The following is a 72089-nucleotide window of genomic DNA, read 5'->3' on the forward strand; positions in this document are numbered from 1 at the left end:
ATCTCATAGAAATATTGTGCCAGTCAGTAACATAATATAAAGAACCTGAAGGAAGACCTATAATATGGTAGACCCTCAAATAACAATGCCTCTCTATTCATAAATAATGGAAAACTAAAAAATTATTTTTAAGTCATAGTGTTTTTCAAAGGAGGGTAAATCTGGATTTTTTTCTTCAGATTACTTACTTTATTTTTCTATTGTATGCCTCTTTGTTTTATTAAACATCTTGATGTATTTGACTATGAAAATATAGCCAGGAAAAGAGTTCATGGTGAGGAGTTGGGGAGCTCTGCTTTGTGCCACTTAGTTAGACAAATCTGGGGCCACATGGATGGAAAGCTGGAAGTCCACACATGGAATTCTGAGATACCAGGGCCAGGGAAACTGGAAGTGAGGTGGTACAGCAACCTCTGAGGGCTCTTAAATCTCTTAAGTCAGTTTTGGATTGTGTCCTTACATTTTTATTATTGTTGTCTCAGCTTGAAGAGTGTGTCTATTCCTATACTTTCAGTAGATGAAGGGCAAGGGCTAGAGTTCACATCTGGTTCAAGTTGGTGTACAACACCACAGTGACATTGTCCAAAAGTAAACTAATTAAATAATTAGAAGAAGGCAAACTGAAGCCATAAGAACTATATGAAGAAAAACCTCCTTTTCTGTCAGTGGCAGAAGAATTGGGACAGAATCAAAAATTCCCCAGAGCCTACAACTGCATAACAAATTGATAAATTGCAAAGAGTGAAGCCAGTTAACAAGTAGTTGCAATATATAAATATGTTTATTTTTATGTATTTGGATGTGCAAATAATATGTCCTTCATGTGTGCATGTTTATGTAAATGTATACACACATATTTTATGATAATTGTGTGTGTATTTAGGTACTTTATTGTTTGTTTTGGTTTCCCACCTTTCTGGTTTTTTCCTCTATCTCATCTACATTAGGATTCTGCTAAAAACAATTACTTGTGATCATTTAATAGGGTGACTATATATTCCAGTTTGCCAGGGACAGTTTTGGATCATGCCTTCTGTCCAAACATAAATTATCATAAATCTCAATTTCAACTGTGTTTCCATTTGGATAATTTATACAATCATGCTACTATTACATGAAATCTTCTCAAGGGCCTCCACTGACACAGGACAAAACTTAAACTCCTTGCCCTGGCATTCAAATATGTATGCAGTATGAACACAGTCTGTTTCTACAGGTTTTTCTTTGCCCTCTTAAGAGAGGAAAATTCTGCACTTAAGCTACAGTGCATTAGCTTTGCTTTGATCAGTTCCCTGCCCCACCTTTGTTTTACTTTGTGTGATATATCTGTGATATGAAACTGAATACTTCTTGAGAGCAAGACTCTGGATATGCTACGCTTGTGATCCCTGTCAGCATCTAGAACACAGATAGGCATATATAGTCATGTCACCAGCATTTCATAGCACCTGAGTGTTTGCAAATAGCTTCTCTATATGATTTAGGCAGTCAGATAAAAGTTTGACATTAAGACATGCACAAGTGCTGACCATGTCATCCTACAAAGATCTGCCTCTATATTACTCAGATATGATGTGGTTCTCAGGTTGTTCCAAAGGGCTTAGTTATGGAAGGAGAGGTCAGCATATTGATTCCCTGGATCACACAGGTAGTACACCTCAGGAACCCAGCTCAGGGATTCCTAGGATGATGGAGCTCAGATGCCACAGAGTCACACCTCTGCCTCCAGCAAAGGAAGAGCCCAACCATCAATTAATCTGGCTTTGAGGCAGGTGATAAATCAATAGCATGGTTGAAATGCCATGAGGACTCCTTTCTAAGCCTTGGTTATTAGATTGCAATTGATTTGGTAATATTTAATAGAAAAAATGTTTAATAACAAAGGATTGGTTTTCTGAGGTCACTTACTCTAAGGTGTCTGTCTACTACATGCTCTGTTACTCTCAGGGGATAAAAGGAAACACCACTGAAATCTATGGGAAGTTATGAAAACTACAGTCCCTTCTAGAGACAGAGCCTTATTACATTATTGATTTTCAGTTTGTTTCTTTTCCTTTTAAAACCTTTATTTTGTATTATAAATTATTTTTATAAATTTATTTATTTATTTTTATTTATTCATTTTTAGAGAAGGGCAGGGAGGGAAAAAGAGAGGGAGAGAAACATCAATGTGTGGTTACCTCTCATGTGCCCCCTCCTGGGGACCTGGCTTGCAACCCAGGCATGTGCTGTGACTGGGAATTGAACCAGCAACCCTTTGGTTCACAGGCTGGCACTCAGTGCACTGAGCCACACCAGGGCTGTATTATAATTTATTTTTTAAAGTATACTTTAAAAATATCATGAAAAAATATTATTTTAAATTCACTGAGAAAAATTATTTTGAGTGATAAAAGGAAAGGAAATATAAAAGTTGATAAATGTGTATATGAAAAGTTAAAAATTTATATTGAAAATAATATCATATATAAGACAGAAAAGCAAGTAGTTGGGGTAAATTATAATGTTTACTAGAAATATAGAAAAAAGGCTCTTACAAAGCAATAGGAAATATGCAAGCATACTTTAAAAAAGGATAAGAGAAAAACATGAACAGATAACACACACACCAGAAAGAAATACAAATGGCAAAAAAGAATTGAAAATTTTACTATTCATCAAAGAATAGTAAAATCAAAAAATCAAAAAGAGACATCTTGTCTTTTTTTTTTTAATCCTCACTTGAGGATTTGTTTTCATGGATTTTAGGGAGAGAAGAAGGAAGGGAGAGAGAGAGAGAGAAAACAACATAGATGTGAGAGAGAAACATTGATCAATTGCCTTCTGTATGTGCCCTGACCAGGGACCGAAACCGCAACCTTTAGATGTATGAGACAATGTTCCAACCGAGCCACCCAGCTAGGGAAGAAATAACTTATTTTTTAATGCTACAGTGTTTATTCAATCTATGCACTCAAATTAGACTGGCAGAGAGTGAGTGCTTAACAGAAGCTCTGTGTTGGAAAGGAAACCTGGAATTGGGTAGTCATGTTTCAACTGACATAATTATTATGCATGACAATATAATGATTCATTCATCCAGTACATACTTCATGATGTATAAACAAATTAAAATGTAAAATGAGCATACTCTTTTACAGCATTTGGACATCTAGGAATTTAGCCTAAGGAGATAAGGGAATGATAAGAAATGAATATATGTGTAAAAATGTTCCCTGTATCTAATGACAAATAATAAGAGTACAGAGAGTTTTCAGACATAAGATCGATATTCTTAAATTTCTTTAAAAATAACTGCTAGAAGATAAAAGAAATTTAAAGGTGCTATTTAAAAAACAACAAAATATGTTATATAACACTTTCATATTTTAAAATGAAAAAGCATTTATTTATAAAATGTTAAAACTATGGAAAGATAGTGTAAAAGATCTAAGTAAATAGAGAACTCTAGCATATATTCATGGTATATGGAAAAAATTAAATATTATTCAGATGAAAATTCTCTCCCTCCTCCATTGATATTATATATATTTAATATAATGCCAGTCAAAACTCCAACAGCACATTTTGCTTCCCTTTATTTTGCCTTGACCTTGTGGAATGTGACAAGTTATTCTAAAAATTATACAGAAGAACAAATACTGGAAGAAACATAATTATATAGGTATAGTAATAAAAGACAATGGATAATCTTGCAGACAATGGGTAATCTCCATGACCTGAGCAATGGAATAGAACTGTGGGCCTAGCTTTAGAAACATATAAATATGCAAACTTGCTATATGACAAAACTGGAAGGCAGATTATTAGAAAGTAATGACTATTTCATCCAATAAAAGTTACCATAAAATATAAAGAAAATATAGGAGAATGCTCTAAATAAATAATGATAAAAATGATTTCTTAAGTGAGACATAAAAGCCACAAATTATAAAGTAAAAATGTTTAAATCTGGCTATATTAAAGCTCTACATTTTTATGCATTAAAGGAAACATTAAAAACTGTAAAAAGCCAGCACTGGGGGAAGATATTGGCAATATCTTTCTAAAGATTAGAAGGCATCAAAATGGAAGGAAGATGGTGGCGAGATAGGTGGGAGCTGAGTCCACCTCCCCTGTGCACGGGTGGAACACCTAGCTGATCTTCTGAGGAACAGAGTGAACAGCCAACAGTATCCCAGCATATATGAAGATTGGAGACCAAAAGTTGTAGAGAACATTGAAAAATCAGATTGTAAGGAGAGTGCTTCCAGACAATAAGGTCCCTGGGAGCAATGTGGGGACCAGTGGGGGGACCAGGGTAGCTGCAGCCTTAGGCTGAGCACCTGCCAGGTCTGCCACAGGATTCTTGGGAGAGAGCCAGGTCAATGGCTCCCTCCCCTGCCAATCAAGGTTTGAGCAGCACCAGGAGGGACCTGGATGCTTGAAGTCACAGGGAGGGAATAAGGATGAAGTGGCAAACACACAGGGGTGGAGTGCACCCACTAAGACTGGACGACAGCTGGGAAGGGTTGGGTAGTGATGGACCCTAACCCGGTCAGTCCCTGGTCTGGTTGGAGAGTTCAGCTGTGTGAGAGGCCAGGCACTTGTTTGGAGCAGCAGGCTTGAATAGGAGACATTTTTGAAAAAGAAAAAGAGAAAAAAGAGGCACTTAGCAGCTATTTGGTCTGCTGCTGCAGCTATTCTCTGCAGCAGCAGGCCCTGCCTCCTGCACCCCTACCCCCACCAGCTGCCCACTCACACCTGAAGCCCCAGAGACTGTGCACACCTGACCACACTGCCAGGTGGCTGCTTGTCCTGCCCCAGCAGTGAAGCTGAGTGCTCAGGCCTGCAGCCCCAGGATGGAGTGCACCTGACCCCACCACCCAGAGGCACCTCCCACCTGGACCCTGGACCCAGTGCCCTGCAGGGCTGACTGGCTCTCTAAGAGGAAGGCAGAGACACCCTGCAGAGGAGAGTTGCAGAGCTTGGGGAGTCAGCAATCCCCAGAAAGACTTAACTCAGTGTGGCGGCTAAACTACCCTGAAAGGGCACTGGGAGTCCCTAGCATCTAGGACAGCAAAGGGCAAGAAGATGGTGTGTGAGTTGCACCTCAAGGACAGTGCAGCTGGTGGACTGAAGGCATAGGCTGGGCGCAGAGGAGCACTGGGGGCTCGGTGCAGGAACTGGGCTGGAGGCTGGGCAACTGTGAAGAGTGTGGCTCAGGGAGGAAGAAAAGCAAAACCAATTCCTCCTCAGCCTGCTGCAGCCAAGTAGACCAACAGGACTGACTTGTCCAATTTAAAGCTATCAGAAGGCTTTTTTAATATTTAAAAAGTTTTAATTCCTTTTTTCTTTCTTTCCTTCTTTCTTTTTTATTCCTTTTTCCTTCCTTCCTCCCCTTCCTTTTTCATTTCTTCTTCCTTCCTCGCTTTTTTTTTATTCCTACAAGTGAGACAATAAAACCTGGAGCTGTGAAAAGACCAGAGTTAGACCCAAAAAGGGGTCACCCCCACAGCTGAGACAGTGAGACAAGTTTCACTTTGCTACTCCAGAGAACTTGCAAGTTACTGTATATTTGTATTGTTATTATTTTTCATTAGTCTTACATCTTTTATTTTATTAGTATTTTTGTATTTCTCCTCTTTCTGTTTAGTCCTCCTCACTTGGTTTGTTAGATTGCACTGTTTGACTGGTTTCTCTTGTTCTGTCTTTCATAGTGTATTTTTAATTTTCTGTCTTTCACTTCACTTGTGTTCCAATAGTGCACTACTCTAGGTCCTGTACTTCCTATTCTTGTTATTCAGATTACACAGATTCTGTCATATGATTATTACTCCATTACTATTGTAAATAATTGCTGTTCCTCACAATTGTAAATACTACACAGCACCCCTCCTGAATCTTAGCTTATATCACTGTTTCCTAAACTTTACTATTATGGTGGTTAACTCTATTCTCTTGAACATTACACCTATTTTCTATCCTTAACTCTTACTTTACCTCATAATCTGACTTCCCACAAGCTCACTGCTTTCTAGATCCAACTCACAATCCTTCCCGCCCCTAACAAGAGTCTTATCTTTTTTCCATCCTTTCTAAAAAGTGGCTAGTTGGGTGAAATATCACAGTTAACACTATACATATCCAAAGGATCTCCTATCTCTTCTCTACAGGTTGGTACTTTAAATACCATAGAATACACTCCCACTGTCTTAAACCATTTTTGCCTTCCCCCTCCAACTGATCATTAAAAAGAGTAGGTGGAAGCTGTGAACACCAGTATACCTGCTGGAAGAGGAAACCCACCAACAAAGGAACCACCAACAGATAACAACAGAAGAAGGTGAAGAAGGGAGTGGAAACCACACTGACATCAATCCAGGACCAATCTTGAAATACAACTAAATGGTGGAGATATTACCCAGAACAAACAACTAAACAAGAGTGAGAGAGAAGCCTCAAAACCTCATACACACAGAAGAATCATCTTCAGCACAACTTGTCCACACCTGCACAACAGAATACAAGATGTGGTGGACAGAGTGACCCTCAGTTAACCAGCTGAAGAGAATTACCCACCAAAGAAAGACCCAACAACAATCAAAACCCAAAGACATATAGAAAGCCAACATAAACGATAGTCCAAGACCAGAGAGCTGAGGAGATAAAGGAGACTGCATCATTGAATCTCACAGGTTTTCTACCATAGAAGTTCACACCAGAAACCCAGGGAGTCAGAACAGATCAAATTAAAAGGCAGAGGCTAACAAGAAGAGTCTCATAAACCATGGGGATACAAAGAAACAATCCCCAAATGAAAGAAACAGAGGAAGTCTCAGAAAGAATGCTAAATGAAATAGAGGCAAGTCAACTATCAGATATTGAGTTGAAAGCAATGGTTATCAGGAAGCTCAATGAGCTCACAGAGAATTACCAGAAACTACAGGGAAACTACAATGAACTCATTGCAAACTATATCAACATGAAAAAGGAAATAGAAACTATCAACAAGGGCCAAGAGGAAATGAAGAACACAATTTCTGAACTGAAGAACAAGTAGAAGGAATCAAAAGAAGACTCAATGAAGCAGAGGATTGGATCAGCAAGCTAAAGGACAAGGTAGAAAAAAACACCCAGAATGAGCAAGAAAAGGAAGGAACAAAGGAAGAGGTTAAGGTAAATGCAGGACAACATGAAACGTAATACTATCCATAGGGATACCAGAAGAAGAATAAGAGCAAGGGATAGAAAACCTGTTTGAAGAAGTAATGATGGATAACTTCGCTAATTTGATGAGAGAAAAAGTCACAGAAATCCAGGAAACACAGAGAGTCCCAATCAAGAGGAACCAAAAGAGGCCCACTTCAAGACACATCATAATTAAAATGGCAAAATTTCAAGACAAAGAGAGAATCTTAAAGGCACCAAGGGAGAAACAAGAAGTAACATACAAGGAAGCCCTGATAAGGCTAGCAGCTGACTTCTCAATGGTAATGCTCCAAGCCAGAAGAGAATGGCAAGAAGTAAGCCAAGTAATGAGAACCAGAGGCCTGCAACCAAGGCTGCTTTACCCAGCAAGGATCTCGATTGAGATGGAAGGCCAAAATAAGGAGCTCACCAGGCAAAAGAAGTCTAAAAGAATACACCTCCACCAAACCAGCTCTGCAAGAGATTCTAAAGGGACTTCTTTAACAAAAGGAAGGAGAAGAGTGAGAGAGAGAGAAACACAGGTACAAAAAAAAGCAGCAATGAATAAGTACCTATCAAAAATAACCTTACACATAAATGGATTAAATGCTCCAATCAAAAGACATAGAATAGCAGAATAGATAAGAAAACATGACCCACACATATGCTTCCTACAGGAGATCCACCTCAGCATAAAAGACCTACACAGACTGAAAGTGAAGGGCTGGCAACAAATTTTCCAAGCAAATGGACAGAGAAAAAAAGCCAGGGTAGCAATACTCATATCAGACAAAATAGACTTCAAAAAAAGGGTCATAAAAAGAGACCCAGAAGGTCACTTCATAATACTCAGGGGAAGAATCCATCAAGAAGACATAAACATTATAAATATATATGCACCCAACATAGCAGCACCCAAATACATAAAGAAAATCTTGGAGGACTTCAAGAAAGATATTGACAGCAACACAATTATAGTAGGGGATTTCAACACCCTGCTGTCAAAAATGGACAGATCTTCCAAATAAAATATCAAGAAAGATATTGCAGCATTGAACAATGTCCTAGATCAAATGAACTTAACTGATATATAAGCAAAATACACATTTTTTTCAAATGCACATGGAAAATTTTCAAAGGTAGACCACATGATAGGACACAAAACAAGCATCAGGAAATTCAAGAAAATTGAAATTATATCAAGCATTTTCTCTGACCACAAGGGACTGAAACTAGAAACCAACCTCAAGGAAACAACTCAAAAACACTCAAACCCATGGAGATTGAATAGCATGCTATTAAACAATGAGTGAGTCAAGAATGAGATGAAGGAAGAAATCAAAAAGTTTCTGGAAACAAATGAAAATGAATTCACAACAACCCCAAACTTATGGGACACAGTGAAGGCAGTCCTGAGAGGCAAGTTCATAGTGATACAGGCCTACCTAAAAAAAAATAGAAACATTTCAAATAAACAACCTAACCCTATCCCTACAAGAACTCAAAGAACAAAAACAAGACAGCTCAGAGCAAGTAGAAGGACGGAAATAACCAAGAGCAGAGCAGAATTAAATGACATAGAGACTAAAAGCACAATTCTAAGGATCAATGAATCCAGGCGCTGGCTCTTTGAAAAGATAAAATTCACAAGCCTTTAAGCAGACTCATCAACAAAAAAAGAGAGAGGACTCAAATAAACACAATCAGAAATGAAAGAGGAGAGATTACAACTGATGCCACAGAAATACAAAGGATTGTAAGATATTACTGTGAAGAGCTGTATGCCAAGAAATTTGAAAACCTAGGTGAAATTGACAAATTTCTAGAAAAATATAATCTTCCAAAACTCAATGAAAAAGAAGCAGAAAGCCTGAACAGACCAATAACAGCAGATACAATTGGAGCAGTAATAAAAAAAACTCCCAACACACAAAATCCCTGAACCAGATGGTTTCACAGGAGAAATCAACAAAGTATTTAAGGAAGAGCTAACCCTTATCTTTTACAGACTATTCCAAAAAATCCAAGAGGATGGAAGACTTTCAAACTCTTTTTATGAGGCCAACATCATCCTAATCCCAAAACCAGAAAAAGACACAACAAAGAAAGAAAACTTCAGGCCAATATCACTGATGAACATAGACATTAAAGTTCTCAACAAAATATTGGCAAACCACATCCAGCAATACATTAAAAAGATCATACACCATGACCAAGTGGGATTCATTCCAGGGATGCAAGGATGGTACAATATTCACAAATCAGTAAATGTAATACATCACATAAACAAAAGCAAAGACAAAAATCACATGATCATAGCAATAGATGTGGAAAAAGCATTTGATAAGGTACAGCACCCATTTTTGATAAAAACATTCGGCAAAGTGGGAATAGAGGGAGCATTCCTCAACATAATAAAGGCCATTATGAGAGACCTACAGCCAACATCGTACTCAATAGGCAAAAACTAAAATCTTTCCCACTAAGATCAGGAACAAGACAAGGTTGTCCACTTTCACCACTTTTATTCAACATAGTATTGGAAGTCCTAGCCACAGCAATTAGGCAATAAAAGGAAGTAAAAGCATCAAAATTGGAAAAGAGGAAACAAAACTGTCACTGTTTGCAGAGGACATAATAGTGTACATAGAAAATCCTATAGACTCCACCAAAAAACTGCTCGACCTAATAAATGAATTTGGCAAAACAGAAGGATACAAAGTCAATATTCAGAAATCAAAAGCATTTTTGTATATCAACAATGAAACATAAGAAACAGAAGTCAGGGAAAAAATCCCACTTGATATAGCAACAAGAAAAATAAAATACCTAGGAATTAACCTAACCTAGGAGGTAAAAGACCTTTATGCAGAAAACTACACAACACTGAAGAAAGAAATTAAGGAAGACACAAACAAATGGAAACATATACCGTGTTCACGGATCAGAAGAATTAATATCATCAAAATGCCCATACTACCCGAAGCAATTTATAGATTCAATGCAATACCTATGAAAGTACCAATGGCATATTTCACAAATGTAGAACAAACATTTCAAAAATTTATATGGAACCATAAATGACCCTTAATAGCTGCAGCAATTTTGAGAAAAAAGAGCAAAGTAGGAGGGATCACAATATCTGATATCAAGCTGTATTACAAGGCCACTGTAATCAAAACAGGCTGGTACTGGCATAAGAACAGACACATAGGCCAATGGAATAGAACAGAGAGCCTAGAAATAAACCCAAGTTTCTATGGTCAATTAATATTTGACAAAGGGGGCAGCAGCATAAAATGGAGCAAAAATATCCTCTTCAGCAAATGGTGTTGGGAGACCTGGACAGCTACATGCAAAAAAATGAAACTCAAGCACCAACTTACACCATACACAAATATAAATTCAAGGTGGTTAAAAGATTTAAATATAAGTCATGACTCCATTAAAGTCCTACAGGAGAACATAGGCAGGAAAATCTGAGATACTTCAAGCAGCAATATTTTCACTGATATGTGCCCTAAAGCAAGGGACATAAAGGAAAGAATAAACAAATGGGATCTCATCAAAATAAAAAGCTTCTGCATGGCTAAAGAAAACAGTATTAAAATAAAAAGAGAACCAACTATATGGGAAAACATATTTGCCAATAATATCTCAGACAAGGGTCTGATCTCCAAAATATATAAAAAACTCACATGACACTACTCTAAGAAGACAAGCAACCCAATTAAAAAATGGACAAAGGACTTGAACAGATACTTCTCCAAGGAGGACATACAGAGAACCCAGAGACATATGAAAAGATGGTTGGTATTGCTAGCTATCAGAGAGATGCAAATTAAAACCATAATGAGATACCACCTCACACCTCTGGGAATAGCCAATATAAACAAAGCAACAAACAACAAGTGTTGGAGAGGTTGTGAAGAAAAGTTTGCAGATTGGTGCAACCACTATGGAAAACAGTATGGAATTTCCTCAAAAAACTAAAAATGCAACTGCCTTTTGACCCAGCAATTCCACTGCTAGGATTATATCCTAGGAACCCTGAAACACCAATCCAAAAGAACCTATGCACCCCAATGTTCTAGCAGCACAATTTATAATAGCTAAGTGCTGGAAGCAACCTAAGTGCCCATCAGTAAATGAATGGATCAAAAAACTATGGTACATTTACACAATGGGATTCTATGCAGCAGAAAGAAGGAAGGAGCTCCTACCCTTTGTGACAACATGGATGGAACTGGAGAGCATTATGCTGAGTGAAATAAGCCAGGCGGTGAAAGACAAATACCATATGATCTCACCTTTAACAGGAACCTAATCAACAAAATGAACAAGCAAGCAAAATATAACAAAGACACTGAAATTGAGAACAGGCTGACAGTGACCAGAGGGGAGATGGGAGGGGATTATAGGGGGAAGGGGTGAAGGGTTTGCAGGAACAATTATAAAGGACAAATGGACAATAACAAGTCGGGGGGTGAAAACAGGGGAGGGAGGTGGGAAGGGGTGGGATGGTGGGGAGGGGTGGGGGGAGGCAGAAAACTGTACTTGAACAATGGTTAAAAAGTGTTTAAAAAAGGATTGGAAGACAAGGCTTCTTCTAGAAAAGAGCTACAAATCAATTACAAAACAAGCAAAAAATTAGATTAAAAATATTCCTGAAGAAAGAGTAATTGACAAAAGAAGAAAATGTTCAATAAACATATAAATAGATGCTCACGCCAACTTATGATCAGGAAAACAGATAACACAACAAGATTCTATTTCACACTCATCAGTGGACAATCATATGAACATCTGATATCACAACGTGTTTCTGGGATCTGAAGCAACAGAAACTCTTTTACATAATGGAGGCAGATCCATGTGACAATATGTCATAAAGTTAAAGGTAAGCATTTCTGCAATTCAACCCTTCAATTCCTAGGTAATGTATCTGAAAGAGACTGCTGCACAGAGACAATGTGTAGAGAGTGTTTAATAATGGGATTTTTGAACTGCAAAATAGTTGAAAACAACATAAATATTTATTATAAGAAACTACTTCAATAAATAGCACTGTGGTTATAAGGTAGAATGCAATACAGCAGTTTAAAAAACAAATAAAGCAACATTGATTAATACGAATGTCTCACAAATGATTCTCTAATAGGAGGCAAGTTTGCATAAGAAAGTATATAATATTTAAATTAAAATATGTAAATAAGGGCCCTGGCTGGTATAGCTCAGTGGATTGAGCATGGGCTGCGAACCAAAGTGTCGCAGGTTCGATTCCCAGTCAGGGTACATGCCTAGGTTGCAGGCCATGACCCCCAGCAACCACACATTGATGTTTCTATCTATCTCCCTCCCTTTCCTCTCTAAAAATAAATAAATAAAATCTTTTTAAAAATATGTAAATAATACTACATATTTTAAGGTAACTTATAATGTAATAGAAGTTTAAAGGAATATGTAGGAATACTTAACCTCAAACTCAAGATATTAATCAGCTCTGATGGGGAGGAAGAAGATAGGCATCAAATGTATGAAGCATTTTATGTCTTAGTCTGGGTGGTGGGCAAGAAGTCATTCATTTAATAAATATTTATGTTTTTTAAATATTAATTTTTCATAAAAATTCAAAATATTTAATTTTACATTATTTAAATTAAAATACTTAACTTAAAATACTTTATTTTTGAATCAATTTTAAATGTTTTAATTAAATAATTTAATTTAAAATTTAACTCAATTTAAAATTAATTACGAATTTTTTGAAAGATGTATTTTATTTTATTTTTTAAAGATTTTATTTATTTATTTATTTTCAGAGGAGAGGAGAGGAGGGAGAAAGAGAGAGAGACAAAGATCAATGTGTGGTTGCCTCTCATGCACCCCTCAGTGGGGACCTGGCCTTCAACCCAGGCACATGCCCGGACTGGAAATCGAACTGGCGGCCCTTTGGTTTGTAGTCCAGTATACAATCCACTGATCCACACTAGCCAGAGCTATAATTACAAATTTTGATTACTGCCATGGAAAACAGAATGGAGTTACCTCAAAAATTAAAAATGGACCTGTCTTATGACACAGAGATTCCACTTCTGGGAATTTATCCAAAAAAATCCAAAACACTAATTCAAAAGAATATATGCAACCCCTATGTTCACTGCAGCATTATTCATAATAGCCAATACATAGAAGCAGCCCAAGTGCCTATCAGTAGATGAGTGGATAAAACAGCTATGGTACATTTACACAATGGAATACTACTCAGCCATTAAAAAGGAGAAAATTTTACCCTTTGCAGCAGTATAGATGGACCTGGAGAATATTATGCTAAGTAAAATAAGCCAGTCAAAGAAAGACAAATACCATATGATTTCACTCGCATGTGGGATCAAATGAACAAACTGAACTAACGAGGAAAATGGGGACAAATTCATGGACAGAGAGCAGGCTCATGGCTCTGTGTGTGTGGTGTGGGGTGCAATGTGGAGGGATCGAGCAAAAAAAGAAAAAAAGACAAAGAACTCATAGACTTGGACAACAGTGTGGTAATGGCTAGGGGAAGGGATAGAGGTGGAGGTGGAAAAAAGTATGGGGGATAAATAGTAATGGAAAAATACTATTAAAATAGTGTAAAAAAATAAATCAATAAAAAATAATTAAAACTTTTAAGTTTGTATACATGCATATATAATATATATTTTATATACATTTTAAGGTTTTATACATTCATATATAATACATATTTTATTGTACAAAACTTCTGGAATAGTACTCATGTAAAATCTGTCATTACAATCAAGTCTACAAGGTTAGAGATCTTTTTTGTTTGTTCACTAATGTATCTCAGCTATGTCAATGAATGCTTGCTATATAGTAGATACTTAATAAATATTTATTATTTCATGTGGAGAGCCAAGCAGGATAATGTGTGCCAAGGGAGCGAGAAGCAGGCTTCGGGTTGAGCACAGCTGCCCCAGGCCACGGACAATTGCCTGATAGATTGCCATAAAAAGAATGACTTGGCTGCTTGCCATATCACTGTGCCAAGAAGTAGCAGCAAATGTTCTTAAAAAATAAAACATACCTAGCCTTGTGGTTTGTCTTTCTCACGCTCTGCTTCAAAGCTGGCTCAATATATACAGCCTGATGTCACCAATAAACAGTTCCCCCCTCTGCATACCAGAGTAGGGACTCCACCTGACCCTGCTTTGACTCTGTCTCTTTATTCTCAATCCCCTGTCCCCTTCCCTCAGGACCTGACCGATCTAGCCGTGTTGGTCGAGGCAATTTTACATACACTGTGTTGACTTTCTATTTTGTTTATATAATTTTGAATTTTACTTTGATGAGATCAGTTCTATCAAAAATTCCCTTTAACATTTGTTCTATTGCTCTTACACATAAAATGTTTCTGTTATAAATCCTACTTTGTGATTCAATTTAAAATTTTAGCTCTTTATATGAAACTCATTTCATTATAGAATATGATGTTGTTGTTTTTTTTCCAATTCTACCACCAACAAACACCACCTAAGAGTCCCCTCTCAGACCCTCAGGGTGGTGACAGTGAACAGCAGCGAGAAGTGGTGGTGACATAGACTAGCCTGGCAAGTGTCTTGAAAAACACACTTAACCTCATTGAGTCTCCATTTCTGATTTTGTAAAATGGGGCTAGAAATGGACCTGCTCATAGAACAGCATAAAATGAGCAATGTGGTAACATAGTACTTGACATACTAGAATTGCTCCATCACTGGCAGTTCTTATATTACCCAGTCATCAGAATACAGAACAATGACAGAGTAAGAGGTGTTTCTCAGGGATGCCCTGGTTAGCTGAAGAGATTGGTCAGGACGGTGAAGGAGGGTGAAGCTCTCTACCACAGGTCTGACTGCCTAAGACAGGGAGGCAAGTAGTCAGAGAAGCATTCCGGATCCTCTTATGCTCTTGGACAGTGTGGAGGTCCCAGCCCCAAACATAATGGGAATTGTGGGGAATTTCCTGTGTGTGAGCAGGGGTGTCCCCACACATGGGAGGCAGAAAAGAAGTTAAGTCCAGCCCTACTGCTGGACGTTGGTTTCTGGACTTCAGAGGTCCAGGAGAAGGAAAGATTCACAGAAAACCTGCAGACAGTTTGTTTCCTTGTTTTTAAAGAGCTCTTGGCCTTGAAGCATCTTTCAGGTCCCATCTAAGCGTCTCTGGTCCTTAGAATTCAGAGCAAGAAAGAGGAAGAGATCATGTGATCTCTTCTGGAGGGAGTATTGTGAGTTTTCCTGTCTTCCCAGGGAACAGAGAGGAAACCTCCAGAAGGCCCCGGAATGGCATGATATCCGTAGCCCTTGAACTTAGGAAGTCTTTCACTCAAGGCCTAAAATACTGCCTCTGACCTTGAATGTCCTTGATCCTAACATGGGAGAAGCCTAGTATAACAGAGATTATAATTTATAGGGATCCTAAGTCAGATGGGAAAAGAGGAAACACATCTTGGGCAGTTCTAGGAGAAAAAGATACAAAAAGTTATGTTACAATGAGAGAGGATAACCTGAGAATATTATTACTGAAGAATTATAGCATAAAAGTGGTGTGAAAGTAGAGGAAGTACTAGAGAAGGGCTGTGGAAAAAGCAGAGGCTGATTTACATTAATCACATTGTAACAGGGTGTAGGCTGGAAGGCCCCAGGGCTCCCCAAAGTAGGGATTTATAACAGGGCACAGAACTTGAGGTGCGGCCACACCCCACAAACAAGACTGGCTGGGGGAAGGGACACATGGAGCAGGGCCATTGAGAGTTACTTTGCATATCAATAACAGCAGCATAGCTTCATACCTATATGCAAAACAGAATATTGTTATTTTGCATATCAACAGCAGGCTAGCTAGGAAGATGAGCGTGACTTTGACCCCTCATGTAGCTGGGAGGCAGCTCCCTCTGGTGACGGCATCTGCGAGAGCTTGGAGATGGATCGCCCCAGGCCACCGGGCCACACCTGCCAGGACTAACTATGGCAGCCAGGAAAGGCTGAAAACACAGGAGCACTGGCAGGTGTAGCTGATTGTGGGAGGAATCAGAAATGGGTTTACAGAGGAGGTTTCAGGTGGGGATTTAAACTAAAGGCTGGCCTCCAGGAGGAATGAGAGCAATGCAGGACTATGTGAGAGGACAATGTGAGACCATGCGGGAAGGAAAGGGGTGAAAGCACTCTCGCTGGTGGTCCTCACGGGTGTGCCACGTCGTTTGGATTAAGAACTGGGGATCTCAGCAACACAGCTGATGATGCTGGGGACTGCAGGAGACCTGCTTAGCAGACCACCAATTACTGGGAGGAACCAGGAGTTTAGCTGACTTCTATTTCTTTCCTTGAGATATGGTACCCCTGATTGGCTGGGTTGGACAAAGTGGGGAAGGTAGGACCGTGTGTGTGCATTTGTGGGTGTTTTACAGGGACTTTGGGATTTTAACAGCAACATTCTTCTATTACTCTAAACCTGTATAACTTTGAATAAAGTAGTTCCTTTCCTTTTTACCAAACTCTGGCATTGAGAGCCATAATTCCTAACTAACACCTGGAGGTGGGCAAGATGAACCTAGAACAGAAAGACCCTGGGGGGGGGGGGGCTCGTTTTGGTAACAGTAGCTGGGCCCCCAGTGGGCTCACTCTGTAACATTATCAGAAGGAAGGACAACCAGAAGCACAGAGGCTATTGTGTCTCCGGCAGAGCCAGACGTTGTTTCTAAGCTCTTAACACCCTTAGTTAAGATCGTTTTGTGTGTGTGTATCTTAATTTTTTATTCTACTTATACTCTATTTGTGACCATAGAAATCATTTGAGGTCCATTTACAGAAATGACCTCAAATTTTTATATGTAACATAGTGGTCTATGTTTTTGAAGTGTGAGCTTCATGGGGCCACTGTATAATTTTGGCTGAGGAGGGAGTGTAACAGGGTGCAGCCAAGAGGGTAGCCTCAAATAGGGATCTGTAATAAGATCCAGAAGAGCCTGGAGATAATTGGCTCCACACCACAGGGCCACACCTGCCCGGAATCTGGCAGCTGTAGCCAATTGTGAGAGTGTAACAGGGTGCAGCCAAGAGGGGAGCCTCAAATAGGGATCTGTAATAAGATCCAGAAGAGCCTGGAGATAATTGGCTCCACACCACAGGGCCACACCTGCCCAGAATCTGGCAGCTGTAGCCAATTGTGAGAGGAGCCGGAAATGGGGCTTCAGAGGAAGATTGGCGCCGGGATTTAAACCGAGACGCAGCAGCCATTGGAGGGGGGAGGGTCATGCTCAGCCCTGCAAGAGAGAACCCCACAGCTTTGGCAGAGTGAAGACTCCCTTGGCCCCGAGAGGAGAAGGAGAAGCACGCGGACTTGACGGAGTGTAGACTCCTGCAGCCCTGAGAAGAGAACCACGCGGCAGCCCTGAGGAGAGAACCACGCGGCCTGGCAGAGTGGGGCCCCCACAGCTTGAGAAGGGGGAACCACCACCTGGTTTTAGCAGAGATCCCGGTGACTCAGCCGAGGGTGCCGGGAACCCAGGGAGGTCTCCCAGTCCAGAGGGAGTACTAACTGAGAAGAACCAGAGGACTGCCTAAGCCATGGACTTCTATTTCCTTCCCTGAGATACGGTACTCTGGACTGGGCAAAGGGGGAAGGAAGGAAGGACTGTGTCTGTTTGTGGGTGTTTTAAGGGACTTTGGGATTTTGGTGAAGACATTAGGTCACTACTTTAAGTTTGTATATAGCATTAAATAAACGTGTCCTTTCCTTTTCACAAATCTCTGGCTTTGAGAGACGTCTTTCCTCTGGCGGCGGACATAACGGACCCGGGGCCTTCTTTCAATAATAGTATATCATCCCAGGCCCCCCTTGTTTGTTCTGTAACAGGAGCATGGTGAAATTGGAAGAAGAGGGAGAGAGCAGGGGTTTTGGGAAGGAGAAGAGTTTTGGCAGAGTAGGACAACATGTCTCCTGCCTGCTCCTGGGTACCGATAATTAAGTTTTTGTCTCTCAACTTCAAGCCCACTCTTCAGTATCTGGCTTTCTGATGTTAGGGTTGGGACTGCAAACCAGGAGGAATGTGGCCCTCCTTTGCCAGCTGGCTTCCTGTAGTCTCTGCCAACAGGGGGAGCTAGAAAGAAATTGAAGGACAGGCAGCGGGACAAGGACCATGCTCCCTGCTATCTGCTTCTTGTTTGCTTCCTATATCTCTCCAGCTCATCCCAACCTTACAGCCTCTCCCCAGCCTGTGCCCTTTCAGGCCCAAGGACACTTGCCAGCTGGCACCCCCTCCTCAGAAGCCTGGATCTGAGCCACTCAAGCCTGTCATCTGAGCTCAAGGTCCCTGTATCACTGAGTACAGCCCCCTCCTCAGAGGCCTGAGTTCCAATTTCATGGGACCCCTCCACCAAGTTTCTGAGTTTGAATAATTTTGGCACTTCTCCCTTTCTCTCCCATTTATAGGGGTGGTAGTATTTGAAGTTACTACCTCCACGAACACTTATTGACCCTTACTTGTCTTTTCAGTTCTCCAATACCAAGTTAGCAATTCTTTAAATACTCTTCTGTCTGTTAAAGCAAATAACATAATTTTCATTTCTTGACCTTTCATGGCAAAGAGACTGGTTTCAGCTCTAAGGACAACCAGGAGTTAAAAGAATTGTGTTCATGAGGACTCTGGGAGTCTTGAAAGCAAGCAATGCTGGTTCAGGGCTCATATGACAAGAGACAGAGCTGAGCCCAGAAGAAGTGTTCACCTTTCCCAGATCACTTACAAGTAAGAGACAGCAGTCTGGAACAAGATAGGGAGCAGATTGCTTTATTATTTCACTTCAGGAAGAGGCCATCCAAGGAAATCTGGGGAATGGCATAAGAATTGCTATCTGGGGTTCTCAGACCAGGGTGTAGAGATGAGATGATAGGTCAGAAGATGAGATTTTAGGAGAGCACACAGATTTATGGATTCCAGGTCAGAAGAATCTTCCAAAACAGAATTTGAAGTTTTCACTAAAATGTCTCAGCAATACAAGTAGGCCCAAGGAAGATGATTTTGACTCTTTAGTGCCTCTGATTCTGCTCTTCTTGGCTCAGGGTCCACTTCAGCAGCAGCCTCCAGAGGACTGACTGCTGCCTCCTCCACAGCAGCTGGAGCCCCCTCCACAGCAGCTGGAGCTCTCTTCACAGCAGCTGGAGCCCCCAGAGGGCTGGCTGCAGCAGTCAGACCTCCTGTGTCTGAGGTGAAAGGACCTGCGGGGCTTGTGGTGGCTCAGGCAGCAGCCACCACCCCCAGAGCTGTGGCCACAGCAGCCACCACCTCCAGAGCTGCAGCAGCTCCCACACCCAGAGCTGACACTGCAGCAAGAGGAGACTGGAGGGCACTTAGGGGGACATTTTGGGGGGCACTTTTGGGTGGGGCACTTGGGAGGGCACTTGGGGGTGCACTTGGGAGGGGGCTGGCACTGCTGCTGGTTCTGCTGGCAGGACATCTTGGCGGGCAGTTCAGGAGCTGAGGGAGAGTCAGACAGCAGGTCAGAAGTCAACCCTGTCTTTTCTTGTTCTTTCAGCATCATTTCTAGCCCCTTTATTTTGAAAGTCATGAAGTCAGATGTAGGAAAAACATCTCTGACTTTATCAGTCTTACTAGTTTACCATGTTTCTCAAACCTCATTTGGAAGGTTGTCAAACACTATCAACTCCAAATATGTAAGGGAAGTTGATGCCCATTGACATTTCCTAAGTGTCAAATTGAAGACCAGACAATAAATTTGCTCCAGGTCAGCATTCATTCTATCATATCACCAAGAATCTTGTAAATGTCAAATGTAGGATAATTTTAGAGCTGAAAGGCTCTTTCAGTATAAAACAAATTCATTCTCTCTGGAAGGACTTCTGATACGGCTTTGTTTTGCAGAATATAAAAATTGTGACTGAAAAATACCTTAGAGTCAACTTGTCCCAATCAACTCAATTTATAAATGAAACTAAAACCAAAACAGGTGAATTCACTGGCCCAATGCTATTTCCTAGCACATCACAGTTCAGTTGCCAGTTTCCCTGACTCTCAACCCAGCACTCTGTCCTTTACAGTCCTCCTCCCCAGGCCTGCTCTCCGAGCATGTCACAGGGCTTCTCAACTCCAGTGTGCCCCCATCCCTCACTATGCATCTTCTAGGAGCCTAGACAGATCCATAGGTATCTCTGGTTCTCTCCATTAAGTACCAATGTCCTCATCATTTTGTTTATATAACTGGGTATGGCTGCACTTCAAAATTATATTTCTACTCTATAACCCACTCCTATATAATCTAGTGGTCAATGATTTTATTCCCTAAAGCCAGAGAAACACACCCAGCAACTGAAAATGCTTTGGTTTCTCTAAACTTCTAGCAGCAGCTGCCACACAAATCTCGTTACTTGTGGTATCTCTCTCCCATCATGCCCTTGCCCTTCTCTTTCAGATTTTCTTGCCCTTGTCCTTGCCAACCACAACTCCAGCCCCCAAGGCTCTGCCCATGCTGCCCTCCTGCTCTGGTCTGAGTGCCCCTCTGTGGAAGGCCCTGGTCTGCTCCCAGTGGACACTTACCGGGTGCACAAGCAGCACAGGGTCTGTCACCACGTCAGGAGGGAGTGGATGGAGGTGCTCTGGCCCCAAGGCCTTTTTATCCTGGCCTTGGTCCCTGTCCCATCAGGTGAGACAGGGCCTGGGCATGAGAGGACTGCCTCCTGCCACCCACATGGTCCTGTGACAGGTGATGACGGGTAGCTACTCACTGCTTCCCACCATGGGGCTCAAGGCAGCTGCTCCTGGCTAAAAAAATTGCCCACTTGAAACAGAGGACTGTCGTGGCTGGAAATGGACATCATTGTTCCTCTGTTGCCTTATTTGCGATGAAAGAAGGCTCTTTAATCGTACTCATGGACCCTGGTCACACAACTTTTTCTTTCCTGCCACCTTAGGTATTAATTTTTCATCTGGACCTTTGAATCATTGTGGCTTGGAGTGAAAATTTACATGCCTAAAATGTGTGTGTGTGTACGTGTAGCATAGTGGTTGAGAAAAAAAGCCTTGGAGATCTCAGCAAAGTATTCAAATTCGAAACTCAGCAAATCTGATCTTTTAAATTCTGATGGTGGATATGTCTTCTTTGCAGGATCTACAAATTAAGATGATAAAGGGGAAGTAAGCAAGCTGATATATAGCACTAGGTGACATTAGAGAGATAGATAGGCAAACATAAAGAGAAATAGGTACAAATGTGGATTTTTAATGGACAATGAGATTTTTTTTAAGACACAGATACCTTTTAAAGTAGGTGGATCTTGTTCAAACTAAATGCCACTTTTTCCCTCCTATATACATCAATGAGGTTGGCTTTATGAAGGACGATTCAGAATGAACACAGGAAAAGAGGACTAAGGATAGGCATATTGTCCTAAAGTATAACCTGAAAATAATTTACAGTCTTCTGGAACAAATCTGAAGGGGTAAGGTAAAATAAAAATGGGAAAGGTTAAGAGAAGGGAACAGCCAGAGAGATGGCCTTAAAGAGTGGCTTCAAGTGCTGTCACCAGTATACCTAAGAACAAACATATTGAACTCGGGCTGGTGTGGCTCAGTTGGTTGGAGCGTCATTGTGTGACAGAAAGGTTGTGGGTTTGATTCCCAATCATGAGCACATGCCTGGGCTGTGGGTTCCATTCCTGGGAGGGTACATGCCTAGTTTGAGGGTTTGATCCCAGCTTTGATATGTAGATTCCCTGACCAGACACATATGGGAGGAAATCAACCAATGCTTCTCTCTTGCACTGATATTCCTCTCTCCCTTCCTCTCTCACTGCAGGCAGTGGAAAAAGTGTCCTCAGGTGAGGATTAAAAAAAAATTTAAAGAACAGACATATTGAATATTCAAATTTAAATTTTTTTCATTGCTTCAATATAAATTACTCATGTTTCCCACGTTCAAAAATAACCAAATGGAAATTCTAAAAGTAAAAAATTAAAAACATATTATCTGAAAAAATACATATGTTCAAAATTAAATATAATGTCTCTAAATTTATTGGGTCATCTTAACCATCTTAGTAAACTATGGAAGAACAGATTTGTGAACTAGAACTTAAAGAAATTATCCAAAATAAATCAAAGAGAGCGAGAAAATATTGAAGAAAATAAATAGATAATTGATAATTTGTTGAATAATAGCCAATAGTCTAAGTTCCTTTATTTGGACTCCCAGAAGGAGGGAATGAATAAAATAGGAGAGAAAATATATTTTAAAATATTGGTCATTTTTCCCCAAATTTTATGAAAACTACAACAAATAAAACCAAAAAGTTAATAAATCCCAAACAGGATAAAAGAAAAGAAAGCCAATTAGTGGTACAACATATCCAGAGGGAGGGCACAAATTAGTCTTGAAAAATAAAGGAAAGAGATGGAAATTCTGAGGAAGGGTGTCTGGGAAACATTGGTTAAAGAGGTCTGCTAGGATATAGTCTCCAAGGAAATACCATATGAGCTCACCTACAAGAGGAATCTCATGAACAAAATAAACTAATGAACAAAATAGAACCCCGGGCGTGGAAACATGGAACAGACTGACAGTGACCGGGGGAGAGGGTAATGGTGGAAAGAAGGGAAGGGACTAGACAAAAAACATGTATGACTGACCCACAAACATGGACAACATCATGGGAATTATCTGTGGGAGTGGGAAGTGGGATGGGATGGGCGGGGGAGTGCAAAGGGGGAAAAATGGGGACCCCTGTAATAGAATAACAATAAAAATGACTTTTTTAAAAAAGGTGATGAGATTGACCTCTGGAGTCAGTAGGTGGAGGAAGGAGAGCATCAGTGGAGAAGCAGTGTGGGAATCTGTACCCGGGGGAAAGGTGCAGGTGGTCTTTTGTGAGCCGTGACTGGCCCACCCAACTGGAAAGGAAGGCATGTGTGATGGAGTGGGGAGAGAGAGTGAGACTCAGGATCCGACTGAGAACAAGACGAGGGCCAGATTGTGGGGAGACTTTGCCAGGGCCCATCTCTGGGTTTTATTGAATGTTCACCAGAAATCCACTGAAGGCTTTAGTTTAATTTTATTATTGTTACTTGTATGTTTGTCATTTTAGTGGGGTCAGGATAATTACATTAGTGTTGGATCCTAATACGGAAGGGGACTGTGTGGGAGACCCTGGAACAGAGGACAACAGTGGTAGGAAAAGGGATGAAACAATATTATCAAGGCTAATTCTCCAAATATCACTGCCAACCCACAATCCCTTTTCACAATCTCCAAATCCAAAGATCCTCTGAAAATTGAGTTTCTTGTTCAGTTGTGGACAACACTCATTTGGTAGCAAAAAAGCTGACCTGAGCTGACCATGAGGTCTCTTTACCATACTGTGGATATGCCTATGTTCTGTTGCAGACATAGTAATGGCTTCCCCAAGGGGCAGGATTCCCGAGCCATGGGGTGTTGGAAATCTGGGCTGCACCCAGATGTGGTAGACACCGTGGTTTGAATTCCTCAGTGTTGAGGCTGGGCATGGCCTAATCTGAAGTACACCTGTAGCATTAGTAATAAATTCTAGTCATTGTACTGCCTTCCCTTTTAAAAAAAGTTCTAAATTTCATCTGGCACTGAGGTTTTCAGATATGGGATTTAGTCTCTGGTTTATTTATATTCTTGGGTCACTAGCAGGACACAGAAATGTAACATTTTTCAGTAATATCACCTCAACTCTAACAATCACTGCTTTGTCTAAGAGAACCTTGCTGTACCAGCCTGTCTCCCCAAATTCAGAGTTGAGCAAGTCTCATGTCCACCCCATTTTTAACTGACACCTCAAGATTTTCCCAACTTGGTCACACCATCCACCTTAATTCATAATACATTCTTATATGCTGTGTTTTCTTTACTTACCTCGATTATTCCATTATATTCAGCAAAGGGCCCAGGAGGACAGAAGCGTGGGCATGCTTACTGAACACCCTCCCAGGGTCCTTGTGCATTTTTCTCTCTCCTGTTGGGCCCAAGACAGGTTGCCTCCAAATTTCCCACCATGGCATATCAGTTAGTTTGAACTAAACTAACTGACCAGTAGCCAGTGCCAGAAGGGTATCTTGACCCACCCTTGTCTCCTCAAATGCAGCAAATAAATCTCTCATGTGAAAGGTGACCTTCCAGCACTTGGGACGCCCCCTTATTGCTGGAGATAAACAACTAACAGCCAGAGTTGGTGTAATTCAATCTTACTGCCTCTTTTCTAATTTCTACTTTGTTTCAATTCCTCACTGACAAATATCCAAACCTTGCTTAGATTCCTTTCTAAGGAGCACTAACTTTCTTTATCTTGTCAATTTCTCACAACGTTATTGTCTCTTTGTCTAAAACACATAGGAAGGTGCCTGGTTCAATAATTTCTTTGAGCCTCATTTCATATGACGTTTCTTTCACGCACACATATTAAATTGATTTTTCTCCTCTTAATGCAGTCTTGTGTCACTTCTGTTATTAGTCTAGTCATAAGAACTAAAGAAAGGTAGAGGAAGGAATTCTACCCCTCCCCAACACTGCTTTTACCTGTAAACCCTATTAACTGATCATCACTACAAATTGCTTCTCTTTGCGTTAAAATATTTCTGTTATGATTTTTCAAGACAATGGACATCCCTGCTTATAATTTTTTTCAGGTTGCCACTGGCATTTCTGTGTAGAGTTAGAAAGGGAGTATTCTGAGCTATTGGGTAAATTTGGCAAATAACAAGAGTCATAGATAATCTATTAGTCATAGTAGGTATAATAGTCAAGATAATCTACACTTCCATAATCAGCATTCAGTTCCCTCAAGGAAAAAATATGTTTGTATAGATCCTTAAAGCAGGATTCCTTGCCTGTGCTCACCTGTGCTCCTGCCTCACATCCTAGAGTGTTTTTATTGCTTAAGGATGAGCAGCATCTCTGTTGGATCGGGAGTGTCCTAAGAGCAAGACCTGAGCTTCTTTCCTCTAATTCAGTGGTTGGCAGTGAGGGAGGGCGGGAGGATTTGGCACATCACCCCCAGGGGGAACATTTGACAATCTGGACATGTATGTAGTCTTCACAGCTAAAGGGGGGTGGGTTTGTGTTTGATACTACTGGGTAGGCTAGTGATACTGATTAACACCCTACACTGCACAGGACAGTGCACCCAGAACACAGAATTATCCAGCCCAAAATGTCACTAGTGCTGAGGGTGAGAAACCTTGCTTTGTCACAGGAAGATTAAGACTATACCCATTAGAAATAGCTCCTGCATTTCTGATCACACCAAACAACCCTCTGAAGAATGCTGATGAGAGGCTATGGAAATAACTGCTTAATTAACTGATTGCCCAATCCAGCCTTTTTATTCAGGCTGGGTCACGTCAGAAGGACTTGCAGTGACTAGGGACCCAACCCAATTCAAGCCTAAAAGATATTCCTGATTGACTGAGAGCACCCCCCTCCCTGCTATTTCCTCTCCCTCTGGCTGGCCCAAGGAGCCATGCCAAAGGCAAACTGGCTTGGAGGCATCTATACCAATAACCATTTATAATACCTGCGTGCCTCAGTATCCTTGAACCCAACATTCATCCTGGTGTCTGAGCTTTCTGTCCCTCAAATCTTATAATCCTTTCAGATTCAGCATTTTGCCTGAGCCATTTTCTCCATCAATCACCCCCTCTGTCTCCTGTCTGCTGTTCCTTATCCCTTCACTCCTCAATTCCTCCTCCTTCAAGCCTCCATGACCTGCCCCAGATGACCACACTTATTCCTGTTCATGCTTCCCTTCCATCCAGGCTCTGCTTGGGCCTCGACTTGAGCTGCCTCTGTGGCCCAACCTGCTCGTGTCAAATGGGCAGTTCCCCGGGGCTAATCATCATCTCTTTCCTCTATTTCTCCCCTTAGGGGTGAAGACCTCACTGCTAAAAGCAAATATACTTGTAGCATTAATAATATGCAAAGTGTTTTTAAATAACTTATTCAATTTAGTCCTCAGTGTGACCCAGGCAAATGTATACAGTTGACCCTTGAACATCACAGATGTAAGTGGTGTAGACCCCCCCCCCAGTCAAAAATCTGCATATAACTTTTTATTCCCTCAAAGCTTAACTACTAGTAGCCTGGTGTCTACTGGGAGCCTTACCAATAACATAAAAGTTACTTAACATATTTGGTATGTATATGTATTATATACTGTATTCTTAAAGTAAGCTAGAGAAAAGGATACATTATTAAGAACATCATAAAGAAGAGATAATATATTTACAGTCTTTATTTTAAAAAATATCTTCATCTATTTGGACCCATGCAGTTCAGTCCCATGTTTTTCAAGGTTCAACTGCATTTTTTGGTTAACCACATTTTATAGTTAAAGGAACAAAGTGTCAGGAAAATTGCCTAAATTAGTAAGTGGTGGAGCTGGGGTCAAACTCCACCTCATGATGACTTACCTATGCGCTTTCAGTTCCTGCATCTGGGTTTGAGGTTCCACACTATTCTGGGCCCCTTTTTCCCCCACACTAAGCTTAGCTCCCTGCCCTTCTTATGCTGCCTGGGATGCCTGACCACATCGTTCCCATTGGTGTATTTATTCTTATTTTCAAAGTGGTTTTTATATTTAAATGTATAATTTTTTAAAATATATCTATTCTTTTCCTCTGCTAGAATATTATCTCCCTGAACACAGGGATCTTTGTTTTGCTCACTGGTATATCCCAAACACCCAAAATAGTATCTAGTACATATTAAAAACTGAATTAGCATTTGAATAAATATTTGTTGAATGCATAGATAAACAGTACATTCTATTTTCCAAAAGTGCCATTGAATTCTTTTTTTTTATTTCCAGCCAGAATCTTTCTCTTATAGTTTCCATTTTAGATTTAGACTCTTGAGTTTCACCTTTTCTGAAAGAAGGCCTTTCAAATAATGCAAGAGAGCAACAGCTACTCTTTTTAAAACACAGCATTACACCCTGGCTGTTGTAGCTCAGTGGACTGAGCACAGGCTGTGAACCAAAGGGTTGCTGGTTTGATTCCCAGTCGGGGCACATGACTGGGTTGTTGGCCAGGTCCCCAGTGGGGTCCATGTGGGAGGCAATCACATATTAATGTTTCTCTCCCTCTCTTTCTCCCTCCCTTCCCATCTCTCTAAATAAATAAATAAAATCTTTAAACATACACACACACACACACACACACACACACACACACACACACAACATTACTTTTCCTTCTACAAGGAGGTAGGCCAAATTTGGAACAAAACAAGCCTGGGCTTGGGTTTTAGCACTTTCGGTCTTAGATGTATGATCGTACAAATTAGTTAACCTGGAGAGATGTGTGTGTGTGTGTGTGTGTGTGTGTGTGTGACACTGTATATAAATCAGAATAAATAACAGCACCTCTTCAAGTTTTCAGTATGAGGAAGGGTGTAGGGTCCCTGCCTCAGGTGGTAGCTAGCATGCAATAGGTTATCATCATGCAGTCTCACTCTCATTTGGCCTGAGCTGAACATGCTGCCCGGCTGTGCATGGTATGGGCCAAGCAGAGTAATACTATCATGCCTGTTAAGAATAAGAATTTGTTACCATTTGCCACAGACAAACTCATTCTTGACCCATTTTAATCAACTAAGCTTTATGTGACTGGCTATATGTACACTCACCTACCTTCTATAACTACAGCTGATCTTTAACTTAAATTCAGAACTTCATATTTATTTTAATTACATTTTATTTTGTCAAATTAGGTCCATTATTCTAAGCTATGTTGATTCAAACATCTGTTCTTCAATTATCCCTGGTAACTTGAAGTCACCTGAATTTTAGGTCCTTCCTCTAAGGTGTTGATAAGAAAGTTCATTACAGCAGGATAAGGATGGGGTCCTGGGACAATACAAGTGTTAGGAACTAGTAAGGATGGCCCAGTAAGGAGGAAATACCTGATCTGGGGCTGTCTGTCATTATGTCCATTATGTTGACAGGGACGCTCTTCTCTTTCTCCATTCATTAGATAACTCCCACTTATCTTTCATGTCTCTGACTATGGTTGCCTTCTCTTAGCACTTGATCCACTCAAGTGTCCCTTCTATGGGCTGCCATAGTACCCTATGCCTCCCATGTGGAAGCTCACAACTCCATTGTCTCTCAGACTTCATGTAAGCAAGACAATGCTTGCCTTGCTCACCAATGTATTTCCAGGACCAAGCACACACAGTTCCTAGCAGATAGCCAAACCTCAATAACTATTTGTCAGATAAATGGAAGTGTTGATACAAGTTGATAAGTGGTTTTCTTCCTGATATAACACTAGAGACCAGAGAGAAGGTGTTAATCCAGGTCAGGGCTCCTATGACAGGATGTGATGAGGAACATGATGGATGGCTTTTGGCACAGCTTGGGTTATTCCTAGGCTTCTAGATACTTGTAGTTTAGTCTTCTAGGTCAGGAAGCTTCATCTTTTGGATGAATGAGTTTGATGATTCCTGATGATGAGGAACACATGGATCATCATACATCACCCTGTCTTCCTAACTAGTTTCAGGCCATAAGCATGTGGATTCTCTGGGATGTGTAACCACACCAGAAATCAGGAGTATGCTAGTGTTTCTGGAAGTCTTGGTCACCACCTGACTATTCTTCTATATGTAAACAAAGTATCCCCACGTGCACTGCTTGCTTCTGATTACTCCTATCTACCTGTCTATTCTATTATTAACAACTGAGTTATTCCCTTATGCATGACAGTTCTTTTTACTTATTCATCAGGACTATTCCAGTCCATAAGACAAATTATGGGATGTGAAATTTCTCCCTCTTAATATTTGGATAATGCCTAGATAAAGGAGAGATATACCAAAACTAAGTCTACCATCTTCTGGTAAAAATATCTGTAACATACTGGAAAACCCCTCTCCCTCAGCCATGCACAAGAACCCCATTCTGGGTACTTTTGGTGACAGCAGGGTAGGGAATTTAACTGAGAAAAAGAAAGAGATGCCTTAGTCTTGAGATTGAAGAGTAGAAAATTTGACATGACCACCCAGTAATTACATAAAACATCCCACAAAAACAGTTACCAATCAGCTCCATCTTGCTGCCACATCTCACTCATGCTGTGGCCACTGTGTATAAATGTCAACTCTCCTGTAGGCTTTGAGCAAGTTCATGCACCTGGGAATTCACTACAGCAATGGTTTCTACCTCCAGTTGATCAGAATAATTTTCAAGTGGATTTCTAGTTCTCTTTCTGGAAATTCAAATTAAGTAGCTCCAGGATGACTTCTGGGATTTTGTGTCTTTAAGTGGGTTCCCAGGTAATTTTACCCTAGCCTAGTTCCCGCAATCAAAGAGGGATTAGCTCACCTGGTCTAGAAGGAACCTCAGAACATCTAGAGCAATTCCCTCATCTTACAATGAGGATGTCAGTCCCAGGGTGACAGGTTTAGAAAGAGGGAAAAAATAGAGAAAGCAAAGAGGTATAAACAGGATTCCAAGGTGGGAAACATGATCCCAGTCTCTCTAACATTCATTTGGACTTGGTCCCTCATCTCTAGAAGCCAGGCCCCCTTTCAGGCAGCCTGAGGATGTCAGGCATAGGAGTCTGGCCAACTCTGCCTTGCACTCTGTGACTTCACTGATGCATTGGCATTTTCTGGGCAATACTCTATCAAACTGTGAAGTGGAACAACACTATGCAACAGGTGTATTGCTTCAGATTAGTTTGAGATTCAAACAGAAATCTCTCTCACAGATCTTTGAGTACCTTCAAAGAACTTTATAGATGGTCTTTTTTAAAATTTGTTTTTGAATCCTTAGCCCTGGTCCTAGAGATTCTTTAATTTTTGTTCAAATGGTTGACATAGAAGCAAAAGGTGCAGAGCTGGAAGTGGTCATCAGTGAAAGGCTGGAGGGTGGGGAATGGTAGGGATGACCGGGAAGGGTCATCCAAAGCCGATGTTGAAAGACTGAAGGATATCCTAAACCATGGTCCTGAGGTCACAGTCCCCATTGCCAAATGCATTTTAAAAAAAGCAAGCTTTCAAAGCATGCAGAGAGAAACAGCAGACACATAGGCACACACAAGGAAGCATGCAAAGCCCACAGAAGGACATGCAGACACACATACACTCCTGTGTAACTGTTTCCTCTGAACTGCTATGGATAGGCTAGAGCTTTTCACTGTGGGCCTGCCTGGAGGCCTGATGCTGGCCATCCTATCAGAGGAAGTAGAGGAGTTTTGAAGTCAATTCAGACTATCCCCAGGAGAGAGAAGTGTAGATCTCGAGCTCCTCTGGCCTCAGAGATGGCATCAAGCCTGGCTTCTGCACAGCCATGGCCTATGAGGGAGCACCAGGCCAACTGGGTTTCTCTGACTCAGCCCCAGCTTGATTCACCCATAGATGGCTCTATTCTTCCATCATTCAACCCCTTTCCAGACCTAGTTATCCTTGGGACCAGAGTTTATCTCCAGAGGGCAGTGCAGGTAATGGGATCATTACAATATGATAATGTAATGTTCCAATATGTTCTAATATGTTCCCTGCCCCAGAGTGTGTGAGGGGGGATGGAGTGGGGGGTGGAGAAATAGCTCTTAGGTGTGACTAGCCTCTCACAGCTAGGACTGAGTTTCTTCTGTACCTTGAGGGAACGGACTTCTTCTTGCTCACCCTTCAAACAAGGGGACCTTTGTCCAGGAATGTGTTTGAGAGAATAGGAGTGACATCTAATGACAATCTGGGGCATCTAAGCCTCTTGCCATCTTGTTCTCTCCATACCCACCTAGGAGCCTGAACAATGGAAACTCAGGAATGTCCTGTGGGAGCCATTTGGACTTTGCCAAGACCTCTGCCTAGAAGCATGTAACACTGAGAAGATACAGCTCCCAAAGCAACCAGGATTCTAAGAGAGGAAGCAAATGTAGAACTGGCAAAAAATAACCTGTTCAATAAATAACTTTAAATTTGTGTTAGAAAAGTGACTGGATTGATGTAGGGAAGATCTCTGGAAGAAGCAGGAACTGTGACCAAGTTGAAATCAAGTTTGGCTGTATGGCTTTGGTAAGTCACATATACCCTGTGTGCTTAGGTTTCCAACTGTGCAAAATGGCAAGATACAAGATACAAAACACAAGAATCATTGTACATAGGATAATTATGCCCCAGTCCCCTTCAAATTAGGTACCTTGGGACCTCACACAGTTCTCACAATCACCATCAGCTGCCCCATCATATTTTCCTGAATCTCATCGATGATCTGAAATCTCTTCCATTTCAAGAGTGATTTTAATTTTGGGAAAATCCAGAAGTTACAGGGCACCAAATCTGGGCTGTAGAGGGGGCTGAGTCACCTGGGTGATTTGATGTTTCACCAAAAACCTGTGCATGAGATGAGTTGCGTGAGTGGGCACATCATCGTGATGAAGCTGCCAATCATCAGTTGCCCATATCTGTGGCCTTCTGAATCATCCCAGTAGTTTTCACAGAGGAATGTTCAAGCTTAATGCAAAATTTGATGCAGATTTGTTGCTCTACTCACTCACTCATTAGGAATGTGATGGACACACAGTACACATGCTCACTCAATGGTGTGTACTGCCTCCACTGATTAGTACAGTGAAGTTGTCATCATTCATGCATCTGCATTCCAGTCCACTCTCCTTGACTTCTGGGTTACATCAATGTTGTACAAACCATTCTCATTATATTAACAACAGCTGGACTTTTTCCAGACAGGCCTCCTCTATATGTTTGTCATTTTTTTTTCTTATTTATACAGGTGACCCTTGACCAACATTGGTTTAAATGGTGGAGTTCCACCAACATGCGGATTTTTTCCAATACTGTAAATATATCTTTTTTGTATGGTTTTCTTAACTTTTTTAGCTTACTTTATTGTAAGAATACAGTATATAATAAAAAATGTGTTAACCAACTGTTTATATTATTGGTAAGGCTTCTGGTCAATAGTATGCTATTAATAGTTAAGTCTAGAGATGAGTCAAAAACTATACTCAGATTTCAGTCACACATGGGTCAACACTCCTAACTTCTATGTTGTTTAAGAGTCAACTGTGTGTGTGTGTGTATACACATACCCATATATATATATGCATGTACATATATATATGTTCATATTCTACCTGTTTAAGGTATTTTACTAAACTAGTAACAACTACACATTATTGGGTATCAGAAATACTTGGAGGTCAGGTTAAAACAGCTGAGTCACACTCCCAAAGTCTCTGTATCAGTAGGTGTGGGGTGATGCATTTGTGTGTGTTACAAGGCCCTAGCTGATGCTGATGCTGCTGACCCAGGTGCCGCACTTTGAGAACCAGTATTTAAGACTGCAAGTTCTCTGAGAGCAAATAGGAGTTCCGTCTGTCCCTTTAACCAGTGCCTTCCTAGCAAGTAAGGAGTGAATATTTGTTAATAAATGAAGGAATGAATGGATTTCACAAGAAGAGTCTCAGTTTTTCTTTATACAACACAGGATTTTAGTAGGTAGTCTCTCAGGTTCTTCACTGCTGATACTGCAAGAACTAGATCCCTGGGGTGAGGGAAAGACATATTCAGAGCCAGGCCCTGGATCTGTGGTGCCCAACTATGATGCTGGAGCTGTTCGGCCATCTGGGGTTATGGCCCTTGAGGAGGAGGGCCCTTGATCAAGTCCCAGACCAGACTGCCTCTCTTTCATCCAGGTGGTCTCAGGCACTCTAGAAAAGAGCTCTCCTCAGGAACACTGTTCCAGAAGCACTTCTCTCATCTGCAGGGAATGGGAGGAAGAGACACCCCAGGCTCTCCTGCCCCTCCAAGCCCCACCTTCATGCTACTGAAAGCAGCATGCCTCATGGGATTTTGGAGTAGAGTCAGCCTCAGATGCTTCCTTTTCTAATATGTCCCCAAAAGAAAATGCAAATAGTTTATTCTGAAAGAAAGAAAAGTGTATCCTGTGCAGAGTATCCCAGAGAGCCTGAGTGGGATCCCTTCTCTCCTCTCCTGACTCCACAAAAAGATCACATGGCAGTGACTATGGCCCCAGAGCTGGGGGACCTGACCAATGCAGGCCTGAAGACCCTTACTGCTAGACTGAGGAGTGAGAGTTCTCTTTCCTGCTTCCTCAGTCCTTGTACCTCTTCATTCACCCTTTCCCTGCAGGGGCCAGAGACCCTGAAGGGAGACAGAAAACCACAAAGAAGCTTACCTGGTCTAGTCTAAAGAAAGTTTAGTTGTGGGTGCAATAAACCCAAGAAAAAAGTAATAAAGAAAAAGTAAAAGCTCATCCCAGACAGGAAGGAATAACAAACAGGCTTTACATAGGATGCGAGATCAGAGTATAGCATCATCTTTATTGTTACATGTCCTCCTCTTGTCCCGGTCTTGGGGTTGCCCATCAAGATAGATTATGGCTCAAGCTGCCAACCGACTAGGCTTGCTAAGTAGCTACCAACCCCAGGAGAAGCAAGGGACTTTATGGATATTCGGACTCCACTCAAATGGGAGTGTACAACCTAGGTAAGCAGGTAAGACAGATACATCTGAGAAGTGAAATAATTCAAGAGATGTTGTAAGGCACTTGCCAAGTGAATTGTATAGATGATGCAGTGAGTTCTAGGTAGTCAGTGCAGGCTTCTATGAGTAGGAACAAGCAGAAAGGCTCCAAGGAAGGGGTCTTGAAAGATGGATTGGATTTCAGATGCTGGGAGTAGCAGAGAAGTGACCCAGGAATGGGGGCTGGGGAATGAACAGAAGCTTGGAGGCAGGGATATGGAAGGTATGTCTTGGGGAACACCCAAGATGTGCCCTGGTGGTGAGACTGGTCCGACGAGAACTGAGGGTGTGTACTGGAGAGGAGCCAGATGTGAGGCTGCAGAGGTGTCTGAGACCCAGGTGTGGGTTCTGTGATGACATGCAAAGGAGTTTGGACATCACCTCTGAAGCAGGGAGCCCTGGGTGTCTTCGGAACATTGCAAACAAGAACGCAGAAACTGTGAGTGCTGAGAAAGGTGGAGCAACATTTTCATGGCAGGAGCAGGGATGTTTCAGCCATGCTTCCTTTAAAAATAGGCACCTTTTGCTCCAACAGAGGCCCCACCTTTAGCTCCAGCAGGGGCCCCACCTTTTGCTCCAACAAAGGCTCCACCTTGGTCTCCATAACCACACAGACCCCGCGGCTCTGGAAACACATCACAAGGTCCATAGCTAACACCGCTCTCTCCACACTCGTTATAACAGGCTGGGCCGTAGCTGGGGCCCTCGGTGTCCAGGCGGCCTGGATGGGACTCAAGGCAGCCTGGATTTCCTGAGCATGGAATTGAATTTGGGCCTAAGGTTGGGCTGAAACAGCTCCGAGGTTGCACATATGGCTCTGGGCTTGGGCAGGGTGGTGGAAGGGGAATTGGCTCTCGACAAGGCTCTGGGTGCTCACAGGGCTGTGGATGTGGCTCTGGGTGAGGCCGTGGAGCTGAACGTGGGGCTGGACGTGGGGCTGGACGTGGCGCTGGACTTGGTTCCGGACACAGACAGGGTTCTGAAAGTCGCCGTGGTGAACCTGGGTGGCGCTCTGGACTTGCGCATCGTTCTGGACTTGCGCGTCTTTCTGGACTTGCCCATCGTTCTGGGCGTGGGCATGGACGTGGCGCAGGAAGTGGACGTCGCGGCAGTGATGGCTCTGGACATTGGTCAAAACTCCTGGGTGGAGAGAAGCTTGGGAGTGGACGTCGCTCTGCACGTGATCTCAGGTCCGGGCAGGAGGCGCCCCAGGAGGGTCTTGGAGCACAATTCTCAGAGCAGCGTCTGATGGGAGGAATCTGAACGGGACACCTCTGGGGGGGAACCTGCTTGGGGCAGCAAGGTGAGGAAATTTCTACTCGGTACTTGGGTCCACATCTCTGAGAGCAACTTGAAGTGGGACCCCGAGGACATCCACTATTGTAGATGGGCTCAGATCGGCGGGGCGGGGTGCAGTAGTTATAGGAACCCGAAATGCATCTTGATGGCATGCAGCTGCGTTGGTAGGACTCAGAACGCCGTGGTGGTGAGCAGCTGCGGTAAGAAGGCTGCTGCTGGCGAGGAGGGAGACATCGGCTGGTGCTTCGACAGCGCCGCTGCACAGGGAAGCTCCCGTAAGAGCCCTGGGTCTGGCATTGGGGTGCGTAAGTGCGACAGGAAGCCCGAGACTGACGCTGAGGGGCACAGTTGCTGACAGAGCCCTGATACTGGCCTTGGGTGGAGAATCCCCCCTGGCTGCAGAATCTTGCCTGAGTACGGCATGCTGGGGGATACGCTATGTAAGTCTGGACAGGCTGGGGAGCTGCATAGGGTACATAGGTTTGGACTGGGCATTCCACATAGCAAGTTTCTGTATAACAAACTGGAGCACAACCTGCATAGCAGGTCTGAACAGGGCCTGGGGCTCCACATTGCACATAGCAAACCTCAGACTGACATGGAGCCTGGCACTTCACCTCCGTGGTCTGGGGCTGACAGGGAGCCTGGCACTTCACCTTGGTGGTCTGGGACTGGCATGGAGCCTGGCATTTCACCTCCATGGTCTGGGACTGGCAGGGAGCCTGGCACTTCACCTGGGAAACCTGAACTGGGCATGGTGCAGGGCACTCCACGATTTGCATTCCACAAGGGGCTTGAACCACCACCTGGCTCTGGGGACAGGGGGATGGGGAAGGGGCAGAAGGAGGAACCCTTCACACAGCACTGGGGAACCGGCAGGCAACACGGAATCTGCTGCTGGTCACACATGGTTCCGATGCAGATGTGTGAGCAGGACCTGAAGGATGAGAGACCAGCTTTAGAAGACGCTCTGCTTCTTCCCTGGCCTTTCCTTTCCTCCCCCCACCTCCGACCTACATTGGAGAATACTGAGTTATCTGGACCCAAGATTAGTCACCACTGCCTAAGAGACCTGCCTTGGATGTGCCCAAAGACCTGTCTGAGGTTCTGATCTGAGATCGCTTCAAGGGCACAGCCAAGGCTGCTGGTATCCAGGCTCTTTCCCTGGAGGATGGGCATAGCAGTGTCCAGCACAAGAGGGTGGTGATGATGAGAGGATTTCCATCACTTCCTGGAGTCCTAAGTGGTGGGAGAGAGCTCTACGGAAGTAGAGATAACCCATGGTCCCAAGGCTGTAGTCCAAAGTGGGCTTACAACCACAGGGGTTTGAATTTCCTCGCATACATTCACCGTGCAAAAATGAAAAACATGCATATATGTGCATTTATATGAGAGCAAGCTCTCAGGCACCATGTGCTCTCAAAGCATCTACTGGAAGTAAAGAATTCAATTAGTTATTGGGCAGCTCAAACTCAATATAAAATGTTTGTTTCTCCATAGTCGATCTATTTTAGGTGGATTTGTTTAAACAGGCTCTCATGGGCACACACAAAACACCAGACTTCAAAGGCTCAGGACCAACAAGGCAGCTTGCTGGGTCGGGTTGCTGTCCTCGGTCACCTGCTAGCTTCAGAAAAGTTTTCCCTCAAGCTCCTCTGAGAGGCAGGGGAGATTTAATTAAGATGGGTAAAAGAGTGCCAGATTCCTAGTTATAAGACTGACATTCAGCCCCACGTAAAGCCCACGTCTTGGGAGCATTAAAACATGACATAGGGGGTGCAGGCACATAATGCAACACCACACCCAGCCAGGGAGAAACAGAGGGTCGCTCCCTCCACCCTCCCCAAATCCACCTGTTCACATACAGGCAGCCCAGTGACCAGCACAGCAGGGAAGCTGGTTTGATAATCAAATCCCCCAACCAAACACTTCTCAATAAGCTCCTGAAATACTGAAAATACTCCTCAGGTAGGACAAAGCCTTCTATTCGCCATTCCTAGGGACTATCTAAATAGGTATGTCCTTGGGGAAGGTAACCCTCCTACACTCGACTCTGCTCACAGAGGAAAAATGATACCTGAGGATGAGACCAGGGTTATTGAAGGCAAATGCACTGACTTCAGTGCCCCATTTCTCCACACAGTCTCCACAGATATTCTTCTCATGTCCCCTAAAAGTCCACCAGACCTTTCTCCTCAAGTTGATGTACTACTCGTCCTCTGCCCCCAGCTTCTCACCTCACTCTGTCTCACCCCTGTGAATCTGAGCACCCCCTGAGCATCATCTCCACCCCAATCCCAGGACCCGTCGTTACTCACCTTCTTCAAGGCAAGCAATCATTCAGGCTGAGGCAACTGGACAGAGGCCTGTCTTTATATAAAGGGCTACGAGTCTGGTTTAGACCATGAGACAATTGGTTGGCATCTGCCTGGCTCATCACCCAGGTTGGCATTCCAGCAGGCAGTCCCCTCCCTGTATGCTTGTCCTTGCAGTCACCTACAGGGTGTGGGAGTGTCTCATTTCAGTGCTGAAGCTTCTAGACTATGGAGAAGATTCTTCTTTTCTTTCTCCTTTTTCGCACTGTGTGTTTCTTGTCCACCCTAAGAAGAGCTGGTGGTGGGGATGGAGAGGGGTAACAAAGGTATCTTTTCTCTTGAACTTGATTCCAGGACCCTACCTTCCTCCTTGTCTGATATTCTCACCAGATGGATATAAAAGAAGAAAAGCTTCCTAACTAGAAGCAAGTAAAATCACCTCAAAGGTACAAAATGAAGAGAACATTGGGTTAGACCTGAGTCTAACTTCCCAACTTGGCTATTTATAGTTGTGTAACCTTTATAACTGACATAAGTATTAGTTTACTTATCTAAAAATGGAGATATTAAGTCTTCTTTGCTGAGTTATTGTAAGGATTAAGGCAGCTATTTTACACAAAAGCTTCCAGTCAAGTATGATACTCAAAATATCTAACATCCACTTAGAGTAACTCCTGGCCAAGCAGCAGACACAGCTGGATTGACGATTGCCTGTGGTATCCCAGTCCTGGGCTGGACAGCCTGATGGCTTCACAGCAGGTGCACAGCTAATGCTATGGAGTAGTCCTTCAAGAGAGCAAGCAGCCCAGTGCAGACTAGAAATAATAAACTGGCATCTTGTGAGCCAGACACAGTTGAGATGGTTATCTTCTTATCTTTTGCCTAAACAACTTTTGCTTACATAATTTTATAAGTAATAATATTTAGAAACAGATTTTTTTAAAAGATTATAGACATCTAGTTTTCTCCTAGAATCAAAAGACCTGGTATAGGTGAGCTGACCTGACCTCAACCTTATTAACGCCTGCCCCTCATAGATAGATGATAGACTTTGATGTTCTGTAATTTTCCATCTTTTTTTTTTACTCTATCCACAATGCAGTGCAAACAGTAAACTTCTTTTTATTACTTTACCTGTGTTTTTATATTTCTCTGGTGAAATTGAAAGGGAGTGAAATAATCCTTCCACCTGGATAATTTCACTTGTTTTTGTAACTTTCAGCTCCTGTAGGCATTTAAGATTATGATCAAGCTTGTGATCAGACACTTTAGATTTAGAGGGGTTTGGGGGTAGAGTCTGAGCCTCTGGTGCATGGCTAATACATGCTATGTACATGGTAGTACATGCTAATGGGGTGTGAAGCTATTAACCTTCATGAGCCTCAGATTCCTTGCTTATAAAACAGAAAGATGAAAATAGGAGAAGGAGAAAAAGAAATAAGAGGAAAAAGAGAAGGAAAAAAGAAAAAAGAGAAGGAGAGAATAATAAGAATCAGAAAAGTTATAGGATTAGTGTGTGAATTAAATGAGATAACTAATCTAAAATGCTTAGTATTAATATGTCATTTAGCACTCTGGGATTTATTTTCTCATAGGAAGATGGGAGAGAAATGCTTCACCAGGTTCTCCTGAAGATATAAACAGATTATAGGTATGAAAGTGCTTTAGGACCTATGGTGCACATTCCAATTATATCTATAAAATCCTCCCCATGAGGAAATCTCTGTCCAGATCAACCTGACTTCTGAGTCCAAGCTCTGGATCCCATCACTCATTACAAAGGAGTCTCTAGGTACCATTCCAAACTTGAGTAGGATCAGAGACTTTCAGAATGTCAGAGCAACAAGGACTACCAGGAATTATCTGGTCCCACATTGTCATTCTCCACATGAAGATTCTGAAGCCCAAAGAGAAATGGAACTATGTGGAGGCCTAAAGCTAATGATGGCATTGGAGGGACAAAGAACCCAGGAAGCTCTAGCCCTAGATAAAGACTCTTTCCACTACAACAGAGAACTTATTTTTCTGATCACACAATTTACCAAGGTACTCCAAATTTGGATAGCCCTGGTACTTCATGCTGGCCTGGAAGGTAGTCACAAAGAAGTGAACTAGGAAAGCTGAGAACATAGACCAACTGGCTCTACAAGAATGTGAATGACTGAATCCTAATGGCCGCATTCTCTCCCAATCATCTCTTGATAGAATGTGCACTCTTTTTTTTTTTTAATTTTTTTAAAGATTTTATTGATTTATTTTTAGAGAGGGAAGGGAGGGAGGAGAGAGAGAGAGAGAGAGAGGAGAGAGAGAGAGAGAGGGAGAGAAACATCAATGTGTGGTTGCTGGGGGTTATGGCCTGCAACCCAGGAATGTACCCTGGCTGGGAATCGAACCTGGGACACTTTGGTTCCCAGCCTGCGCTCCAGAATGTGCACTTCTTGAATGAGGAACTTCTAATTTATTCACCTTGGTAATTCTAGATTCCTGACTTAATATGAATCTGTGATTGATGGATACATAGATGAGTGGAAGGATGGCAGAAATTGGGCTTGGTTCAAACATCTTAAACCACTGGAAAAATGAGTTTATATGGTTCAATCCAAAGACCAAAGAGGCACTGTAACTCTTGTTACTCCTGTTTTCTTGCTTCTTACAGAGAAGTTGGGACAGCAATGAGGGAGAGGTAAAAGTTTTAGTTGAATGAAACTAGGTGATAGTTTTCAACATATGATTTTTAGAGCCTGGTCACCAAGCCAAAAAACAAAGCATCTAAATCCTGACATTCTTCCTTCTTTGATGTGAAAGGTTCTAGATTTTGGAAAGTCTAGATTTGGAAAGTTCCATGATTCAAGAAGGAATTAGTACTGAGATTGTCTGAAGACAGAGATAGATACAGCATATTTTTTTTTTGTTTCTCCAATGAGGTTTAAAACTCTTACAAGGGCACTCCTTATTTGGAGATGTGTTGCAAACTAAATTAGCCCTTTAGATAAGCATCACTGTGGCCTAGACATGTACATGTTTTTAGGCTTTTGGTTTTTGGCTGAAATAACTCAATGTGGACAAAATTTTCATTATCTCCCTTTATAAATATTCTCCTTCTAAGTTCATTCATAACATTTTAAAATCTGGAAACCTGGGAATAACCCTTGCTCCTCCTACCTTACCCCAACATATAATCCCACACACTGTTTATTCCACTTTATAATTGCTCTCAACTACATCACCTACTGTCCATACCCACTGCCCCTGCTCTATCTCAAGTCTTCATGATCTCCTATATGGACTAGTGCAAGTTTTCTCACTGTTTCTTTGCCTCTTATTTTTTCTTCTTCCATGCAACTTTCAAAATAGCTACAAGACTGATCTTTGAAAAAGAAAACTGGCCTCTCAGTCTTCAACACCTCCCACAACATCAAAAAAAAAAAGCATCAAATGAGGCCATACTTGGTGGTTTTCATTCCTTATGCATGTCTTAATATTCACTATGGCAACCTTTGCAAATGTGTTTCCTCTTTCTGGAATACCCTTCCATCTCTCTTTTATGTATGGAACTATTGCTCATCATTTGAAACAACTCCAGCGTCATTTCTTCTGTAATGTTCCCTGGCTCCCCAAAGCTATGACTCACTCTGTTTTTGGCAGCATTTTAGACACACCTCATCTTAGAGCTATCACATGTTCTCTGATTATTTACATTCCTGTCTTCCAGTCAACCTATGAGTCCCTCCAGGAAAAGAAGTTCTGGTGTATATATCTTTGTACCCCAGAAACAGGCACTGTCCCAGTGCATAGTGTCATTTCACCTTGTTGATTAAATAATTTAATTTTCATGCATGCAAACATACACACACCCATGCACAATCATGCACATATAAGTGTAGCATATGCATATATTATACTGTATTTTATAAATCGATTTGTTTCATTATCTGCTGAAATATAATAAGTGGATATGTGATAGTAGAAAGGCTATATTAAAAGTTGCAATAAGTAGCAAAATGATAGAGGACGAAGAGAGAGAAAGAGAAAGGATATGCTAACAGTGGTTATCTCCAGAGAAAGGTCACTAATTTTAGAGAAAGATGAGAAGCTATTTAGATAGATAGGGTGATTAAAATAGAAATGTAGGTTGTATAAATGGCTAGAAATATATTAAATCTAGTATGTGATAATGTAATGATTTACAACAAGTGATATAAGATATCAGGAGAGTTGAATACAGAGTTTCTATAAATTATTAAATAAAGATAGATACAATTATAATAAAGTATAGAGCAATAAATAGATATTGAGTTATAGATTTTTTTAAAATATAGAAGTTTAAGCAGTACAGATTGGGAGTGAAGTAGATTGTGTGAAAGAGACATAGAGGTATGGGGATAGTGGTGCTTACAGATGCATTAATTTACAAATATGGAGGCAACTTGAAAGCAGACACAAACCCAGACATAGTTCATTGAACATTTGCTATATAATTGTCACTTAGTTAAGAATTTCACATATGTTAACTCTCTTAATCTTTAAAATGGCCCTGTGGGTACATATTATACATTATTTTATAACTAAAAAACAAAAGTTCAAAGAGGAAGTAATTTGTTGTAGGTCACAAGCTTAGAAATGGCAGAACCTGGACTCTTAAAGATGGCGGCTTTACTCCAGGCACCATGATTCTCGGCTTCTGTGAAGAGGAGGGAAACCTCGAAGATTGGTGGAGGAACGAGCAAGTGGCCTAGGTCACCGAAACATTTTTGAAAACAGGACATCAAAAATTATAGGGGTCATTGAAAACAGACAGTAAGGAGACTGCTTCAGGACAACAGGGACCCAGGGATCAGTGCAGGGACCAGGGGCATTGCAGTCCCCAGGCCAGTGCTCCTGGGTCTGCCTCAGGCACCCAGGAGAGTGGAGTCACGGCTCCCTCCCTGGACTATGGGGGTTGAGCAACACCAGGGGAGACCTTGCGGCTTGAAGGCACAGAGAGGGGCAGGTGGACTGGGAGAAAATCGCCCAGGGGCTGTGAGCACCCACCCATAGCCCTGGGAGAAGTGAGTGCCTCCAGCCGACACCACCAGGGGTGGCGAGAATGGCAAGAAATACTCTAAGTAATGAGAACCAGAGGTCTGCACCAAGGCTACTTACCCAGCAAGGCTCTCAATCAAGATAGAAGGCAAATAAGAAGCTCCCAGACAAAAGAAGTCTAAAAGAATACCACCTCCCACCAAGCCAGCTCTGCAAGAGATTCTAAAGGGACTACTTTAAGGAAGGGAAGGAAAAGAGAGAGAGAGGAACACACAAACATAAAAGGACAATGAATAAGTACCTATCAATAACAACCTTAAATGTAAATGGATTAAATGCTCCAATCAAAAGACATAGAATAGCAGAATGGATAAGAAAAAATGACCCACACATATGCTGCCTACAAGAGACCCACCTCAGGATAAAAGACCTGCACAGGCTGAAAGTGAAGGGCTGGAAACAAATCTTCCAAGCAAATGGAAAGGAAAAAAAAGCCAGGGTAGCAATACTCATATCAGACAAAATAGACTTCCAAAAAAGGTCCATAAAGAGAGACCCAGAAGGTCCCTTCATAGTACTCAAGAGAAGAATCCACCAGAAACATAATATTGTAATATATATGCACCCAACATAGGAGGACCCAAATACATACGAAAATCTTAGAGGACTCCAAGAAAGATATGGACAGCAACACAATTATAGTGGGGGATTTTAACACCCCACTATAAAAAATGGACAGACCTTCCAACAAAAAATATCAACAAAAGATATTGTGGCATTGAACAATACCCTTGATGAAATGGACTTTACTGAGATATACGGAGCCCTCCATCCAAAAGAAGCTAAATATACATTCTTTTCAAATGTACACGGAACATTTTCAAAGATTGACCACATGATAAAACACAAAACAAGCCCTCAAGAATTTCAAGAAAATTGAAATCATACCAAGCATTTTCTCGGATCACAAGGTACTGAAGCTAGAAACCAACCCCAAGGAAAAAAACCCAAAACATTCAAAATCATGGAGATTAAATAGCATGCTATTAAACATGAATGGGTCAAGAATGAGATTAGGGAAGAAATCAGAAGGTTTCTGGAAACAAATGAAAACGAACTCACAACAACCCAAAACTTATGGGACACAGCCAAGGCAGTCCTGAGAGAGAAGATCATAGCAATACAGGCCCACCTAAAAAAGTTAGAAACATTTCAAACAAACAACCTAACACTACGTCTACAAGAACTCGAGGAACAACAACAAAGACAGCCCAGAGCAAGCAGAAGGAAGGAAAGAACCAAGATCAGAGCAGAATTAAATGACATAGAGACTAAAAGCACAATTCTAAGATCATGAATCCAAGAGTCTTTAGCGTACAATTATTAACTCCTCACAGTTACTTCTAATGTAGTCTGGTGTTTCGTTTTACTGAATTTTCTCAGAATTTTTTTCCTCTGCTCAGAACAATCTCTCCTGCTTCCTCTCTCCCTATCTACCTCTATTCTCTATGTATGCCAAACATCTACTAATATTTCCCATATTAATACTGAGCTAAATATCCATTTAACTCAAACACCATTGTCTTCCATCAATCTTATCTGGCTCTATTCACACAGTTATCCCAGGTAAATGGATCACCTTTGGGTCCCCAACAATCTTCTTTTTATAGGACCTACAAATACTGTATTTCTTTGCTGATATGTCTGGTTTCTTCACAAGTGATGAGAATTTTGATGGTAGAAGATGGTGCCTAGTAGGTTCCTAGAAACTGTCCAATAAATGTTTATTGAATGCATTATGTAAGTAAATCTAGCAATAAGCCCTAGGGACCAATTAAAAGATTTGCTTCTCTGATAAAATATAAGAAATACTTCTGTAGACATAAGATGGCTAGAAAGATGGGATTCTTTATTAAACTAAAGTAAAAATATAGGTTAAACTTTTATGTTTAAATTATTTGTTTGCTATGGATTTCAAAGATAAACTACTTTCCAGTTTACAGACTTGGTATCTTATATATATTTTGCCTAAATTTAATGTTGAGGTTAATTTATTATTATAATGTTAATTTACTTATTAAGTATCTTTTATTAACATAAAGAGTTGTATGACCTCCAGTGAAATCATATAAATTCTCTGGGCCTAGGTTGGACTAGAGAAATTCTGAAGTTATTCTCATCCTGATGTTAAAAATAGAAATAGAATTAGAAAAAGAAAGAGAGAAAAAGAGATCAAACTACCAATTGAGGCAGAACAATGAAAAAATAGAAAATAGAAAGCTATGACAATAGACAATATCAGCATTAGATATGTATGTAGAAAGATGGAAGATAATTTGTACAATAAGATTATATAGTTGTTCATTAAAATATGGGAGAAGTTAAGATAAAATACATGATTCTTCATACCACACCAACAAAAATTAATTCAAAATAGATCAAGACATAAATGTAAGAGTTAAAACCATAAAATTCTTAGGAAAAAACATAGGAGTAAATCTTATGGTGTTGGGTTAGGCAGTGGCTTCTTAGATACAAACACCAAAAGTACAAGTAACAACAAGAAAAGAGATAAATTGGGCTTCAGAAAAATTAAAAACTTTTGTGTTTACAAATGAACTATTAAGAAAGCGAAAAGATGACCCACAGCATTGGAGAAAGTATTTGTGATTTACATATATGAAAAAAGACTTGTATCTATAATACATAATAAAAGAACATGAACACTCTCAATAATAAAAAATGACATCACAATTTAAAAATGGACCATGAATCCAAGTAGACATTTTGCAAAGAAGAGATTACACAAATGGCCAATAAGCACATGAGAAGATGATCAGTATCACTAGTCATTAAGAAAAGTCAAGTCAAACCACAGTGACATATTACCTCATTACCCACTAGCATGCTTATAATAAACAAAGGTAGTAACCCAAGTGTTAGGGAGGAATATGGAGAAATGGAACCTTCAGTACATGCTGGTGGGAATGTACAGTAGTACAGCTCCTAAGGAAAACAGATGATCCACCAATTCCCCTCTTAGCAAAATGAAGATCCTACTAAGCAAAATGAAAATATCCACTCAAAAATGTATACATGAATATTTTATGTAGCATTATTAAATAGCCACAATGGAAAAACAATCCAAGTGTCCATCAGGTGATGCATGAATATAACATATGTGGTATATTAACACAATGACATTCTGACACATCCTACAGTATGGATGAACCTTGAAAACACTCATGCTAAGTGAAAGGAGCCAAGCACAAAGACCTCATTCTTTATGATTCCATTATAGGAATGTTCAGAACAAGCAAACCTGTAGAGACCAACTTGGACTCAGGGGAATGAGATGTGACTGCTAATGGCCATTAGAATTTTATTCTAGGGTGATGAAAACATTCTAAAATTAGATTATTCACAGTTCTGTGAATATACTAAAAACATTGAATTATACATTTAAATAGTGTTTTTCCTCTTGGTGATAACTACTCCTTTAGTTTTCCCCTATTAATAGTCATTGTCGCAAATGCTCAATGCTAGATGGGTAAGATCTTCGTTCAGAAAGTGAGCTTACTAAATCCAGTTCACTCAACAAGTATTTACTGGTCACTTATCATTCCTAGAATGGAATTAAGAACCATCATCGTCCACTCATTCAACAAACACTCTCAGAGCACTTACTCACATGCTCCATCCTCAAGGAGTTTACAGTCAAATAAGAGAACACTTAAACAGACACGTGTAATGCAGGGTGACAAGGGCTCTGATAGACGTACTCACAGAGTAGGAGCGTAATAAAAGAGGCACTTGGAGGAAGAATCAAGAGTTGAGGCCATCCAAAGATTACCTTTTCATTCAGGAGAAAAAGCCACACACGTTTAGACCAGTGGGAGATGGGACTATGAGCCTCCAAACATGAAATCAGGTGGCCCACAGTGTCTGGGGTAGTGTTGCCTGATATAACAAGTAAAAATACAGGATTTCCAGTTGAATTTCAATTTCAGGCATACTATAAATATATTTTAGTATATGTAGATCCTGAGGGGATGGAGCAGTTAAGAAAGGCATTTCAATACTAATATACTTTGAAGGAATGGTGGTGATGATGTTGATGCTGATTCATTCATTCTCTGGTGCATGCAGTTATTCACTCAGCTACTGGATATTTACTGTGTATGAAGCATTATGCTATATCCTAGGGACACAACAATAAGATAAACAAATACACAAATGTAAATGTAGCCTCTGTTTTTAGAGAGCTTTTTCTCAAGTGAAGAAGACAAACAATCCAAAGGCCATGCAGATAAATAGCCAATGATACCCCTCATTAGCATGTGGCAGTAGAGGTCCACAGAATAATGAGAGCTGCCTAGGGCTGGGAATGCTCTGATGGGGGAGAGCTGATCTGGCCAGGGAGAGCAGAAAAGACTTTTCCAAGTAAGTAAACATGGGGCTGAGATCTAAAGGATAAGTAGGAGCAAAGGGTGTGAAGAGCATGCAAAACAAGGGAATAGGGTGTATGAAGGGAAAGCATGGGACCAGCGAACCCTGTGGTGCATTCCTAGAACTGAAAGCAGACCATGAAGTAGGAGGAAGGGCCAGCCCTGCCACATCCTCAGGTCATTGACAAGTATTTTAAGTGGAGGTGTAACAGGATCAGGACTCTGGGTGCCCTGAGAAAGATGGTGTGCATGGAGCTCCATGGGTGCATGGAGCAGAAGCAGGAACACAGGTATGGAGACTGTTTCTCTTAACTTACCAAGTGAATTGTTGACCTTATACTAGTTTTAGGCACTGTAAGACACTTTATTTTATTTGATCTCAAGAAGTAAAACCCACAGTTAGGAGGCTGAGTGACCACAGGAACATCAGGGTCTTTGGAAAAGCACAGGATTTGGCTTATCCCATGGCTCTCCCTCCAGCCTAGCAAGTTGCTTACTCTCTCTGAGCCTTGGTTAGTTTCATCACATATAAAATGTAAGTAGTCAACCTCATAGGTTGTTATAAAAGTTAAATAAGGTATGTGAAGAGTCAGGCTATGAATAGGACTTCAATAAAGGCAACAGTCTTTATAGCCATCATTATATTATTATTACTTAATATTATAGCTGTTTCTATTATATTGTGATGCTCACCTAATGGTAAAATAATCATTTCTGAAATAGTTTCCAATGAGCTAAATAATTTGGAGTATATAGGCTTGATCACATGACTTTAGAAATAATGAAAAGAACAAAAGACTGGACTTCATGCTCTGGTCTCAGCTCTTGTATGGACTCTCCATAGGGCCTCTTCAAATCTCTATATCTTCATGTCCCAGTGCTATTAGTTGTGTCTTTCCTACCTACCCATCAAAGAATGTTATAAAAATAAAACATGACCAATATTAGGAGTATTCTTTAATGTGAATTACAGTAAGCATGAGAGCTAATGCCCCAGTACATGTGTGGCATTTTTTTGTCCCCAACACTGGAACTGACAGGAAGGGAAGAAGCCCTTTTTCTGGATTAAAGAATGAGATCACTGAACTTGCTCTGGGTCTCTGTCCTGGGGTCTGTCTGCACAAAGCAGCACACTCCCTGGCATGTTCAGAACCTGAACTGGGTGATACTGCCCAGGGAAACATTGATCCATGGGGGAAGGGAAGGAATATAGGAAGGTGGTGCTGTGCGGGTGAGAGATCAAAAGCAAGGAGGAGGGCTGCTGGAAGAAGAAACTTTATTTTTCTCATGGTGGAACTGAGGGAGTGATGATTCCATGGAGGGGTGTGTGGGGTTTGGAACCAGGGAGTTGTGAAGAGCTCCATAAGAAGACTTCATTGTTTTAGCATCTCAAACTCCAGAACAGAAGAAAGAATGTGAAGTGAGGGGAAGTTGAGAGAAGTGGGTCCATATTCCTTGCATCTTCCAATTGCTGCTCTTCTGTGGGCAAGACCCAACTCAGCAGCAGCCTCCAGAGCCATGGCAGCAGCCAGAGCCCCCAGAGGGCTCACGCTCACAGCAGTCAGGGCTCTGGTGTCGGTGCCGATGGAAGAGATGGGGCCTGTGGTGGCTCAGACAACAGCCACCACCCCCAGAGCTAGAACCGCAGCAGCCCCCAGAGCTGGGTCCACAGCAGGAAGGGACTGGAGGGGGACATGGAGCTGAGTACTGGGGAGGACACTTGGGGGTGCACTTGGGGGTGCACTTGGGAGGGGGCTGGCACTGCTGCTGGTTCTGCTGGCAGGACATCTCAGGAGAAGCTCAGTTAAACTGAGAGAAACAAAAAGAAATCAGTGCAAATGTCAAAAATTCATTAACCTTTGTCTTCTTCAGCTTTTATAGAAGCCTACTTTCTACACTAGCTGGTTCATAAACCAGGCCCTACAATGGCACTTGGAAACTGCTATGGAGGAGAGCAAGCATTAACAAATATCTCTCTCCTATTCTACTTTGCTTCTATATGTATGTTGATCATCTTCCTACATGGGCTCAAAAGTCACCATGACATAAATCTTCTTGTCCCCAAAAGACACAATGTAATTTATTCAGTTTTAACCTTTAATCTCAAGGATGTCAAATGGATAAGACATATCCAAGGACATTTTTTCCCAAAGAATAAATTAGAACATGATGATACTTAGAACCAAGACCTGTGGGGGTTGCAGGACCCTTCATATCTCCCATCCTGAATGATTTCTTCCTTCTCCTTGCTTTTTTCTGCCCCTTCCTCCTCACACTCCTGTCCCCCTGTAGCCTCCTTTGCAAGCACTCACCTGGTCTGTGGAGGAGGTAGGAGCTGTCACTGTCAGAGAAGGAGACTGAGGAGCTCAGCACCGGAGCCCTTTTATCTTGGGCCCAGTGTCTTCCCAGGAGTGAGGCATAGCTCATGTATGCAGAGCAGTCACTTTCACAACCAGGGATGAGGTGACTGTTCTCACACTCACTGCCCTGGGGCTCTGGGATCTCCCTGCACAGGGCCATGAGGGACCCCAGAAGGGAGAAACACCCAGATGTCTATTCCTCAGGCCTGCTACAGGCCAGCCATTCCATCTGCATACATCCACTCATTTAGTAAGTCAGGAAATATGTATTGTCTATTTTTGGCCCAGAATTTTGCAAGAGATAATTTTCATAAAGACCAGCTGGGCTTCCTTGAGGATGTACATGTTGTACAGAGTGCACTATAAAGCAATTTACAATGTGCTGGACAAGGCTCTATGATCCGTGTGTGCCCCTAACAGCTCTTAGCTTACAAGAATGTCATGGCCATTTACATGCCTGTCTGCTTTTCAAGAGGGAGAGTCTGCTGAGAACAGAATTTATACGGGATTTTATTCATCTCTATTTCTCCTGGAGTTCCATAAACAGAACAGGCATATAAGAAGAAAAGAGTTTGTGATTCTGACTGACTAAAGAATGACAAAGAGGCTGTGTTTCAGTATGCATGGTAGAGGCTTGTGACTCAGTCTCAGTCTATCTGGGGGACTCTAGAAGTACCCGGATGAGGACACACACTGGGTCAAATGTGACATGGCTCAGAATACCATACAATGAGAGCACAGGCCAAGGGAATAAAATTCAGGTGATGTGTATTTGTGTGTGGGGGGGGGCAAGTATAAACAGTGCAGGAAAAGGGATGAAACTCAGGTCACTGGCTAGAAGAGGAGACCCAAAGAACGGCAAAGCAAAGACCAGGGGACAGCCGAGGGGACTGTAGGTCATGGCAGAGTCAGTGTAATGAGAGATTATAGGGTCTTGGACTGTGAGGGCAATAGTAAATAACAAATACTGCCATTTAGTCATGGGAGATTACATTGAACTTTGCTTTTGAGAAAAGTATGAATGTAGAAAATATTCAGATATATGAAATACATATTCTTGCATTGTTACCACATTTTAAATTAGAGGCAAGGAGACCTAATTAGGCATGTATGTGCTGTGTTCTACACTGGAATGGACACCCTACTAAGCACTTGAAATACTCATCCCTGCCTTGAAGGCTGTCACAGTCACTGTAGAAGACAGATGAGGAAATGTGTGACTTTGTTGTTAGACATAGGCCCTAGGTGCTAATGGAGCTCGGGGGAGGGCATGTAACTCAGACCAGAAAGAAACATGGTACCTAGTAAAGCTATGGCAAGGACAAATTCCTCATGGTCATCAGAACCAAAGAGAACTGGGGTACCAAAATGTCCTTGATGCATAGCAGATGAAAAATAGAATGGACATTGCATAGGAGAGGTCAGCATTAACCTAAGAAAGAAAAAATACTTTTCAAAAGTCATTATTACTCAAGCAAATAGAGTTCTAAGAAAAAGATGATCATCATTGTCAAATGCTCCAGTGAGCCCTTCTATTCGTCTGCTAGGAAATCAATGATGACCTCTGAGAAACCGATTTTGGAAGAGATGTGAGAGCAGAAGTCACTATTTAATTTGTCTTCTGTTGAAGGAGCTTAATAAAGTCTTAAATAATTGAGAAGTGAAAGACAACTTTATAAGGAATTAGAAACAACAGTTAAGAAAATCACCACTTTTTGAGATTTACCAAAACAAAAACTTAATATTTGTTAAGACAGTATTCAACTGAGTGTGAAATGTGTGGAATTGATTGCAAGGGCTTTATCTTTATATATTCAGCAAAGTCATGGATGATGTGGGTTGGGTTAGTTATAGAGGTTGGTTCAAAGAACCGGTATCATTGATGAAAGTGGCTATTTCATGGTGATGATGCTGATGTTAATATGAAGATAAGTTTGATCATGATGGTGATGGCAAAAGAACTGCACCTTGTGAAATAAGTGTGTTTCTGAGGGTTTTGTGTCACCTGAGAACAAAAAGTTATCTTCCTGTCCTAAGCCACTTATTTACACATATTAACTCATCTAATTTTCACAAGCCTATGACATGTGATTATGTTAGCTTTTTTGACAGAACAGAACACTAAGAAAAGTTAAAAACTCAAAGACACAGACTCGAACTTCATTGAGATGATACATGTCCCTAATGCATATACCTCACAAATGAGAGATTATTCTCAATAATGCAATAAAACAAATGATCTATTTAAAATGAAATTATCAGTACTTCATAAAATATGTTCTTAAACATTTGCCTGAGTATCATTTATCTTAATGAAACTTTAGCTTTTTCATTAGCCAATGAACACCCAAGAGATGGGGGGATAGGATTACAAGAGAGAGAATAAAGCAAAATGTCTTCAATTTCTGAACTGAACAGATAAAAATACTGTTCACCAAGTTGAAAATCAACAGAGAGGTGGTTTAATGAATGAAAGGGAATTATTTTTTAACTTTGAATTTAAGATGAGAATGGAACTCTTGATTGGTAAAATCTGAAAGACAATTAAATGAATCAATCTAAGGCTCAGAAAATGCAAATAGACTTTAAATATTGACCTGGGAACTATGTAGCCAGAAAATATTTTCTACGTAACCACAATATTCCATTCTAGACACTAAAGAGATGACACCAGGCAGGATAACAAGGTTTGTAATCTCATGAAGTTTACATTTAAGTGGAAAGAAAACGACACACAAATAAATAAATAAGAAACCATTTGTTGGTGATTAGGAAAATGAAAATAAAGCAGAGTGATGTGTCTGAGTAAGTTTTAAATGACAAGGAGGCTGTTTTAGATTTGGGGGTCAATGAAGTGCACTCTAGAAAAAGCTTCCTAAACATCAGCATGACAATGATAACTGATGTCACAAGAGTATCAGATTGCCCACCAGGGAGCAGGAGCAAGAGGAAAGAGGAGACCAGGCAGTAAAAGTCTCAGATACTGACAGGGGTCTGGCTTGTTCTTACTGTTTAAATGTGGGCAAGTTAGTTCACTTAACCAAACCTCAATTTTCTTATTTATAAAATTAATGGAAATCAAAATCATATATTTAAAGAGCTGTGAGAATCAAATGAGAACATTATAGAAGTTACCAGTATCACACACTTTTTGGAAAATCAGAACCATGGGAGAAATCAGAATTCTTGGACCATGACACACTGTCATCAGTTTCCCATGCGTGACCCACTTAATTATTCATTTTGTTCATCTATCTGTTCAATAATTAATTTATTTATACATTTTACTACTGTAAACAGAACTGAGAACCCACTGAAATGAGCACTAAGATGTTGACAATATCCACCCTACCTCTAACCATGTGTTTCTACCCCACACACTGCACTCTGTTCTTTCCTACCCAAACTACTCATTATTCAAAAAGAAATTTTTTATCTGTATCTCATTTTCCATTTATGTACTTATTTCCAACCATATGTACAACAGCCAAAAGTATATATTTTACTGTCATTTAACTTATAAAAGAGTATCTTGCTGCATGTAAGGTTCTGAGAGGTGCTTCTGCTTATTTGTGCCAGGTGTGAGGCTTCAGTCCGCTGTTTGGAAGGTTGAATCCCAGTCTGTGTGTGAATGTCTAACAATGTCTCACCCACCTTCCAGTAAAGGAGCATTTGGCTTGCTTCCAGGGTTTTGTTGTTGGGTGCAGTACTAGTATTTTTTAATTCGTCACTTAATATTAGCAGTTAGAAACATTATTATTGTAATTATTAATAAAGATAGAATAGATTAAATGTGGAAAAAACTCAAGTGTACCCCAGAGATGAACATCCTCAACCAGTGACTGGAAACCTAGAGTGGTCCTGTCTGCAGAATAGGACCTGCAGGATAGGTCCTATGCAGGACAGGTCAACTGAGGTCTTTCTAGCAGGAGCCTGTGAGTGCATACTGGACAGCTGCCCCACACTCTTAAGAAGGCTTCTATCTCCCAGCAGCTCAGGGATCCACTTGCTAACATGATCTATGGGGGTGCTGCTGACAAAATAAGCAAAAGACAGGTAAGCTCAGGGAAAGACTTTTTAATTTTATAACTAGAAGAAAAGGGGGCCAGAAATATTTAGGGAAAAGCAGAAGGTCCCATTGGAAGATTTCAGTAGCTCCAACTGCAGGACACAGAAGACAGAAAATAAGGGGGGAAGAGCAGCAGGCTGCAGAGTAAGGGTCTTCCACACTTTGGTTCTTCCCATTCTGCTGTGGTAAGTCCTCAAGGTTGAGGTCAGCAGCAGCCCCTGGAGCAGCAATCGGAGCCCCCAGACTGCTGGCGACTGCCACTGCCGCAGCAGTCAGAGGTATGATGTCTGTGGCAGTGGGGCCTGTGGCGCCTGTGGTGACTCAGGCAGCAGCCTCCACCCCCAGAGCTGGAACCACAGCAACCACCAGAGCTGGGGCCACAGCAACCACCAGAGCTGGGGCCACAGCACGATGAGGCTGGAGGAGGACATGGGGCTGGGCATGGGGGCGGGCACTTAGGTAGGCTCTTGGGGGGACATTTAGGGATAGGACACTTGGAAGGGGGCTGGCACTGCTGCTGACTTTGCTGGTAGGACATTTTAGACAGGAAGTCAGCAAACCTAGGAAGAAAATAAAAATCCATCAGCACACAAGTCACAAATAGATGTGTCCTTTTCTCTGGATTTCATTGACTCCTCACCCAAGAAAGCTGCTTTGTGAACTAGATCTATAAATAAAACAGAAGTGCAACTGACTGCACTAGAGCTCTCTCTTGGTTTTTGTTATTTTCCAGTCAAAGATACTCTCTTCCAACATGGACCTTAAAGTCAATCCCTGTCTGAGGCTTCTCCACCACATGGAAACATTGCAGCCCTTAATTCAAAATCCTTCCCATGATGGATCCATTATTCTCAAACATTCCCAGTGGATACTCATCATCTCTAAGCATGCTTATTGAAGGAGGATGAAAGGGAAAGATTGTTATGGCCCAAACCTTTGCAGTTCAACCCTGTGCCCGCTGCTCTTTCTTCCTCTCTTCCTCTACCCCACGGACCACTGTGCAGGTCTTCCTATTGCCCTCTTCTCCTGAACCTACAATGTTTCCAGCCACATGGCCTCTTTCTTACCATGTTTTTGCTTGACCAAGAGAAGTTAGGACAGGATGAACTGAGAGAATTTATAGAGAGAAGCTAGGCACTTCTGCAGGTCACAGAATCCTCACACTGTCCCCGAGTCCACCCCCAGTGACTCCTTCCTCTTGCCCCGCTTTCTTCTCCCCCTTCCTCCTCACACTCCTGTCCCCCTGCAGCCTCTTTTGCAAGCACTCACCTGGTCTGTGGAGGAGGCAGGAGCTGTCACTGTCAGAGAAGGAGACTGAGGAGCTCAGTACTGGAGCCCTTTTATCTTGGGCCCAGTGTCTTCCCAGGAGTGAGGCATAGCCCATGTATGCAGAGCAGTGACTTTCACAACCAGGGATGAGGTGACTATTCTCACACTCACTGCACTGGGGTTTCAGGATCTCCCTGCACAAGGCCACGAGGGACCCTGGAAGGGAGAGACACCCAGATGTCTGCTCCTCAGGCCTGCTACAGGCCAGCCATTCCATCTGCATCCACTCACTCATTCAATATCAGGAAGTCAGGAAATATGTATTGTGTATTTTTGGCCCAGAATTTTGCAAGATATCAGTGACACAAAGATGATGCAGATTGCTTTTAGGAGCAGATGGTCTTGGAGAATGACTTGTAAGCAATGAACTGTGTTATGTGCCATGTGATTTCGATCTTTTGTTTATATTCCTCATAGCTTGGACCTCAGTGCTATCTCAGAATCTTTCTACTTGGCTTTCTAAACTTGGAACCCTTGAAAGCTGTGCATGTTTTATATATCTTCCTGTTATTGTCGGTATAGTATCTGGCATAATAAACTTAGGATACAGATTAAGTATAAGGAAGAGGAAGGGAGATATTTATGAGACACTTAGGCAAACTCAGGCAGGTGCATGGCAGCCTGCTGGCTTCCTGAACCCCCTGTAGAAAGACAGTTTCCCAGGGAGGTGTAGGTTATTTTCACTAATGCTGGATCTTAGTTCCTAGAAATACATGAGAGCACAGTTTTGTGGAAATGAGATCAGGTGAGCAGAATGTGGACCACAAAGAATTTATGGGGGGCATGACAGTAAAGAGCTTGAGAAGTGCAGTGGCCCCTGAAGGGCAGTAGACACATTGAGGTGATAGTACTCTCATCAGAGGGGAGAGTCAGCTTGAGATGTGAAGGAGCTTGGAAGTTCTGACAGACTTTTTGCTTCAAAATTGAAGGTGAGGACTGAAAGTGCTTGTGAATTAGAATAGCTGTATTATTGAGCTATTGTATTGGATAGGAACAATCAATACTTATAGTGAAGAGGAATAAAATAAGACCTGAGTGGACTTCTTTAAGTTGACATTACTTAAAAATCTACTAATTGCGCCCTGGCTGGCGTAGCTCAGTGGATTGAGCGCGGGCTGGGAACCAAAGTGTCCCAGGTTCGATTCCCAGCCAGGGTACATTCCTGGGTTGCAGGCCATAACCCCCAGCAACCGCACATTGATGTTTCTCTCTATCTCTCTGCCTCTATCTCTATCTCCCTCCCTTCCCTCTCTAAAAATAAATAAATAAAATCTTTAAAAAAAAATCTACTAATTAACAGACACAGGGTTAAACCGCTGTGATTAAGGAATTATCACTAAGGTCATTGAGCAACATCGTAGCTGAAGCATTTTTTAGGGAATAGAGAAATCCTCTGACAGGGGTTTGCCAGGGTTTATTAGTCTTATACAGAAGGGCTCCACCTCACACAAACCAGATTAGTTCTTTGGTAATTAAATAACCACTTGAAGATGTATGAGTAACTAAGGTTGCTATAGGAGATAGCATGCTGAAAAAAGAGAGAGACACTTGAACTTGTGAGACACTTTCACACTCATTGTGAAAGATAGAACTTGGCACAGAACCTTGTAGGTATTCCAACTTTTAGAAGGTAGGCAAAAGAAATGTAAAAATGTAGGAGTCTAAGAAAGAAAGTTAAAATACCTATCTTGAAAACTCAGATAAAAATCTGGGCAATTTGGAAAAAATAAGAAATTAAATTTCAAAAAAGGAAGAGGGTGCTCACATTGTCATATGCTATAGATGGCATCCATTAGATTTGGCAAGTTTTATGGCATTAGTGACTTAATAGAAATAGTCATTTTAGTGGTGAAGGCTGAAATCATTTATAATAGCTTTGAAAGGAGTAGTACAGAAAAGGCAGAGATCACTGTTTCAGGAAGTGCAAAAAATAAATGATCAATGAAGTAGAAAAATAGAATGAAGAAAATGCTATTGTAATTCATAGCAGTCAAAATAAGGTCACAATGCCCAACTGGCTGTGAAGTGTGTGGTGTTGATTCAAAGAACTACAGCAGTTCACAGAAGGCTTTGATTTGCATTGGAGTTTTTCAAAATAGTTTTTCAAAATCTAAAGCTCATTAATGAAAGTGAGGATGATTCTGTCCCCAATCAAACTTTCAGTCAAGATAGGCTGCAGCTGACATTGGAGGAACAGAGGATTGAAACAGTTTTGGAGTCAATGAGATATAGGTTGGATTTGTACCGCTCTGTGAGCAAGCTGTGCCATCTTAAGCAAGTTATATTTTCTAAGCTACAGTTTCTTTGTCTGCAAAATAGTGATCATAGTTCTCATTTTTAAGCAAAAAAAAAAACAGAGATATTGCCTCTAAAGCACTTAGCATAGTACTTACTACATGTGTGGCTGGAATTCAAAATGTGGTAGCTACTCCTATAATTACTGTTACTACTATTCTGATTAATATCATTACTTCTCATGTTTTGGTATTTTAATAGGCATTATTCTGTCTGACATGATTTTCTTGTCACTGCGGAGACCTGATATTACAGAAGTTTTATTGTCCTATTTTCCTTGTTGGACCCAACTGAGGCTATAGGTGGAGGCTTCTTAAGATAAATATGGAAGAAGAATGAGAGTTAGGTGTGTCTCATTCTGCACCATTTATTAAAACCATTCTAAGAACAAAACATTGCATCAGGTGATAGGGAGGCTCCAGAGAAATTTGGAAACTACCCTTATCTTTGAAGATGGTCTTATAAAAATTTACCATCTAGAAGGCCCAACCGGGAAGCAATTCACTAACTTTAACATGAGGCAGATAGAGACTATTATAGGCAAGGCTATTCTCTGTGAAACTAAGGTGTGACTGTCTGAAGGTAGAGTTTGAGCAATGCACATGAACAGAGGTGGAGAAGGGCAAGATTGGTGCAGAGATCCATATTGACAGCTACGGTGTGTAAGAGTGAAACATAGAGATGTGCAAAGTAAGAGGTATAGAAGTGAAAAATTTCTATATAATTAGAGTAATAATAATATGAAAATAATGGGGAAGAGGTGATTGGTGGTGATTATATGATAGACTCTGCATTTAGTATGGAACTAAAGGACCACATATTATTCTCTAACTGAATTCATGGTTCTGAATGTTGTTGGAATTCATAGAAAAAATACTCATGGACTGGAAAAATAAGATTTGGTTTTAGAAGAATTATAACTAGTGAAAAATATAATAGAATTGATATCAGTGGCAGTTAAATGTTCATAGTTCAATGGGCTCAACCAGGACAACGATTATGTACAATGAATTTGTTAACTTAAGTAGTTCCCATTGTTCCTACTACCATTAAGGATTCATTTCCTACTAAAATAAATATGCATTTTCCAAACTCATAATGAAAAGTAGAATAGTTCTTTTTTAAAAATATCAATTTTTTATTGTTTTTCAAGTACAGCTCTCTGCCTTTCCCCCTCACCCCTCCCCACCACCCCAACCCTCCCCACCTCTCTAACCTATTTCCACCTCCCCTTATTATTGTCCGTATGTCCTTTAATTGTTCCTGTAAACCCTTCACCCTTTTCCCCCTTTATCCCCTCCCCTTTCCCTTCTGGCCACTGTCAGCCTGTTCTCAATTTCAATATATTTGGCTATATACTTTTCTCGCTTGTTCATTTTGTTGATTAGGTTCCTGTTAATGGTGAGATCATGTGGTGTTTGTCTTTCATCGCCTGGCTTATTTCACCTAGCAGAATAGTTCTTTTTAAATAGTGATTTTAAAATATAATTTTGATGAAACTTAATAATAAGTGAACTGGTTTTCCCTTATACAAGGAGGCCCAACCTACCCTTTTAAAGACATTTTAATATGCTTTAAAGACATTTTAATATGCTTTAAAGAAGGATTGAGAGTTCCTCTCCTCATCCCATTCTGAACCACACAGATACCTTTGTTATCTTTAAAATACTTGCAGAAATATAAATTTCTATCAAGGCATAGACATGAAGATACAGAAAATGAATGAAGGGCACATTTTACCTGCTTCTGTTCCAGAGTCATGTACTTGTTCTCACTGAGGATACATGATCAGATAACTCCACCCAGAAATAAAGTATATAGTTCTTTTGCATAGATATCTTCAATCATGGGAAGGTACTCACAAGGAAAAAGGAAATGAGTGAGAAAATACAAACTTTCTGATAAACAAAAACTGTCGGCAGCAAGTTTAAGAAATGTTGATTCCCAATAGCCAAGGTATGAAAATGACCTAAGTGTCTAATAGTGGATAAATTGACAAAGAAAGTGTGATTTACATTATATATAACATATATTATTGCATATCATATATATCATTCCATTATTTGTGTATATACATATACACATAATGAAATATTATTTATCTTTAAAAATGAAAAGAGTTCTCCCACTTGGAACATCATGGATAAACCTACAGAACATCTAGCTAAGTAATATAAGCCAGACACAGAAAGCCAAATATTGTATGATCTCACTTATGTGTAGAATCTAAAAAAGTTGAACTCATAAAAACAGGGAGTAGAGTAGTTACCAGAGACTGGAGGTGAGGAAAAGAGGTGGTGGTCAAGGGTTACAAACTTTCACTTATAAGATACATAAGTTCTAAATAAAACCATAAATAAAAGAGAAAACATTACAACTGATACCAAGGGATCATAAGAGATGACTACAAACAATTATATGCCAACAAATTTGACAACCTAGAAGAAATAGATGAATTTCTAGAAACATACAACCTACCAAGACTGAATTTCCCAACAAACAAAAGTCCAGGACCAGATGGCCTCCCTGGACTTTCCCAACATTCAGAGAAGAATAATACCATTTTTCTCAAGCCCTTTCAAGAAATAGGAGAAGAGGGAACACTTTAATCTCTTTTACAAGGCTATGATTACCATAACACCAAAACCAGGAAGGTCACCCCCAAAAAGAAAATTACAAGCCAATAGCCCTGATGGACATAAAGACAAAAATCTTCAAGAAATTATTAGCAAAATGAATTCAAAGCATTGAAAGGATCACATACCACAATCAAATGGGATTTACTCCAGGGATGCAAAGATGGTTCAATGTCCATAGATCAATAGACATGATACACCACATTAACAAAATGAAGGATAAAATTCATATGATCATCTTAATAGATGAAAAAAAAGCATTTAACAAAATTCATGATTTATTTAAGATAATAAAAAACTCTCAACAAACTAGGTATAGAGGAAACATACCTCAACATAATAAAGGTTGTATATGACAAGCCTATAGTTAACATACTTCACAGTAAAAGCTGAAAGCTTTCCCTCTGAGATCAGGAACAAGACAAGGATGCTTACTCTTAACACCTTTACTCAACATAGTATTGGAAGTCTTAGCCAGAACAATTAGACAAGAAAAAGAAATAAAAGTCATCCAAATCAAAAGCAATAAAACTGTCACTACTTGCAGATGACAAGAAATAACAAGTGTTGGGGAGGATGTGGAGAAAAGGAAACCCCTGTGTGCTGCTGGTTGGAATGTAAATTGGTATAGCCACTGTGGAAAACAGTATGGAAGTTCCTCAGAGGATTAAAGCTAGAACTACCATATAATCCGGCAATTCCACTTCTGAATATATATCTGAAGAAAATGAAAACTCAAAAAGATATATACATCCTTATGTTCATTGCAACACTATTTACAAAAGTGAAGATATGGAAACAACTTAAGTGTTCATTAACAGATGAATGGATAAAGGTAACGTGCTACATATGTAAAATACAATATTATTCCTCATGAAAGAATAAAATGTTGCCACTTGCTACAATGTGAATGGAACTTGGGGGCATTATGCTAAGTGAAATAAGCCAGATGAAGAGAGACCAATATGACATTATCTTACTTATGTGGGAATCTTTAAAAAAAAAGAAAGAAAAAAAAACACCAAGCTCATAAATACAGAGAGCATATGGATTGTCAGAGGTGGGGGAGGCACTGGGGATGAAATGAGTGTAGGGGGTACAAAAAGTGCAAGCTTCCAGTCATTAAATAAATAAGTTGTGGGAATGTAATGTATAGCATGATAACTATAGTACATCTTAAAAGTTTTCATCACAAGAAAACAATTTTGTTATTATCTATGGTGATGAATGTTAACCAGACTTATTGTGGTGATCATTTTGCAATACACGCAAATATTGAATCATTATGTTTTTACCTAAAACTAATGCAATGTTATATGTCAATCATACCACAATTAAAAAAAAGAAAGTAAATACTCCTTTTAGGTAATGTTCACTGAATTAGCAGGTAGTAAAGATAAACATGTACTCTGGAAGCATTTGACTTCATAGTGCTTTTTTTTATCTGTGCTTTTTCCACTCTACCACACTGAGGGGTACTCGCAGTGTAAACTTCACCTGATACACTCTATATTATAAAGGGATTGATATTCAGATTGTTGGAATTGAGAGAATACCCATCAGTTGCTGTCTGTAGGTAATTTTTATTCATTATAATTGAGTTTAAATAATGGGAAAACACCCAGCCAATGTCCAGCACGTAGTAGATACTCACTGTTTTTTTCCTGCATCTGTGATAAACATCAACAAATATTTCATAACTGTGTCATGAGATGGCTCTATCAAACATCCAATGACCCAGAAAGAGCCCAAGTATGTGAAACTGTGTGATAATTTGAATATCATAAGAACTGGAAATATGTGGGTCCTTTTCCCAATCTCTACTGAGAAAGTAGTTCAGATCTTTGAAGATGCAGAGCTTTATGAGACCACATTCCATAACGGCATGGGAAGCATACAATTGCTGGACACAGGTATCTTCTTTGGGAAACTATTCCATAATCCATGTGTTTAATGTAGCATTTCTGTAAATGCACATTGCACTGGTATGCAATGGTATGCATATACGCACACAGAAGGTGTAGTCAAATTAGGTCAGAAACATGAAGTTTCTCTGGAGCAAGACCTCAGACCCTTTATTATTAAATCACACACATGAAGCTCATTACAGTGCAGTGTTTCAAACAATGCATTGTTTCCTGATGCATTTAAACATGGGAACCTTTCTTTACACTTACTTTTATAGGAACATAATTTAGGACACTCTGATCTAAACTTTGGGTTTCAATAATGTTGGGCCATATTATACTGATAAACTGTCCTATAAAAACAATGAAGATGATAAATAAAATCTATTTATTTGTATTCATGTGTGTACATGTATATTTCTTGTTCTCATGTGTATATATGTACATACATACACATGATAGAAATATAAATTACCATGAAAAAACTAAAGACAAATGCAATAAAATAGAAATGAGACATTATAGCAGAGTAAGGAAGCTGCTTTTGCCCTAAGGGTAAAATCAAACTTATCAACTTTTTCTTTTGGTGGCTTTGTTTGGTGAGGGAGGCAAACATCAGAGCCCAGGCCCCCCTCAGTGTGGGAGCTCTACCACAGGAGCCTCCAGAGTGAACTGGACTTGCTCAGGGTAAGGCTGGCCCTGAAGGAAATCAGCTGTGCAGACTTGCTGTGGTGCTCAGGCCCCTCCATCCATCTGCCTTGTAAAGGTGGTCCTGGAACAAGAACCACTCTGGTCCCCTGGCAGAAGCCATTACAGATCGTCTCTGGAGAGAGGCACTTGCATCCTAGGCTTTCAATTTTTTTTTAATTTTATTTTTCAATTTACTAGTTGTTGCTTTTTTAAAAGATTTTATTTATTTATTTTTAGAGAGGGAAGGGAGAGAGATAGAGAGAGAGAGAGAGAGAGAGAAACATCAATGTGCAGTTGCTGGGGGTTATGGCCTGCAACCCAGGCATGTACCCTGGCTGGGAATCGAACCTGGGACACTTTGGTTCCCAGCCTGAGCTCCATCCACTGAGCTACGCCAGCCAGGGCGGCTTTCAATTTTTGCTAAAAGTACATGTTCAGGCCAGTTACCCCTCAGTGACCCTTCCTTAGCTGAAGTATTGCTCATCTCTGGCCTAAATTTCATAATAAACTTTTCATAGGTTGCCCTGACACTAGCCTCCCCCTCCAAGGTAAGTTTAGTGTTTTTCCTCTATGCTCCCATAATGCCTTATTTGCTGTACTTATCATTTTAGTTTTGCTGTTTGATGTGTTGTGCCTACCAAAAGACTGTGAACCCCTCAAAAGCAGAGACCTTGCCTTATTCATCTTGTGCTCCCAGCACTTAGCATGCCTCCTTGTACCCAGCCCCAAGGACAAGACATGCATCCAATAGTGTTTATTCAATGACTGAATAAACCTTTTCTGGAAGTGTGGAACCAGAAGGGGAGAGTTCCAGTGTGTGAATAAGGCAGGTAATTCCTGAGATGTAAGGCCATCTCCTCTGCCTTGGTTTTCCACAGCCACCTTGGTTTATCCCCAGACCATAGGTCCCCAGTTGTGGGGATGATGTGAATGCAGGCCTTTAGGAGGTTTGTTTTAGAAAAAGTAACCTTATTTTGAGGGACATGAGAGTCAAGGGGGATGAGGAACAGAGGATGAGGAAACAGAAGAATGTAGAAAATGGACAGACCCAAGTGAACAACAGCTGTCATGAAAATGAGAATAAGATCTATGTACAAAACACCCAGTTTGAGTCCTGCTCCACTACTTGTTGGTCATTTGGATCAAGTCACTTAACTTCTCTGAACCTCAGGCTCCTCATCTGTTATATCAGAGCAGTAATGATGTCAATCTTGTTGAATACAGTTTTTTAAAAATGAAATAATATGTTTGAAATTGTTTTGTAATTCTAAAAGAGCATGCAAACTAAATTTTGCAACGTGTTTTTTGGTTATTATGATTGGTGATATTTAAAAAGAGACCTGAAATGCAAAGGAAACACAGAAGTAAAATAAACAGAAGTTGAAAACAAAAAAAACCCCACTCTAATAGAAGCAGATCCTCCACTGTCATAAAGGCACTGAAGCCCATATGTGGGAGCTCAAATTCTGAACAGTGGGCAGAACCACGTATTGGTTAAGAACAAAGGCTTCAAAGTAAGGCTGAGTGAAATCTGAGCTACTATTAGTGTGACTTCAGATCAGTTATTTATTAGAAGGCTCACTACTGTCAGCTAGAAAATGAGGATGAAAATTGTAACTACCTTTTAGATATTGGTGAAGATTAAATGAGGTTCAATCATCCTTTTAATAAATATGTATTAACTGTTATGGGCCAAACATTGTTCTTGGCACTGGGGGTACAGCAGTGAATAAGATACAAAAGACCCTTCCTTCAGGTTGCTTTCAATCTAGGGGAAAGGCAAAATGATAAACAAATGAATATGTAATGAAGTATTTGGTAGTAAAATGGTATAGGAAGAAAATTGAAGCAGAGTAGGGTGAGGAGCTGGGGCAGGGCAGTATCTGAGTCTGATGGTTGGAGGTGTGGTTTGTGGAGTGTTTAGCACAAGAAAGGCTCAATGAGCAGCAGGTATATTCAGACTGACTCTTTTCTGACTGAGAAGTCCATAGAAGCCATGCCTATGAGTCTTCTCTAGTGTTCCCTAGGTAATCACACTGAATTCAAACAATCCAGGAAATTCCCATAGGACAGGCACATAAATAAGGAAGTTTCATTTTTTTATTTGACATGAACATATTGAGTCCCACCTTGTGCCACACTCTAAGAACGTCAAATCAAATGGGACCCAGTTCCTACTTATAACAGAGTGCCTGGTTTAGTAGGCTAAAATGAACGGGTGTCCTGAAAGACCATCTATGTGAGTTGAACATGAAGCTGGCCATGAGGGCATCTGAAAATATTAATCACTGTCAATCTTTCTCATCCCTTTGGTGCAGTACATATTATTCCACCCCCTCTGTCTTCCCCTGTGACCCAGCCCCCTCCAACACCCACCTGCCTCACACAGTTGCCTTGTTAATCAAGTCTTCATCACCCATTAGCTGGGTGGAGATGCTTACATCAATGATAAGGAATGACACCTGATTGTGACATTTTCCCAGCTGATTTCTGTCTGAGGATCTGGCCTATATTCCTTTCTTGTCAAGCACTGAGCCCAAGGGAGAAGCTATTATATTATCTGGGTGCCCACTCTGGGTGCTTTATTCCCATTGAAGGGATGGAACTAGTTATCCATCAAACCATACCGCATTTCTATTTTCTTGGACATATACTTCTCTGAACTTCGAGGTAGATTTTAAAAATTGGAAATATAGACTATCATAGATAGAAGAGGTTTCTAATGATTGTCTCACCTGCCTTCTTCATTTAATAGAGGAAGAAATTGAGACCTAAAGAGGTGAAGTGTCTTATTCAATGTTGCAAAGAGTTGTGGCAGAGTGGGGTTAAGAACAGAGGTTGGAGAAGCTGGAGAATAACAGGCATTTGTAATGTCAGTGTACACATTTTCTTAATTTTGTCCATAAAGAAAACCTTCTCTCATTGCCCTTAACTTAGAATTATAAAATTCCAAACCATGAGAATCCCTTAAAACTTTTCATTTGATACGATTGTCAGTCTCTTACTCTCTAAGTTGCCTTTCAAATTTATCAGCAAAACCCCTCCAACCAGGAACAAGAAAACGGCTTAACACAGTGTGGACCTAATATTCACTAGGTACCATGTCAGGCAGTTTAATGAGACAGTCCTTCTGAGTGGAGAGATCATATAACTCATCTAAAGTCATAAGGTCAGGAAATGGGACCTGTCTGACTCAAAAGCCCAATTTACCACAAAGTGGCTTTTGCTCCCCCATACCTACCAGACAGTTTACATCACTCATCTCACTGCTCAGATAAGAGAAGCTTCACATGCACACTGACTACTAGCACAGTGCCCAGTACATAGCAGGCCCTCAGTAAATAAAGGGCAATTCCCTCTGCCCTTCTCTGTAGGTATCAAGAATAGATCTGAGTCATTTTTCTTATGAATATTTAATAATATCAATATGTATTCATATACAACATATGTATATTATAAGATACAAAAATGTAATGTATGTGGCTATATTTTTATTCAGTTGTGGGAAATATTGTGAAATCTATCTCTATATATATTAACCTACCTCTTTCAGGAATTTTTGCATAGGCATTTCCCTGAAAAAGAAAACATCATCAAAAAATATTACACACTCTGAAGGGGAGTTTGAATTGTATTCAGCAAATTTTCCTGTTCTAGAAAAATTGTGTAGAAGGAGATTCATCTGAGATCCCAGGAGAGCAGCATCCCAGGGGTTTGGCTCCACTTTCTGGACTTGTCATTCTTTACATTGTTCATACTATGTCCTATATAAATACTATAGAGAGACCAGGAGTTAGGAAATCTGGATTGTTTTACATAAGCAACAATGCATTAAGATTTTTTTTAGTTTAAAACACAGGCTATGGTAGAACTTCTGATTAACCTAAAACCCTCCTGAAACTGAATATTCTGAAGGCCACTTTTGTAACCATAAATTTTAGACGTAAGGGCATCAGCATCATGCAGTGGTGTGATGCTGTCTGTAATGGGTGGCAAAGGTCACCTACTGTTGACACTTGAAGACACCTTACTCATAGTGCAGCCCAAGCTGTCATTTTACAGCTATGCAACTTAGACCCAGAGACAAGTTACAACTGACAGGGCTGGGACAGAACCAGGTAAACAAATGCTGCTTGGTAATTTTTTTAGATTATTCTTTATATGCTCTTAAAATATGATTTTCTTTCTGCAAAGAAAAACAGACTTTACTAAGCACAAGTCATATGGTTTCACCTGCTTGCTTAGAGCCTCACAATGATTTGACTCCATGGACACCTCCATCAGTGCCATCTGTAGCAGAACCGGCCAGGCCCTTTCTGCCTCATCTTTACTCTCTTCCACCAGCTCCTTACTCTGCCAGTCTCCCTCCTCCCATGGAGCCCAGTCTTTGCTCTTGCCTCTGCCTGGAGAATTCTTCCCTTGCTGCTCCCTAATTAACTCCCACTCAACTTTGGGATCAAGTTGCACCTTCTTGGAGAAACCTTGCTGATCTCCCTGGCCAGGTAAAATGTGAATGTTCAGACTTTGAGGGCACCTGGTAACCTTTCTTCATAGCTCTGATTAGATGTGTCTTAACACTGGTGTACTGAATTACTCGATTGTTTATTCTCTCTACTTGCTATAAACTCCAACATAGGAAAGATGGTGCCTAGAACAAAATCAATGAATGAATGAAAATCAGATCTAAAAGTTTCTTCCAGATCTTCCAGACAGGCAAGGTTCATGAGGGCCTCTAGAATCCTGGTCTCAGGCTGCTCAGTCTCCCATAGCCAGTGTACTCCCAGGCCCCCTCCCTAGACATAATCAAAAGAACAGGCTGGAGAGTTGTAACAGCTGAAGAACAAAAAGAGAGGTTCTCATTCCAGGGTCACTTCCTCTGGAATGGAGAATCTCAGGATAATGATAAAGAAGAGAGAAAATTAACAAAGGAGCCAGATAGACTCAGGCTACACAACCAGGACCAGACCTGAGTCAGGTAGGGAGGAAAGAGGAGAGAGTGAGGAAAGAAAGAGATAAAAGGAGGCACAATGTCTGGATGTTAGCATTTGAGGGCATTTAATGAGTGGCTCCTGAGCAGCTGTGGGATGTGGGAGAAATGAAGAGGAGAGAAAATGGGGCTTTAAAAGTATATTATGGGTTATGAACTGGATTCCTTCACCATTTTTTTTCAGAGAAGCAGAAATACATGTTGCTAAGCAATGGAGGCAGCAACTCAGGTGTACAATTTGAAAAGCAAAGCATTTCCTTAAACTATTTTTTGATAGGTCAATGCTAGTCTGGTCTTCTGGCATGCCATTCTCTGCAAAAACTAGACCACGTCAGGAATTTTTTTTTAGCTGTAAGGTTTATCTATGAGTGGTTTCTAGACAAAAGTAGGTGGATATAATCCAAACTCAGTGTCATCATCCCTGGAAAAGCCAGTGGAATTAGAAGTCAAAAGGTAACTTTTAATTGTTATGCATAAATTTCTGTTCTATTAATATTTTCCATAATTTGTGTCACTTATCTAATTTTTAAACAATAAATGTAAAAAGCATTACATGCTCATGTTAATTGCAGAATAAATAGCACTTGACTTTCTACATTGCAGGTGCCACTTGAATTGTCAAGTGTCAATCATGGACCTGAAAATCATGGTCCTGGGCAAGGTTGCTCCCAACTCTGAATGTGGTCCAATAACTGAGCAGCAAGTTCAAGAGTTTGGAGAGAGGGACAGTCTGATTTGTGGAGCCAGAAGTTATTTAGATGTGCAAAGGCAGCATAACAGTCAAGATGGCATTATGCATCTGTCCCAGGAAGACTCAGCAGAGCTTCCTTGGGGGCAAACACGAGATTGCCTGCTCTTGTCCATCCATTTGCCTGCTCTTGTCCATCCATTTGTTTATGTGTATACTAAATGTCTTGTCTCCTGTGCTCATGCCCCAGGCCTTATGGGTCTGCTTTGAATAGCGGTTGTCCCTCTGCCTATATTTTAAATGTGCGTGTTTATAGTTTCTAGTTATAAAAATCCACTCCAAAGCCTCTAGGGTTAGCAAAGCAGTGGAGAAGGACATGCTACTGAGGAAGGCTGACTGGTCTTAGGACCCAGATGCTTATCCCATGAGGCTCACCTTCACCTTAGAGACTTCTTACTTCCTTCCAGGGCTGTTTCCCCAGGGCTGACACAGGGAATGTCTACCTGCTTCAAAGAGCCCTAGCCTCTTTCCTGAAGTCTTGACCCTATGGCCACAGGAGAGCAAGCTTATCAGATGAGAAAATGTAACCCACAAAGCCACCATGGATTCTAGCCACTCGCACAGTAGTAGGGGCATCATCCAGTGATCCTCTTGAGCAGATCTGATTTCACACTTCCTTAAATATCCAGCAAGATGAACTTTGAGTCTACTTACATTCAGAGAACATGCTACCTTGAGGACCTCGTCATCACCAAACACTCTCCTCATACTAATCACAGGGCAGGCAAGAAGCATCCCTCAACCTTCAAATATCCACCCTCAAAGGCTGCTAACTTGCAGAAGGAAGTGTACTCACAGCATTCTAGAATGCACAGGGATCCCCTGCTGGAATTGCACCAGTTCAGTCTGCTTGGTCATGCCCATGCAGACCTTTCCTCTAGCTGAGAAGAGTAAGAGAGGAAGGCAGAAGAGTTTCCGAGGGAAAAACGTGGACCAAATACACAGACAGGAAGTCACTGAGTTGCATTCAAAACTTTATTCTTACCAAAGTTTGGGGGTTGCGCTAACTCTGGCAGGCTGCCTTGATAAAGAAGCAAAATGCAGAGGTGAAATAATGAGGTTCTACATCACTGGGAAGACAGGAAGGGGGCCAGGGGCTGGTGAAGTTCTAGAAGGTAGATCAGGCAGTGAATTTGGGAGCAAAGCTGTTTTTCTGTTTTTAACAGCAGCAGTCATCCTCATGATGACAACAGCATACGGGACCTCGGGACCTCATGGGTATAATCCCCAAACAGCCTATCCCAGAGCAGCAGCACCCAGAGCTGCAGCACCCAGAGCTGCAGCACCCAGAGCTGCAGCATCCAGAATCCTCACAGCAGCCAGCTGATCCTGAACTGCACTCCTGGGGTCGTTGGACCCAGCGTCTGAGGGGGCTTACTCCGAAGGTCCGGGGAGCCAGACAGCAGTAGCTGGTGGAGCAGGGAGCAGAGCATGGATCAGGGACACAAGACTGGGTGCCCGAGCCACTTGCAGGAGCCTGAACATAGGAGCTCTGGCTAGGAGAGGTGTACTGAACATAGTATCTCTGGGTCTGGCATGGAACTTGGTACTTTACATATGTCTGGCAGGGAGTTGGGCATTTCACATAGGTGGTCTGGCATGGAGCAGGGCACTTCACAAGCGTCTGGCAAGGAGTTGCACATTTCACATATGTTTGAGTTGGGCATGGAGCTGGGCACGGAGCTGGGCACTTCACACAGGTTGTCTGGCATGGAGCTTGGCATGCCACATAGGTCTGAGTTGGGCATGGAGCTGGGCACTTCACACAGGTTGTCTGGCATGGAGCTTGGCATGCCACATAGGTCTGAGTTGGGCATGGAGCTGGGCACTTCACACAGGTTGTCTGGCATGGAGCTTGGCATGTCACATAGGTTTGAGTTGAGCATGGAGCTGCACCTTTCACAGAAGTAACTTTGGCACCTTGCCCAGCCCCCAATCCAGAGCCCTTCACACAAGATGGAGGGAACTGCACCTGCTTCTGCTGGTCACACATCTTTCTGTGGCTTTGCAAAATCTGAAAGGAAAGTTTTCGTCAGAACTAGGGAGATGTCCAGGGGCACCTATAGTGGCAATAGCCTTTCAAAAAGGTCACAGGCACCCAGAAGCTATCAACCGGGCATTAAGGTAGACTCAGCCACCCTAGGCTCAGCTCTTGTTCTTTTATCTAGCTGTGTGACTTTGGATAAGTCACCACTCACCACTGGGCTTCAGTTTCCGTAATGGAAAATGAAGGGCTTGAACGAGTGATGTTTGCATTTCTGCCCAACTTTCTAAGCCTCCCCTCCCCTTACTCATTTTAGTGTCTGCATTATAAATTCTTCTTGGAAAATTGTTGTTTCCCACTGATTTTACTTTGACACCAATTTGTTAAGTAGTGGCTTTCCTTCCTCCTGCCCCACCAGGCATGCCCAGGGAAGGCAATTTCACATCAATAGACCCTAAGCCAACATGAGTCTCAAGTTGAGACTGACAGACCCTAACAAGCCCAAATTTGAGTAAGTTTCCACCATTGCTCTTTAGATCAACTAGACTGTCACTTTACCTCATTAGTGGACCCAACAGAGGGCGGCATAACTGTACTCGGAGAGGGAGAACAGTGACCTAGTTCTCTGAAATCCCTTTTCCCATAGGCCTAATGGCTCCATTCGTACCTCTTCCTCTCCCACAATCCTCCAAACTCATTCCTACCAGCTACTGCCATCAGCTGCCCTCAGAGGCTGCCCTCAGTGCCTAGTCCTGACCATGCCCACCCCTCAGTTTTCCATGCCAACTTCAGCAAGACTCTCTTTCATGCTACATCGTTATCCCAAGTGCAGAGACTTACCCTCTTTGCCGACAGGAGCAAGACTGGAAGAAGTCAGTAATCTGAGGATCTGGCGTTGGGGAGACCTTTTATAGGGCAATAGTGAGGCAATTTAATGGCATCTGAATGAAGCACCAGCGATCACGAGGACAAGGGCTGGCATTGCATTGGTGAGATTCCTCCCCAGTGTGCCTGGCTCTTAAGTCATAGGCAGGGCATGTCTCTACTTGATTGAATTTTCCTGAATATGAGATAAATGATTACTGATACCTTCTTCATGAAACAAGTCAATCTTCTTGTACTAGAAGTTAGGAGATGAGATCTGTCCTTATTAAGCTGTTTCTAGGTTGCTTGAGTCTTCATGGACTTCTCCAAAATTGGTTAGAGGCTCAATTTTTCATATGTGGTGCCAGAAGCTACAATTGCATCTTCTCAGCCTAAATGGTGCATTCTTTCTGAGGTTTTCCACAGTGGCTCTTGCTGGTCTGGGTTGCTGCACAGGAAGAGTTTTGCTCAGTTTTTTCTGCCTCAATATGGCAGCAAGGCCCTCATAAATGGTTTGTTCCATAAGCTGACAGATTATTCTAAGTTTATTTGGGAAACTAGGTGAGTTCTTGATGATCCCAGACTCTAGGATTTATATCTAGGCTGTCTCTCCTCGCTGTCTCATGCCCCATGACCTCCCTATCCTTATTTCTCTGAACCTCATTACCATGCCTAGATGCCCAAGAGCCCAGCACAGGGGGAATTCCAGCCAAATGAACACTGTGTGATAACAATAACAGTAGACTCTAACATTTACTTGAATTCTCTTTACATGCCAAACAGTTCATGAGGTGCACACACTTACAGATGGCCCTATCACTGAGGCCTTGAAAGACTAAGGAAGTTACCTATTGTCACAAGCAAGTAAGTAGAGAAGCTAGAATTTAAATGTGGGCAGTTAGCTTTCATAAGCCATGATCTTTATCACATGCCTCTTGTTTCTGGACATAGCATTGTCCCTGAATTTCTGCCTCATTTCCTTTCCCCAGTGCAGTGTGTATAGGAAGAGAGGTAGAAATTATATGTATTGAGAACTTACTATGTACTGAATGCTGTCTTACTGTTTTATCTGTTACTTCATTTGATCTTCACAATAACCGTGTGATGTAGGCTATGTTTTACAGAAAAAAAAATAATACCCAAAGGCCTAACAATTTCACCAACATCATCCCATTGGTAGGCAGTGGGGTTAGCAAGCTTGTCTAGTTTCAGAGTCCATATTCTTCCCACAAAGCTATTTTGAGCTGCCCACTATAGAAAGTTATCTTGCTCTTGAGTCTAGCACTGGTTCCCAATGCCATGCCCTCAAATCAGCCAGCCCAGGCCCCACCATGGTCCCTGTGGCCTCTCAGCTGAAAGGTGCTTCTACATTTGTCCATAATGGATC

At 41.3% G+C, this 72089-nt stretch overlaps 2 protein-coding genes across 2 annotated transcripts; both read right to left on the minus strand.

Moving 5' to 3' along the window:
• Nucleotides 1-33530: 33530 nt before the first annotated feature.
• On the minus strand, nucleotides 33531-37395 carry LOC114489113 (keratinocyte proline rich protein). The gene is given in 3 exon segments (XM_028503120.2): nucleotides 33531-35884; nucleotides 35886-35985; nucleotides 37367-37395. Coding segments are annotated over 2 exon segments (1701 nt in total). The 5' UTR covers nucleotides 35958-35985; nucleotides 37367-37395; the 3' UTR covers nucleotides 33531-34255.
• Nucleotides 37396-68886: 31491 nt separating this feature from the next.
• On the minus strand, nucleotides 68887-69857 carry C14H1orf68 (chromosome 14 C1orf68 homolog). The gene has a single exon (XM_028502483.2). The coding sequence runs from the start codon at nucleotides 69845-69847 to the stop codon at nucleotides 69014-69016; it is 834 nt and encodes a 277-aa protein (XP_028358284.1). The 5' UTR covers nucleotides 69848-69857; the 3' UTR covers nucleotides 68887-69013.
• Between the last annotated feature and the right edge of the window lie 2232 nt (nucleotides 69858-72089).

The sequence above is a fragment of the Phyllostomus discolor genome, chromosome 14, assembly GCF_004126475.2.
Source record: "Phyllostomus discolor isolate MPI-MPIP mPhyDis1 chromosome 14, mPhyDis1.pri.v3, whole genome shotgun sequence".
NCBI lineage: Eukaryota > Metazoa > Chordata > Mammalia > Chiroptera > Phyllostomidae > Phyllostomus > Phyllostomus discolor.

Coding starts and splice junctions, on each gene's coding strand:
- C14H1orf68 (XM_028502483.2), bottom strand. CDS start 69,847: ATGTGTGACCAGCAGAAGCAGGTGCAGTTCCCTCCATCTTGTGTGAAG.